The sequence below is a fragment of the Sorex araneus genome, chromosome 3 (assembly GCF_027595985.1).
Source record: "Sorex araneus isolate mSorAra2 chromosome 3, mSorAra2.pri, whole genome shotgun sequence".
Classification (NCBI taxonomy): Eukaryota; Metazoa; Chordata; class Mammalia; order Eulipotyphla; family Soricidae; genus Sorex; species Sorex araneus.
In genome coordinates, this window is record NC_073304.1 from 24576520 (window position 1) to 24634275 (window position 57756).

Below are 57756 nucleotides of genomic sequence, written 5' to 3' on the forward strand. Positions count from 1 at the left end.
CTTGGTAGTCATCAGTTCAAAAACTTGGTAAGCATAGTTTCTAGATAAGTTCAATTTAGTAGTTGGAACTTGGACTTCTGGGTAACTTGGGACAAAGTGGAAGGATCGTGCAAGGAAGGTTAATTTAAGCCGTGTCAAAGGAGTGGGTCTGGCTCTGGGGGTCCTTAGGTAGAACTAATGTTTGGGGTTTCTTAGAGGCTTCCCGACCGTCAGCTTAGCAGGTGCTTCATTTCAAGCTCTCACTGCCTCCTTCTAGAGCTGAAAGGACAGCACCCCCCACTGACTCCCTCCTTCCTCCTTGCAGGCTTGCAGTGTTATGATGTATCCAGCTGGTCCTGGGTCTGGTGACTCCCCGGAGGGCTTCCAGGAACCGCCGAGGCTCCAGCCACAAATTGGAAACTGCACAGCTCAGACACTGGGTACTGAAACAGAGTATTCTGTAGTCCTTCCTTCTTGCCGTGCAGTTTGGGGGCTGGCTGAGGGTGAGGGGTGGGAGGGGACTCTCTGCCCAGGGCTTCTCCAGCCAGAAGGGATGCGGAGCTGACCCTTGAGGCCTTCCTCTCTCCCCTGCCGACGAGAACTCGCTCTTCCCATCCCATAGGATGGGAAAGGTGATGAAATCTTAACGTGCAGAAGCAAGTTGTGGACTCAACTTGGGACCTAGAAACTGAGTGTGTGTGTGTGTGTGTGTGTGTGTGTGTGTGTGTGTGTGTGTGCGTGCATGTGGCATTAGAGACAAAAAGTGAGAACACCCGGGGATGCGCGGGCTGCCTTCCTCTCAGGACTGGCATGAGGGCAGTGAGGCCTGCAGAGGCCTTAGAGGGAAGTCCCGCTTCGACAGCTGAGAAAACTGGGGGCCACGTGGTGGACGCGGGGCACGGGGCGTTCGGTGAAGCAGCAGCGGGGGATAAACTGTAGCCTTTGGCTCCTGCTACAGTGCCTCAGGGAGACGCTCGGACTAAGGCGGGGAGCTAGGTAGGCCCGGCCGGTTGCCAAGGGAACCGGCGTCCCCGCTCCCGGCGCCGGCCAAGACCCGAGATCGCAATAAAGTTGTCTTGAAGCACCGCGCTGGCCACGTGAGGCGGGCGGGGGGGCGTGTCTGGGGCGGGTCGATCCCGGTGAGGGGCGGGGCGGAGCGAAGGGCAGCCGGGCGGGGCGACGCCGGGGAGGGGCGGGGCTATCCCAGGACGGGGCGGGGCGGGACGTCCAGAGGTGGGGCGGGGTGATCCCGGGGAGGGGCGGGGCGAGCCTTGAGGGGCGGGGCGGTCCCGGAGAGGGGCGGGGCGAGCTGGGGCGGGGCGGAGCCGAGGGCAGCGGGGCAGCCGGGGGCAGCGGGCAGCGGGGCGGGCTGCGAGGCTGCTGCGGGCGCGGGGCGGGGCGGCCGGCCATGATCGCGTCGTGCCTGTGTTACCTGCTGCTGCCGGCCGCGCGCCTCTTCCGCGCCCTCTCAGGTACCGGCCCCGCGTCCTGGCAGGAGGGTGCCAGGCCCCGGCCGGCCTAGGCGGGGCCCCTGGGGCCTGGGGCGGCGGGTCGGGCCGCACGACCCCCGTCCTCTCGGCCCGGCCGGTGCCCGAGTGCGGGGAGGCGGCCCCGCGGTGCCCGTTCTTGATCCCTCGCGGCCGGGGCCGGGGCCGGCGACCCTCGTGGGCAGCCCCTCTCCCAGCCGCGGCCTGTTGGGGCCCGCGGCTGCGGCGGGCGGAGGCGGGCACCGCGCCCGGGGGTGCCGAGAGCGCCTGGGGCCCCCGCTGAGTCACCGGCCCGGCCCGGGAGAGCGCTGCCCCCCCGCGGGTGCCGGTGGATGCTCCGGGGGTCCGGGGACTGACGGACGGGAGCCCCGGGGGGCTGCACACGCCCTGTAGCCACCTGTCCCCACCGAGCAGGGGCTCCGGGTGGCCGGCAGGCCGTGCCCAGCCGCTCCTGCCCTCCCCCTGGCCCCCCACCTGCCCGCCCTGCTCGTTGGGAGCCGCTGCGACCCCACAGAACTCCCAAGAAGAAGAGGGGCCAAGCGCCTAGAGAGAGAGAGGTACTTTGTTAGGAGTCGGGGTCCTCCGACACGCAGTGCTTCTTCCCTCGCTCTGTCTTTGGCGGGCACTGGCACATCTTTTTTTTTTTTTTCTTTTTGGGTCACACCTAGCAATGCACAGGTGTTACTCCTGGCTCTGCACTCAGGAATTACTCCTGGGGGTGCTCAGGGGACCATATGGGATGCTGGGAATCGAACCCTGGTCGGCTGTGTGCAAGGCAAAAGCCCTCCCTGCTGTGCTATCGCTCCAGCCCCTCTTTTTTTTTTTTTTAAGGAATTTAAATTATTTTATGATTTTATTTTATTCTTTTTTTATATATATATATTTTTTTGCTTTTTGGGTCCCACCTGGTGATGCACAGGGGTTACTCCTGGCTCTGCACTCAGGCATTATTCCTGGCGGTGCTCAGGGGACCATATGGGATGCTGGGAATCGAACCCGGGTCGGCCACGTGCAAGGCAAACGTCCTACCCGCTGTGCTATCGCTCCAGCCCCATCTTTTTATGATCTTAATTGTATTATTCAGCGGCACCCGTGCTCCCGGTGTGTGCCCAGGATGGGCGGGGGTCCTTGGGTCCTGCCCAGTGCCTGCCCTTTCCTCGAATAAAGGGGTGCCCCACTCAGTGGGGGTTAGGAAATGAACAACCCGAGAGGAAGCAGATGCCTTGACCCGTGTGGCCTCCATGGCTGGGGCGTTTCCAGTGCCCCAGATGGCAGCCTTTAGTGCCATTATCTAGCCTGGCCGTTTCCCTAGCCCACTGCCACCCAGAGATGGAGGGGGCTCAGAGGAAGGACCCTCTTCCACCCACCTTTCAGGCAGACACAAATACTAGCTTTGTGTCTGGCTGCCGTGGGACGGTCCCTTATTATTATTATTATTATTTGCTTTTTGGGTCACACCCAGCAATACACATGGGTTACTCCTAGCTCATGCACTCAGGAATCACCCCTGGCGGTGCTCAGGGGACCATATGGGATGCTGGGATTTGAACCCGGGTCAGCCGCGTGCAAGGCAAATGCCCTACCCGCTGTGCTATTGCTCCAGCTCTATTTTTTTTTTCTTTAGTAAAAGAATTCTGCTGCTGAAACACCACCCCACCAACACTTACAAAGATGGAAATGTAGCAACTTCTAACAAGTATCAACCCAAACTCCTTTTCTCCCAGGTGTGCACAGAAGCCACATCGGCCTGGCGGAAGGGTCTCAGCCCTGCTGACTTTCAGCTGCGGATCTTTCCTTGTGGGGCTGTCCTGGGCCGTTCTTTTTTTTTTTTTTTTTTTTTTTTTTTTTTGCTTTTTGGGTCTCACCCAGCGATGCACAGGGGTTACTCCTGGCTTTGCACTCAGGAGTTACTCCTGGCGGTGCTCAGGGGACCATATGGGATGCTGGGGATCGAACCCGGGTCGGCCGCGTGCAAGGCAAACGCCCTACCCGCTGTGCTATCGCTCCAGCCCCCTGGGCCGTTCTTAAGTGCTCACCACTAGGTGCCAGCAGTGTCCCCACAACTTGTGACAGCCACAGTCCCAGACAAAGCCCATGTGCCTGGGGGCAAAAATCACAACCACCCCCTCAAAAGTCTGGTTTAGTGGGACAAAAAAAAAAACAAACCTCTCTTGACATACTAACAAAGTGATCTGAAGATTTTTTGTTTTTTATCTTATTTTTTGCCTCTCATTTGAGCTGATAAATCTTTGAGGATTGAGGGTCATGACGGTGTATATCACTTGTCCTGTGTATAAGTGGTATAGTTTGGGTGTTTGCTCCGAAATACTGTGCTTAGAGTGTGAGGACTCTAATTTTAGGGTCCCCCTCCCTGCTCGGTCGCCCGTGGGCTGTCATTTGTGGCTGCTCTAGTGGGGAGATGACTGCTGTCTCTTGCTGTCAGTTGGCACCTTCCGATTTGCAGCTTCTGATGTGTGAGGGAATAGGAAAGCTGATAATGAAGTAGTGAAGATTTATGAGCAGAATAAATAGCTTTGAAAAGAGGACCAAGGGCCTTTGCTAAGAAGCATGCTGCATAGCTTTTGAGGCATCCTTTTTTGTCTCCACGAGAACTTAGTCTTTTCCTTTTAAAACAAAACTTTTTTTTTTTTTTTTTTTTTCTTTTTGGGTCACACCCAGCAATGCACAGGGGTCACTCCTGGCTCATGCACTCAGGAATCACCCCTGGCGATGCTGAGGGGACCATATGGGATGCTGGGATTTGAACCCGGGTCGGCCGCGTGCAAGGCAAACGCCCTACCCGCTGTGCTATCACTCCAGCCCCTTAAAACAAAACTTTTTTTATTTGTTTGTTTTTGGGCCACACCTGGCCATCCTCAGGGCTTATTCCTTGGCTCTGCACCTAGGGACCACTTCTGACAGGCTCGGGGAACGATATATAGTGCCAGGGACCGAACCCAGGTTGACCACAGGCAAGGCACATGCCCTACTCTGCTGTACTAACTCCCAGGCCCCTTGGAATGCTTTGGGAGGTTAGATTTATAAAACTAGAAAAAAACTCTTGGAGTTAGCGAGTTCAAACTTCCCTTTCCAAGGGCTGGAGCAATAGCACAGCGGGTAGGGTGTTTGCCTTGCACACGGCCGACCCAGGTTCGAATCCCAGCATCCCGTATGGTCCCCTGAGCACCGCCAGGGGTAATTTCCTGAGTGCAAAGCCAGGAGTAACCCCTGTGCATCACCAGGCGTGACCCAAAAAGCAAAAAGACAAACAAACAAACAAACAAAACTTCCCTTTCCCCTGTTTCGTAGATAAGAGGGCGCTTACTGTGACATGGTCTGGGGTCACTAACCCCCAGTCCTGGCTCCAATGTGACATGCGATGTAGACCCAGAGAGCTGATGTGCACGAGGAGTCTTCACCATCTAGATAGATGGGGGTGGTGTGATCACGTGCTTATCTCTGTCCCCGTCGTTCCTACATCTAGGCACAGAATATTTATCAGATTCCTGTCTTAGCAATCAGCCAGCACTTGTCAAGCCTGTAGCACAGTTGTTGGCACCTGGTAAGACTTTGCTCTGGTTCTGGTGCTCTCAGACAACCACCCCAGTCTGGCTCCGCGCCGGTACGGTGACACGAAAGGTGGCAGTGACTCTTGGCTCTTCAGGCGCTCGAGGTTCTGGTTGGAATTCGGGGGCGAGCGCTGTGATCGTCTGATGACCGGGTGCTTTTGCCTTTCTTCTTAGATGCTTTCTTCACGTGTCGAAAAAATGCCCTCCTGGCGAAGAGCGCGGCCCCCCAGGTAGAGGGCGACTTTGCCATGGCCCCTCGGGGCCCTGACCAGGAGGAGTGTGAGGGCCTGCTGCAGCAGTGGCGGGAAGAGGGGTCAAGCCAGGTGCCGTCAGCCGTGAACGAGGGGCCCCTGGCGGACAAGGGCCTCGCCCAGAGCAGCCTGGCCCTCCTGATGGATGACCCTGGAGAACAGGATGCCGCGTCAGAGGACAAGTGGCCCAGCAGGCAGCTGAGCGACCTGCGGGCAGCCGAGAACCTGGAGGAGCCTTTCCCCGAGGGGCTGGGAGAGGACCCCCTGCCGGAAGTGGAGGGCCCCGTGTGGGCGGCGGTGCCCATGCAGGCGGCCCCCCAGTACGCAGACTGTGCTGTCCTCCCGATGGGAGCCCTGGCCGCAGAGCAGTGGGAAGAGGACCCCGCGGTGGTGGCCTGGAACATGGCAGCCGAGCCTCTCCCCCAAGGAGAGGCTCCCGTCTGGCCCTTCGAGGGCCTGGGGCAGCTGCAGCCTCCCCCAATGGAAATCCCGTATCACGGTGAGTCTGCAGCGGGCCGCCTGGCCCGGGCGGCCGTGGCAGCCAGTGGTCTGCAGGGGTGCGGGGTGCAGAGCAGGGCTAAAGTCCTTCTGGGGGTCGGGGGTTGGGGCGCGTCCTCTGCCTCTTGTGTTCTCCCTTTCTGATCGTCTTGTGGGGCCACTTAGATGTCACCTCACCCAGGCCTGTGTGGACTCGCAGATAAGAGCCACGGAGAGAGCGGGACCTGCCCTCGGGCCCAGGGCCGTATGTGCTCAGCTTAGCCGCCAACTCTCGTTCTCACCGTCTTTGCTGCTGTTTCTCGGGAGGGGGCCCGTGGACTTCCCCGGGGGGGGGGGCACGAGGGGGCGATCCCACCTTCTTCTGCTTGCATGCTTGGCTCCCCGGGCTTCTTCCATTAACTGGGAGAATGAGTTCTGCGACTCAAGTGGGTCTGAAAGCCACTCCACACTCCCACGCTCTCGGGACAATGGGGAGACACGTCCTTTCCACAAGCCCCCCCCCCCAGGCGTGGAGGTCAGAGAAAATCCACGATTGAAATTGCTCCAGAAAAAAAGCGTCTTTAACCTCAGCTGACTGTGAAGCCCGTTCAGCTGAGTGGTTCCCCAGGGAACCAAGGGTTCATTACAAGTGAAGAATGGTGGGCCGATAAATATTTGTTGAGCGTGTAATAGGTCCTGGGAACCACCCTGGATGCTGGGGACGCAGTGGTGAACTTGTCAGGCCGAGAAAGCCCCTGCGATCATGCCACTGACTAGGCTTGGGACAGTTCTCCAGAGTACCGCTGATACTGCCACCGGGGAAGGTCCAGGGGGCAGGGGGGACAAGAAAACGGAGCTTCCGATGCTGTGAACGCTGAGTCAGAAGCGGAAGTGGTAGCTGTCTCTGGAAAACGTACACGGTGCCTCTTCCCGCCGCCCTTGCAGAAATCCTGTGGCGAGAATGGGAGGATTTCTCCACTCAGCCAGACGCCCAGGGCCTGGAGGCAGGGGACGGCCCTCAGTTCCAGTTCACGCTCATGTCTTACAACATCCTGGCCCAGGACCTGATGCAGCAGAGCTCGGAGCTGTATCTGCACTGCCACCCGGACATCCTAAACTGGAACTACCGCTTTGCGAACCTCATGCAGGAATTCCAGCACTGGGACCCCGATGTGAGTGGAGAAGGGGGGGACGTGCCCTTTGCATGCTGCTCACAGCCACCCCTGGGGTCGGAGTTCAGCCCGGGGCTGGAGGGAGCCTGCCTAGCGCACATGTGTTTGGCGGGGGGGGGGGGTGCAGAGGCTGAAAACCCCCCCTCGATGGTGTGTACTTCCCAGAGCCTTTCTGAGGAGAGCCCCGGGGCAGCCAACGCACGGGTAGGTGCAGTTCACGTTGCTGGTGGTTCTCAGCCGAGGCCCGGCCCATGGGTGCTGCTGGCGGCTGTCTGCACAGAATCATTTTCCACGGGACCCTGCGCCTGCCCAGAGTCCGGGTGGGCAGCCTGCATTCTGGCAGCTCTGGAGTGAGGGGTCTCTGTCCTTTCCCCAGATCCTGTGTCTCCAGGAAGTCCAGGAAGATCACTACTGGGAGCAGCTGGAACCTTCTCTGCGCATGATGGGTAATGCCGTTCCCGTGCTGCCGCCGGCTTCTCTCCCCACGACTCCCGAGGGTGCTGGCTTTTCCTGTCGTTTTAGGAAAATGCCAGTCCCTCGAGCTAGCATCTTCTTCCCGTGGGCGGGACAGGAGGTCGCGTCCTGCAGCCTTGAAAGGCCATTCCGACGTAGGGTCACTTAGTCCTTAAAGCAGCCAACTGTGTGAGGCCCAGGGTTATTATCCCCATTTCAGAGCTAAGGGAACTGAGGTCCTGAAAATTGGCGTGACTTCCTCAAGGACTCAAAGCTACAAAGAGCGGAGGTTGGACCTCGGGGGCCGCTAGCTCCCGTGCTTCTCTCGAGTCGTGCTGCTTCCTACCCGTCGGTCCCTCCTCCCCACTCAGACATCTGGCCAGGGCAAGGAGTCCCCTCACCCCGGGCCACTGGCTCTGGCGGGAGGGATTCGGGCTTCGAGCTCTGACGCATCTCCTCGCTGGGGTGTTCCTTGCAGGCTTCACCTGTTTCTATAAGAGGAGGACCGGGTGTAAGACAGACGGCTGTGCTGTCTGCTACAAGCCCACGAGATTCCGCCTGCTCTGCGCCAGCCCAGTGGAGTACTTCCGGCCGGGCTTGGAGCTCCTCAACCGGGACAACGTGGGCTTAGTCTTGCTGCTGCAGCCGCTCGTCCCGGAAGGCCTGGGACAGGTCTCGGTGGCCCCGCTGTGTGTGGCAAATACCCACGTCTTGTACAACCCTCGCCGGGGCGACGTCAAGCTGGCCCAGATGGCCATTCTCTTGGCCGAAGTCGACAAGGTGGCCAGGTTGTCCGACGGCAGCCACTGCCCCATCATCTTGTGTGGGGACCTGAACTCTGTCCCCGAGTCGCCGCTCTACAACTTCATCAGGGACGGAGAGCTCCAGTACCACGGGATGCCGGCCTGGAAGGTGCCGTGGGGAGGGCTGCCGGGAGGTTTGGGGGGTTTGGGTGCGGCCCGGGTGCTGCTCTGGTGGCACTGGCCTGGGGACGCCTGTTCTGGCTCCCTCGTGCTTTCTCTGATTGATTCCCTTGAGTGGTTTGTGCCGAAATCTGGAACTTAGGGACTCTCCGACACCTTGATATTTGTCCTTTTTTTTTTTTTTTACCATTCATTCATTCATTCATTTAGTTTCGGTTCACAAGTAACCCCTTTATGACCTACCTTCCTTACCTCAGAGCAAGTGATGACTGTCGCAGATTTGGCTCCGGGCTTGTGGATGTGTTTTCTGTGTTTGTGATTCGTGTTCCTAGATGGCTGTAGTCAGGATTGCATGTGTATTAAGCACTCACCCTGTGCTCAGTGCTGTCTTTTTTTTTTTCTGCATGTAGTAAGTCATTCATTTTCATTTTTATAAGTAAGGGAACAGAGGCAGAGTGGTGTGGAGTGATTTGCTGACTCTCATGCAGATAGGGTGGAACTCGGATTTGTGACCAGGCAGTCTAGTCCCAGGGCTGCTGACCTCCAGTTCTGAGGTGTGATGGTGGCTAACAGCTGGCGTTAGTTATGTCCATATGCCCATTTGCCAGGAGATGACACTTTTGATGTATTTCATTTTATTGTTAGGTTTTATTTGCTTTTGGGTTTGGGGGCCACACCGGTGATGCTGATGGTTCTGTCCTGGCCCTGCACTCAGGGATCACACCTGGGAGTGCTCAGGGGACCATATGGGGTGCCATCGATAACACACGGGTTGGCGTTTGATACTGTTCAATCTCTCTGGACCATGTTTTATTTTTTTCTCTCTAAACAATGCATACCTGGGCTTGTTTAATTCCTTTAACCTGCTAAATGTTGTTGCAGAGATATTACTTAATTTTATCACTGAGTATTTAGTCCTATTGATGGACAGTCAGCTTGTGCTGATTTCTTTCTATGTCACTTAACCTTCCTGGTTCCTTGGTTTTGCTCATAGTGATCCAACTTATTGTTTAACTTTTGGCTAGACGTAGTGGAGGAAGGACACAGAGCAACTCAACGGCTGAGCACTCTGGGCTTTTATCTTAATGAGGTCACTCAACTGCCAGCCATGTCCTAGTTGCCACAGGTACAGAGGTAGGCATCATCCTTCCAGAAAGTGGCTATGGTCGAGTGCCCAGGGAGCTGCAGTCCTTTCTGATAGCCTGTGCCATGTGACAGGCAACCTTTGCACAACTCAGGGCATGTATCTTGCAGCAAAGCAGCCCCGAGTTCAACTCCCTGCTCTGCCACCGTGGGCAAGTCATTTTACTTCTGTAAGTCCCATTCGCCTCATTTGTACACACGAGAGGCAATGGCACTACTTCAAAGGGCTCCTTCTGTTAATGGATTCAAGGAAATAATGCACGGTATTTCCCAGTTTGGTGGACGGGATAGTACAGTGGGCGGGGCATTTGGTCTCCCGAGCACCAGCAGGATTGATTCCTGAGTGCAGAGCCAGGAGTAAGCCCCAAGCACCGCTGAATGTGGCCCCCAAGCAAAAAAAAAAAAAAAAAAAAAGAAGCATTTTCCAGTTTCTGCTTCCCAGGAAGCAGTCAGTAATGGATAGGGATTATTATCATCATGATTCTTAATTGTATGCACTATTCATATCCCATTTTATGGTAGGGAACATCGAATCCCGGAGCATGAACTGACTTGGCCAGAAGGTGCCCAGCTGGCTATTATGTACCAGGTCCTTTGGGCTTCAGTGGCATGTTGGAATTTATGCCTTGCTCCAAGGGCAAAGAAACCCTGTCCCTCGCTGCTCTGCTCAGCTCTTAGCTCAGTATCTCATGCTTAATGGGCATTCAACAATTTGGTGTTGGGGCCAGAGCAATAGTACAGCGGGTAGGGCGTTTGCCCTGCACGTGGCCGACCTGGGTTCAATCCCCGGCATCCCATATGGGTGCCCCAGTGCTGCTAGGAGTAATTCCTGAGTGCAGAACCAGGAGTAACCCCTGTGCATTGCTGGGTGTGATCCAAAAAGCAAAATAATAATAATAATAATAATAATAATAATAATAATTTTGGTGTTGTTAGATGAAAGAAGTGGGATCTAATACCTTTGCTGGAGATGTGCAGATTACATCACTTATTCCGGGCTACTTTTTTTTTTTTAAATCTTTTATTGATTCACCATGTGGAAAGTTACAAAGCTTTCAGGTTTAAGTCTCAGTTATATAGTGCTCGAACACCCATCCCTTCACCAGTGCACATATTCCACCACCAAGAATCACAGTAAAGGGCTACTTGTTGACTCTGACCACAGAGGGAAGCATAGATACAGTGGTGGCAAAAGCTTTGCTGCCTTTCCATTTGGTTTCCCCCTGTGGTCTCCAACAATGGGCTGAAGAAGTTGGCCTTGATCTTCAGCCCATTATTGGAGACCGGGGGGAGGAACGTCCAACCCTTGAGGTCCTGTGGTCTGGTCCTGGCCCATGACGGGACAGACATGGATGTTTCTCATCTGCTGCTCTCGGCTTGTCTGTCTGTACTGCCTGACTCACGGATGACATAAAGCTCCAGAGGGCCCTTGGCAGAGGAAACCACTACCCTACCCCTGATCTAGATGACCCCAGGAAAAGTCTTTACCTGTTACAGTTAAAACCCCTGAAAGTTGATGGTCCTGAGGAGGGTTAGTGTCAGTTTTTCTGAGGCAAAGTTTAGGGAACCGTGTGTACCTCTAGTTCAGTTCTCCCTGGCTCAGGCCTTACACTCATCCTTCACTCTTGATCACAGATATTTCCGTGGAGTTATTTTAAAAAGTGATTTTTTTCAATTAATAATTTATGTTGAGGCTTCCCTTCAGTGTATGTGGCTTACCTATCCTTTGTACGTGGTGTGTATGTGTGTGTGTGTGTGTGTATGCGCGTGCACGCGTGCCTGTTCCCATGTTTCCCTAAACAAGCCTTTTCCTTTTCCCGTCTTGGTTTCCCCCTGCTCATCCCGTCTTCCCTTGTAGGTATCGGGACAGGAGGACTTCTCCCATCAGCTGTACCAGAGGAAGCTGCAGGCCCCGCTGTGGCCCAGCTCCCTGGGCATCACTGATTGCTGTCAGTATATTTCCTCCTGTCACCCCAAGAGATCAGGTGAGCATATGTTGCATTCTTGGCGCCCTGCACTTCCTCGGCCATTTGGGAGAAAGCTGAACCTCACCGGCAACCTCCTGAATAGTATCAGCAACTTTCTCTGTTTTGGTCACCCACCAAGCAGTACAATTTAATTTTTTGGTTTTGGTGTTTGGGACACAGCCAGCGGTATTCAGGACTTACTCCTGACTGCACTCAGGGATCACTCCTGGCAGTGCTTGGGGGACCAAATGGGGCACCAGGCATAGAATCTGGGTCTATCAAGTGTGATGCAAGGTGGCTCATGCAAGGTGAGTTTTATCTGTCCACTGTTCCATCTCTCTGGCACCTGAAAGAGATAACTTTATTTATTTTGGTTTTGGGACCACACCCAGCAGCAATGCTAAGGGTTACTCCTGGCTCTGTGCTCAGAAATTACTTCTGGCAGTGCTGAGGGGACCATAAGCATGCCGGGGATTGTACCTGGGTGGGCCTGTTTTACTCTACCTGTTTTACTCTCTCTTGAGCTTCCCGAAAGGGATAACTCTAAACCAGAGCTTTGTCCACAGTCTTCCTCTTTGTCCCCCACCGGCAGCTCCTGGGTATGAAGGAGGTCTGAGATGCAGCTCCTGTTCCCAGCCTTCATTGTGTGTTTTTTTCCTGATTGGCAGAGAGACGTAAATATGGCCGGGACTTCCTGCTACGTTTCCGCTTCTGCAGCGTTGCTTGTCAGCGACCAATAGGGCTGGTTCTCATGGAAGGAGTGACAGATACTAAGCCAGGTAACGGGAGCTCAGTCTGTTCTCTTGGGCTTCTTTTTGGGAAGGTGAGTGGAGTTCAGTGGCCACAGGCATGCATGGAAGTACAGTATGGAAGTGGTGAGAGCACGGACCAGGAGACAGGCTGCCTGGGTTTTTACCAGTTCTGGCTCTTTAGTAGTAAGCCATTTCACTTTGTTAGGCTCAAGTTACTTTTAACAGGCATGTGTACAGCATACATGGGAGAGACTATTCATGTGATGGACATTGAATCTACTCAGCTGACTATTGTCCTGGTCATAATAAACATTCTTTTGATGTTTGTTTTTGGTTTTGGGTCAAACTTGGCGATGCTCAGGGAGTGCTCATGGCTCTGTACTTAGGAATCCCTCCTGGCAGTGCTTGGGGACCATACAGGGTGCTGGGGATTGAACCTGGTCAGCCATTTGCAAGGCAAGACCCTAGCCACTGTACTATCACTCTGGCCCCCGTAATAAACTTAACTTCTTTCAAGAACTTCCCCGTTGAATGGAACCGAGTGTGCTCACTGACATCCTCCCCTCCTTGTCTTTGATGTCTCTCAAAAGTAATATGGAAAGTGGAAAAAGTAACTCGGACTCCCGTGTTTTTGAAAATAAGAAGATGGCAGATTGAAGGCTGTCTGCAGCCACAAATCATATGGGGTGAAATGGCTCCAGGAGATATTGGGGACAGGGCAGGCCAGCTGGAGAGCTCATGGATCCTAGAAAAGACATTTGACTTCCTTTCTTCAAGAGGAGAGCATGCTAAAGGCACAGAACAAATCCCTTGGTTTATCAGCAGGATTAGCTGCACAGATTATGGCAGGGCTCCCTGACACCTCCCCACCCCCCCAAGCCATATTGGCCTGAAGCAGTTTGGCTCTCAAGTAAAGAGGGGAGAAGAGGTACTTCCAGACTGGCGTATCTCTTGGCTGGAAAGAAGTAGACTCGTGCAAGTCAAACGCCTACCCGCTATACTATCCCTCCAGCCCCAGCATCTTCTTAATTATTACAAAATACATGCTAGCAAGAAATAATATTTTGTTACCTATTTTGTTATGATCTACACATACATATGTGCCTCTCGGAGAGCCCAGCAAGCTACTGCGAGTATCCCGCCCGCACAAAGAGCCTGGGAAGCACCCTGTGGTGTATTCGATATGCCAAATACAGTAACGGTAACTCATTTCCCTGACCTTAAAAAGAGCTTCCAATCATTGGGAAAAACAAGTAAGGAGAGGCTGCTAAAATCTCAGGGCTGGGAGAAATGGAGATGTTACTGGAGCCCGCTCGAGTAAACTGATAAACAACGGGATGTCAGTGATACAGTGAATATGTAAGTATAGTTCAGCTTTCACTGAGTTTTTTTTGTTAGTATCTCAGAGAGTTGAGCATACATTCCAAATAATTGGAATTTTTCATGACTCAGTGTTGTATATAAAAACCCTTTCGTGGGCTGGAGCAATAGCAAAGTAGGTAGGGCATGCGGCTGACCCGGGTTCAATTCCCGGCATCCCATATGGTCCCCAGTGCAATGCCAAGAATAATTCCTGAGTGCAGAGCCAGGAGTAACCCCTGAGCATTATTGGATGTGACCCAAAAAAGCAAAAAAAAAAATACTTAAGGCTTTGTACTGGAGTAATGATACAGAGGTTGGCGTGTTTGCTGCATGTGATTGACTAGGGTTTGACCCCTGGCATCTTGTATTGTCCCTTGAGCACCATGAGCAGTAATTCCTGAGTATGTATATATACTTATATTAAAAGGGGACAGAAATAGAAGGAACAAGAAAAATTAAAGGCATTAAAGTATATATTTTTTGGAACAAGAGAGATAATACAGTGAGTACGGTGTTTGCCTGGCAAGCATCTTAGTTTTCATCCTCGGCACCCCATATGGTCCCCCAAGCATTGCCAGGAGTGACCCCTGAGTTCAGCCAGGTGTGGCCCAACGCCTGCACCCCTCACCCCAAAGGAAAATAGATGAAATGTAAACTGCAGAACTCAAGAAAAACACGAAGTGAAATTTAAAGCATCATATAAAAAGGGGGCCCGGGGGTGTCTCAGAGGCAGAGAGTCTGTGTTGCAGCCACAAGGCCCGGTGTTTGATGCCCAGCACCACCCCGCATGCCAAGGGCGACCCCCACTTGTCACCCTGGCACCATAAGGGTGTGAATGGCAACTGCAGCGGCAGTGTCAGCCTCGGTGAGCCCCGCCACCAGCTGTACACCTGTCTGAGTCGCTTCACCCAGGTCCCTTGAACACTGCGGCTGGAATGCATGAGCACTGAAGTGCATATGTGTCTCACAGCCCCGCAGAGCTCTGCTAGCAAACAGGGTGGCTACCAGCACTGCAGCAAAGGGAATTGTAAAAATATTGTAAAAAAAAAAACCAAAAAAACCCCCCAAACCCCAACTTTTTATAATTGTCAAATTGTAAAAAAAAAGAAAAAAATCACATTAAATACATACAGAATTGGCTGTGGTATGAGAATAGCACTGCTGAAAGCAAGAAAAAAGACAGATGCCAGGAATTTTTTTTTTTTAAAAAGGAAGTAAAAGAATACAAAGGAGTAGCAAGAAGAGGAGGGTAGCAGAAGACAGGAAAACAACCTATCATCGGGTGCACAAGGAAACCAATATAATGGCATAAATGAAATAGAAATATGCTCGAGGAGCATTTTTGCGAAATGAAAAGATCTGAATGTTTGGATGAAGAGTATAGTAGGCATATCAGTAAATAATGAAGGGGGATTCACGACCAACTCAGGTTTGGTCCCCGGCATCCCATATGGTCTCCCGAGCACTGCCAGGAGAGATTCCTGAGTACAGTGCAAGGAGTAACCCTTGAGCATCGGTGATATTGCCAACTCCTACCCCACTCCCCTCAAAAAAAGTAAAGAAATGAAGGGGACTCACCAGTAAGACAGCCTGAATAGAAATCACTGGGAGATTCCCTCGGGTAGTCGAGCCAAAGATTTAGCTGCTTCTAATTCGATGACAGCTGCTTCTAATGGTAAAAATAATTGGATTGGCCTCAGACTTCTTCACACTGGGCGTGGTGAGATGGTCCAGAGGTTAAGGAGCCTCCCTTGCATGTGGTCATCCCTGATTCTATCCCTGACACTGTTTGGTCCCCTGGGTTTTGCCGGGAGTGATCCCTGAGCACTCACTTGTATCACTTGTCTTCCCGTTGATCTTCAAGTTGCTTGAGCGGGTGCCAGTAACATCTCCATTCGTCCCTGTCATGTGCTAGTGTAGCCCAATGGTATCGGCTTGCTCCAGGGACAGGAAGAGCCTCAAACTGTTTGTTCAGGGTTTTGACGAAGAAGTCTGACTATCTCGTAGGTGGGCGGTCATGCGGTCTTTTCATGTCCCGTGGAATCCCTGAGTACTAAGTCAGGAATAATTCCTGAGCACTGTTGGATTTTACCCCCGACAGCCCCAACCACACTTCTTTTTTTCTTTTTTCTTTTTGGGTCACACCCAGCGATGCACAGGGGTTACTCCTGGCTCTACTCAGGAATTATTCCTGGCGGTGCTCAGGGGACCATATGGGATGCTGGGATTAGAACCTGGGTCGGCCACGTGCAAGGCAAATGCCCTACCCGCTGTGCTATCGCTCCAGCCCCCCGCCACTTCTTTTTAATACTCCAACTCTAGAAGACATTCGAGCAAGTCTTCAAGGAAAGAGGGTATTGACTCCCTGGGCATGGGGAGACAGCTGTCGGTCCCTGGCACTGCATGACATCCCCAGAAACTCCAGGGGTGGCCTGGTGGCCTGCAGCACTGGCACCGAGCCAGCACCACAACCTTGGACTCTAACATGGAAAACTTTAGCCTGGTTGCCAGAGTATACCTAGGAGCATCCCCCGGGCCCCCTGAGCACCGCTGGGGAGGACCCTGCCCCAGAGAAGAATTTGATGCTTTGGGCCTGGGGAGGGCCCGTTGTCTGAAAGTGTCGACCTTGCCAGGGTTTGATTCCCGGTGCTGCCTGCATGCGCCAAGGGAGGCCTTGAGGAACCTGCTGACTGGGGTGCTGTGTGCACGGTACAGCCAGGTGTGTGTGAGACCCCCAGGGAGGCCTGGGTCCAGAAATGATGGGTGGCGCTGGCCGGGAGCGCCACCCTGCGAGTGCCACGTAAGCACCACGTAAGCACACGGCAGCCCCCGAGGAGCACTGCAGCCAGGGCCTGGGCTCCCGGCCAGAGCCAGGACGAGGAAGGATGTGTGTGAGCACCACAGCCCAGGCTGTGGGGTTTTTGTTTTGGGGTCACACCCGACAGGGCTCAGGGCTTACTTGTGACTCTGTACCTGGCAAGGCTTGGTGAGGGGGCATAGGTGGCACTCGCGATCAAACCTGGGTCTGCCACATGCAAGGCAAGTGCCCTACTCACTGTGCTTTCACTCGGCCCGAGAAACACAAGAGCCTTCTCTTTCCTCAGTTCATCTTGTGTCTCTCCCCTCCCTCGCTACCCCCCCACCCAGCCTCTTTCCCCTCCCTCCCCCCCCTCTTTCTCCCTTGCCCCTTTTTTTCGGGCGCCATACCTGGCAGTGCTTGGGCAACATACACCCAGCTCTGTGCTCGGGGATCCCTCCTGGCAGTGCTGGGTGGAGCTGGCTGGAATCGAACCCATGCAAAGCTTGCACTGCAATGCTTTGAGCCTTCTCCCTGGACCCAAACCTGTCTTGAAGAATCTACTTAGAAGACGGACTTAAGACAGCCGGACAGGCTGAGGGAGTTGTTGGACATGGCTCTGGACCCCGGAGCCCACCAGGAAAAGCGGACGACCGAACAATGACTGGAAACAATACAGTTCAAGGACTAGTGGGAAGCAATGCATTTGTTTGTGTTGCAGGAATTTGATCAGAATTTGGCATTTTGCAGGTGGGAGCTTTAGCACAGCGGGTAAGATGCTTGCCTTGCATGCGGCTGACCCAGGTTCGATCCCTCCTGCCAGGAGTGAGCCCTGAGCACAGAGCCAGGAGTAAACATCTGGCACAGAGCTTCGAGCACTTCAGTGGCCCAGAGTTTCCATTCTGTTTTAAGGACACACACACACACACACACACACACACACACACCTGAGCTCCGGGGCTCCTCCTGGTGTGCTCGGGTGGTTCCTAGTGGCGTTGAAGAACCACATGACGCTGGGGAGTGAGCCTGGGACTCCCTCATGCAAAACATGTGCTCCAGCTCTTGGAGAGACCTCCCCCGGGCTCATATTTGGTTTTAACCGCGAAGGCAAAGGTCTAGTTATATTTTTGGCAGTGCAATGACGATGATGATGGCGGGCGGCCATCCCGCACGGGCCTGTGCCAGGACGAGTGATAAGCACCTGTGTCAGTCGGGTTCAGACAGGAAGATGTGGCTCAGCGTTTTAAACTGACAAAATCCCAAAGTGAAACATGGCAGGATCCCACAGGAAACTTCATATTAAATATAGGTTATTAAAAATACCAGAGGCCAGAGTGATGGGACAGCAGGCGGTACAGCAGACAGTGCCAGTGGGAGTACTGCGTGACTTGCCTGCTCGAGGTCCGGCGTTTGATCCTTGGCCACCTCCGTGGCTCCCTTCCCCCACCCCGGCCCTCCAGGAGTGATCCCTGAGCGCAGAGCCTGCAGTAAAACCTGAGTAAATAGCCAGGTGTGCCCTGCCCCAAACCAAAACAAAATAAAATTAAAATATCAGTGATAACGTTGGAAACATACAATGAACATTTCGATTGGATAACATTAAGCTAAGAGCCTTTAATACACTCTGACGGTGACTGCCTAAGTGCAGACACTGTGTGAAGGGGCGAGTATTCAGCTGGCCGGAAGTGGAAAGTAATAGCAGTATCTTCTAAATTGAGGTTAAGTGTGTGTAGCACATCCATCCGCCTCACCCTGTCTCAGAGCTCAGCAGCCCCTCCGCGGGCCTGAGAGAGCTGCCGCCTGCGTCTAGCGCCATGGGGAGGAAATGTTCCTGCTGCGTAGGGAGGGCACAGAGCATGAGTTCTTTTTCCCTAGAGGAGTCCCTGGAATGTGACAGTAGATCTCAGTCTGGGGCCAGAGTGCGCCGGGCCAACTGGGAACATCAGAGCCTGCCGCCTTGCCTGGGACCCTGGTTTTGGGGAAGCCCCGAATTAGCAAAGGAGACAGGGCGCCGTATCTGCAAGCTGGCTCTGCGCAGAGCGGGGGCACACCCCTGCCCTCCCGGGTGAGTTCTGAATAGCCAGCACGACTCGCCACCTCAGAGCCCCCCGGAATTTGTAAGGAGGCGATCTCGATATTCAGTCCTTCCTTGTTAATTAATATTTACTGATTGAGTTATTTCTTTCTGATTGAGTTGTTCTACTTTTTTGTTTGGTGGCCACACCAGGCTGTGCTCGGGTTGGGGGACCATACGTAGTGCTGGGGATCAAACTCAGGTTGGCTGCATGCAAGGCAAGCTCCCTACCCTCTGAACCATCTCTCTGCCCCCTGATGCGGTTCTTAAAAGGGGGACGTGTAGGTTTTACCCTGATCTCTGGGAGCTCCTGGTCTTTCAGCTACCAAGGATAAACCATCTACACAACCATGTGCCTTACAAGGAAAAAATGGTAACGGACGATTAAAAAAATAATAACAAGGACGAGAAAGGAGACAAGAGAGAGAGAGAGAGAGAGAGAGAGAGAGAGAGAGAGAGAGAGAGAGAGAGAGAGAGAGAGGGAGAGAGAGAGGGAAGGAGAGGGAGAGGCAGAGGGAGGGAGAGGGAGAGAGACATGAGAGAGAGGAGAGAGAGGAGACAGAGAGAGAACAGTGGTAAGGTGCTTGCCTTGTGTGTGGGTGACCCGGGTTTGGTCCTCGGCTGCCCGCCTTTTGATGTAGTGTTTGCTGTTAGGGTCACATATGTGGCCACAGGCTCCCAGGGGGTTGGCGTTCCTTCAGCGGTGCTGCTTGCACATGTGTGCTCTGCCCCAGGCCGCCTTCTCATGGAGGCCCACACAAGTTCCAGTTGTGGCCACTGCCTTGCTCACACAGTGCTGCCCGTGTCTCACCAGGAGCCATGCTTCTGCTGGGGGGTTGGCACACCCTTTGTATAGTGAGGAAGAAATAGAAGCCCAGCCTTTTTTTGTTTTTGTTTTTTTGCTTTTTTGGTCACACCCGGCGATGCACAGGGGTTACTCCTGGCTTTGCACTCAGGAATTACTCCTGGCGGTGCTCAGGGGACCATATGGGATGCTGGGATTCGAACCCCGGGTGGCCGCATGCAAGGCAAATGCCCTACCCACTATGCTATCGCTCCAGCTCCAGCCCTGGCACACCCTTTGAACTGCCCTGCTCGAGCACACGGGCCTAGGGTGCAGCCGCCAGTTGCTCGCAGTGCTGGGGGTGGGTCACAGGGGGTAGGGCTGGTGACCACATGCTGTGGGCAGGAGCTCCAAAGCCCTGGGCTGCCGTTCCCTGGGCCAGTGCATGATTTAGGGAATGGCCATTTAGAAACTGACCAGTGCCGTGGAACAGTGGGTAGGGCGCTTGCCTTGCACAAGCCCCCTCCACTTCTGCGCCCCCCCCCAGCCCCCATTTCAATTCCCGAGCACTGCCAGGAGTGGGGATCCCTAAGTGCAGAGCCAGGAGTGAGCCCTGAGCACTGCCAGGTGTGTCCCCCCACCACCCCACCCCAAAGTAAAATTATTATTATTATTATTGCTTTTTGGATCACACCTGGCGATGCACAGGGGTTACTCCTGGTTCTGCTCTCAGGAATTACCCCAGTGGTGCTCAGGGGACCATATGGGATGCTGGGAATTGAACCCGGGTCGGCCGCGTGCAAGGCAAACGCTCTACCCGCTGTGCTATCACTCCAGCCCCGAAATAAAATTATTTTTAAACAGACCAGGTGGCCACACAGCAAAGGCTGACTTAAAAGCCTTTTCTGATCAGGAAAGTTCTGCATCGGCTTTTCCGCTGGCTCATGTCTGACACATTTGTCTCCCTCGTCCCAAGTACTTGCAGAACTAACTTGCGTGGCCCTTGTGGTGCTGCCACAGGCCCGGGATATGCAGGTGCGCAGCTTTGGCCTAGGTGGCCTCGTGGGACAGGCGGAAGCGTGACTCCTGTGTGACCACCCGAGTGGTGCTCTGTGTAGCCAGTGCTGCGTGGGCAGAAGCCACGTGCAGAGAAGTGCTTTCAACAGCCTGCTAGCCACTGTGGGTTTTATGGCACTTTGGAGTGGGTAAAATGAAGGTATTTGTGTTGTTAATGTTTTTATTGCACATAATATCACATCACCACTCACAAAGGGAAGCTGCAGGAGATACCAAGGAGAAATGGTCAGAAATAATCCAGCAGTAGAAGGTTTTGTTTTGTTGATGGTGCTTTTTACTTTTATTTTTTTGTTTTGGGGCCACACCTACTCTGCACTTAGGGATCCTGGCTCTGTGTTCAGGAATCATTCTGGGGGGGTCTTCGAGGGCCAATATGGGGGCAGGCCCACGTGCAAGGCAAGAAAGAGCCTTTTATCTCTCTCTCTTTTTTTTTTTTTTTTGCTTTTTGGGTCACACCCAGAAATGCACGGGGCTTACTCCTGGCTTTGCACTCAGGAATTACCCCTGGTGGTGCTCAGGGGATCATATGGGATGCTGGGAATCGAACCTGGGTCGGCCTCGTGCAAGGCAAACGCCCTACCCGCTGTACTCCTCCAGCCCTTATCTGTAGCCTGGTAGAAGGCTTTAATTTATCTTTCTCAGTTTGCCATAAAGCAGGTGAACACAAGATAATTAGGACTAGAAAAGATGTAAGTAACATGTTGTATAGTAAATCTGATATGTACAAACTCTGAACATGAAGGACACATACTCTTTAATATCCATAGGAAAATCTTAAGAATTGACCGTGTTAGACTACCAGAAAGATCTTCATAAAATTTAAACAATAGGTATAGAAAATAGTAGCTTTCTTTTGTTGCCCATGAATTAAAGAGTAGAAATTTAAAACAAAGACAAAAACAATGTCAGGGCTGAAGAGATAGCACAGCAACTGAGGCACTTGCTGTGAGTGCCTCACTCGAAATTGAAGTTGTGTACATTCAACCTGAATGTAATTCCTGGCACACGGCCCTGCCAGGTGTGATCCCTGCAGGCAGAGCTAGGAGAGAGCCCTGAGCACCACTGGGTAGGGCCCAAGCCCCAACTCCCAACCTTCCCCTAACGAAAAAGAAAACAAATGTCATTTGGATATTGAAAGAATGTTTTGTTTTGTTTGGGGCCACACTAGGAACTACTCAGGGGTCACTTTCAGCTGAATGCAGGGTTGCTTCTGGCTGGAGAGCCTAGATATGAAATGTGGGGCACGCACACCATGTACCCCAGCACTTTGAGCCGTTTCTCTGGATCACAGCTAAAAAATTATTATTATTATTATTATTATTATTATTATTATTATTATTTTGGTTTTTGGGTCATACCTGGCGATGTACAGGGGTTACTCCTGGCTCTTCATTCAGGAATTACTCCTGGTGGTGCTCAGGGGACCATATGGGATGCTGGGAATCGAACCCAGGTTGGCCACTGCAAGGCAAATGCCCTACCCGCTGTGCGATCGCTCCAGCCCCACACAGCTAAAAAATTTTAAGCAACTCTTAGCTCTAAGGGAGATTTAGACTGAAGCTATAGAATATATAGAAAATAATCATAGGGGAGACAGCATATGTCTGTGGGATATAGTGAAAGCAGTATTTAGTAAGCATTTTATAGGATTATACAAAATATTAGGAATAAAATTTTAATAGATCAAAAAGGTGGAAGTAAGAAAACCACTCAAATTAGAAAAAGGAGTAAAACTGAAAGTAGAGGAAAAGAGACAAAAGTGAAAATTACTTAAGAACTGGAAAAATAGAACTCTAATAAATGGAAGGGTTAGTTGTCTGGGCAGAAGAACAGCTGTCAGTTTGATAAGCACTTTAAGTAGATTACCTAACTTGCTTAGGGTGGAGAGAGCAAGCATAAATAATCTGGATGCAGAAAAAATAATAGGATTATAAGGGGGGGCCTATACGCAGCTGAGTGCAAATTGAAATGGGAAACACATTCATTTTTTAAATATAATTTACTAAAACTGACTGTAGAGGAGAGAAATCCTAGCTATTGGTGGGGGGCAGGGCTGGTGGGGCGGGGACTAGTAATTGTCACTGCAGAAAGAAGGAAACACACTTGTATTCTCTACTTAAGACTCTTAATGTTAGCACCGCCACCCCCCCCTTTTTTTTGTCTGTCTAGAGCCTATTCCTGGCACTGTGCTCAGGAATGATAGTGCCAGAGATTTGAACCAGGTTAGCCTTCTGTAAGGCACGCACCTTACCTACTATGCCATCTGCACCACCAGCGTGATGCAAAGTGTTTTAGACACAGAGGATCAGGAAAAGAACCAAGTAGCTCACCAAAAGAGTCATAGATCATGACCAAATGGAGTTTACAAAAATAAGGAAACCTTGATGTTGGAAAGTCATTGATTTAGCATGCTAATATATTTATGAAATCTATATATATATAAAAACCCTATATATGTATCCTTTTGTTAGATGTTGAGACATTTGTTAAAACTTATTTATTCTAGATTCTAAAAAGAATCCTCCTGGGGTTGGAGCAATAGTACAGTGGGTAGGGTGCTTGCCTTACATGCTCCTGACGAGGGTTTGATTCTCAGCATCACGTATGATTCCCCAGACCAGGAGTGGTCCCAGATAACAGAGTCAGGAGCAAGCCTGAGCACCATCGGGTATGCCCCAAACAAAACAAAAAGGCAAAAACAGAAATAAATAAAGGTATACTTCTGTGACTTTACTCAGATCTGGACAGCTGTTACCTCAATCTCATGTTTTCTTGTGGGGTGGGCCCCATTGGGTGATGCTCAGGGGTCATTCCTGGCTCTACGCTCGGGAATTACTCCTGGCGGTGCTTGAGGGATGTGGATATGTGGATGGCAGGCATTGAACCTGGGTTGGCCACATGCAAGGCAAGTGCCCTACCCGCTGTGCTGTCACTCCTGCCCACACAGTCTAATTTTAGAACATTTTTATCATCCCTAAAGGAACCCTGGATCTGTTAGCAGACATTTTTCTGCTCATCCCTTCCCTTGTGAAAAGTCAGTTGGTGGTAGATGTGTGTGTTTGGGCTCTCAGCTCTGCTTCACTCATCTAGGTCTAGTGTCAAGTCAGCAACACTTAACCTGATTATTTTAGCTTTGTCTAAGTTTAAATAGGTAATTCTAAATCCTGCAACTTTGTTGTTTGTTTTATTTTCCTGGTAATTTTGCCTATTAAAGGTCCATATGTATTTTGGGATTAGTGTATCAGTCTACAAAAAAGATTAAAAAAATCACTTGATAGGATCTACAAATATGTAGATCAATTGAGAAGTATTGCCATTATAACAACAGTATCTTTTGACTGACATACAATCAAAAAATGGATTTCTTTCCATTTATCTAGCTCTTTAATTCATTCTATGTTTGGTAGTTTCCAGAGTCTTTTAGTTTCTTTGTTAAAATTTATTCATAATTTAAATTATTTTTGGTGCTATTATAAGTGGAAAAACTTTTCTTAATTTAATTTTGGATTTCTCATTCCTAGTATAGAAATACATCTTTATATATAGATTTTATCTCTTGCAACATTTTTTTTTCTCTTGCAACATTTAAAAAAATGTTATTTTAACATTGTGGTTTATGAAGTGGTTCATGGTAGAGTTGTTTCAGGCATTCAGCTTTCCGGCACCAATCCCACCTCCAGTGTCACCTCTCCACTGTTGTCACCTCTTTCACACCCACCCCTGAATCCTGCCCTCTTGGCAGGAACAAAATAGTTCGTTTGAAATTGCTTATTACTGTCACTGTCACTGTCATCCCATTGCTCATCAATTTGCTCGAGCGGGAACCAGTAACGTCTCCATTGTGAGACTTGTTGTTACTGTTTTTGGCATATCGGATATGCCAGGGGTAGCTTGCCAGACTCTGCCTTGTAGGCGGGATACTCTCGGTAGCTTGTCAGGCTCTCTGAGAGGGGCAGAGGAATCGAATCTGGGTCGGCCGTGTGCAAGGCAAACACTTTAGCCGCTGTGCTATCGCCCCAGCCCATTTGCTTATTACACACACAAAAAAAAAGTAAGTGGAATTATTCAAAAATTTTTTTCAAAATTACTCTAGTAAAAAGGCTTGTGAAAATGGTTATATTTCACAGTGAAAAATAACATATAACCATATGTTATTAAAGTCATTGCCTGAAGAGTCACTGAGCTACTCCTTGCTGTTGAGCCTTCTGCATTACTGTTTTGCTTATTGAGCGTAGGGGGCGTCTCTGCTACTCACCCATCTGATTGCAGTGCTCCTACTGGGTGGTCAGTATTGTGGGTGTGGAGATGTTGTGGCTGTGTGTAAGGCTGTGTGCTCCAGGACCTCCAGATCTTAGAACTGGGGGAGTTTTCTGTCCACTTCCCCTCTCTGAGGGGGCCCCAGAGTTCCCAGCCCCCAAACCAGTATGAACCTGGGAGTTTCTTTGACTTGGCTTCCCTCCGGGGCTTTGCTGTCGAGCAGGGAAGTTGGGCCATTGGCAAGGAGGTAGCTTCTGAGTAAACCGAGACAGCTTCTGGAGCTGCAGCCTGACAACCCCTGAGGGAGCCCTCGAGTTTTCAGCCTGAAGAGACCCTCGTCCCTGTGAGTTTCGTCAGCTTGGCTTGACAGCTCTTCTGAGATCAGTCGTGAATCTGGGCCATTAGCACGGTGTCCGCTATTGCCTGTGGGTATCTTTCAGTCTTTTTGTTTGTTTGCTTGTGTGTTTCTGTGGGGCTAGAGCATAGCACAGTGGCAGGGCGTTTGCCTGCATGAGGCCAGCCAACCGGGGTTCGATTCCTCACCCTTCTCGGAGAGCCCGGCAAGCTACTGAGAGTATCTCACCCACACGGAAGAGCCTGGCAAGCTCCCTGTGGCGTATTCAGTATGCCAAAAACAGTAACAAGTCTCACAATGGAGACGTTATTGGTGCCCGCTCGAGCAAATCGACGAGCAACAGGATGACAGTGACAATGACAGTGTTTATGTGAGGGGGAGGGGAGTTATCTTGATTTGGGACCACACCCAGCAGTGCTGACTCTGGACTCAGGGATCACTTCTGGTGGATGTTGGTGGGGGGGACCATATGGGGTGCCAGGGTTCAAAACTGGGTTGGCTGTGTGCATGGCAAGTGCCCTATCTGCTGGACTATCACTCTGGCCCCCTTACAGTCTTGCTGAACTCATTAGTTATTTAGAGGAATTCTTTGGATAAACTGTATAAGATCATGTCATCTTGCAGATAAGAAATTACATTTTTTTTTGCTTTTTGGGTCACACCCGGCAATGCACAGGGGTTACTCCTGGCTCTGCACTCAGGAATCACTCCTGGCGGTGCTCAGGGGACCCTATGGGATGCTGGGAATCGAACCCGGGTCGACCGCATGCAAGGCAAATGTCCTACCCGCTGTGCTATCACTCCAGCCCCAAGAAGTTGCATTTTTTGTTCCAATCTGAATGCCTTTTATTTCTTCCTTGTTAGAAGAAACTTCCTTGTCCTTCCTAGAATGTTCAGAACAATATGAATAGGAGTGGTGAGCAGCTGTTCTTGTTTTGTTCAGTCTTTTTTATTGTCATGCATGCAGCACCTGTATGCTACCACTGAGCTACATCCCTGGCCCTGTGTGTAACCAAACCTAGGACATCACAGATGCAAGGCAGATGCTTCTCCACTGAACTAGACCCTAAAGGTTTACTAGTATTAAAGAATTTTACATTTAAAGTCCAAGAAAATGTTCAGTCTATAGTTTTTCTTGAACTATTTTGGCTAGCTTTGATATCAAGGCAATACTGATAGATCATGGCTTGAGTTGGAAAGTGTCCCCATTTTTTGAAAATGCGTATAAAGTTTTTTTTTAATTAACTTCTTCTTCCTTTCTTCTTCCCTCCCTCCATACTCCCTTTCTGCCTTCCTTTTTTCCATTATTTTTCGATTTTTATTTTTTATTGAACTAACATTGGTTTGCAAGAGTATGAATATTTTTGTTTTAGCAGTACTCTCTGACCACACTTTCCAACGTACCCATAGCCCTTCCCCACCTCCCACTGCACCCTGTCGACCCACCCACCTGGGTGACCTCAGTTTTGCTGTCAGGGTCCAAGGGTTTGTTTTCCCTGGACATGCCCTCCATTACTGTCCTCCTTTATATCCTTCATAGAAGTGACATCGTTTGTCACTTGTCTTTCTCCTGCTCATTTGCTTACCATGAACCCCTCGAGTGAAGCCCTCTGACATGTCTATGCTGGAATTTTCTAGTGCCTGGATCCTTGTCTCTGTTTCTTAAAGGACAGTTCAAATTGTGTGTGTGTGTGTGTGTGTGTGTGTGTGTGTGTGTGTTCTTGAGTTCATTTCTGTAGTTTGTGCCTTTGTAGGGCTGTCAGTTTGCCTGTTGCCTGGCTCACTGCTATGGTTGTCTGCAGTCTCCTCTTGCAGTTTTCTGTCAGGGCGGCAGCGACGTTTTCTCTTTCATTCCCCACCTCACTGACCTGAACCTTCTTTTCCCGGACAGTCTACGGGTTTGTGTGTTTTGTTGATCCCTGTTATCCTCTCACCTGCCTGGCGGCTGGGGACCCGTGGTGACGTCCCCTCAGTTCTGGAGGCTGGCTCTCAGGGGTCTTGTGGCGCCGAGGGCTGTGGGAGGCTCTGGACACCTTTGCCTGAGCACTGGTTCCGTTTACAAGGGCTCTGCCCGCATTACAGATTAGCTCCAAGAGGCCCCGCTTGCGCCTCTTGATCCTGTGGCGTTAGGATTTCAGTGGGTCAGACACACATGTTCAGCGTCTGACACCCACTGCAGCCAGTGGGGTCATAGCAGCCTCTCCCCTTTCTTTTTTTTTTTTTTTTTTGCTTTTTGGGTCACACCTGGCAATGCACAGGGGTTACTTCTGGCTCTGCACTCAGGAATTACCCCTGGCCGTGCTCAGGGGACCATATGGGTTGCTGGGAATTGAACCCGGGTCAACCGCGTGCAAGGCAAATAGGTAAATAGGCAAACACAGCCCTACCTGCTGTGCTATCACTCCAGCCCCAGCCTCTCCCCTTTCTTTCCCGATGTTGGCCATGTGTGTATTTTTCTTTAGCTGTGGGTGTGTAGCATATTGTGCATGTGTGTGTTTGTGTGTGCACCCACACGCATGGGCAGACACACACAATGGATGCGCGTGAGAGAAATCTCCATAAGACGGGAGTAGAGGGGCGAGTGGCAGGGAGCCTGCAGGGCCTGGCACGACTCGCAGACCACCTGCTCTGGGTGCCCTGGCATGGTATTGCCCCCTCGGAACAGGATTTCAACCTTGAGAAAGCTTGCCCCTCAGTCTGACGAAGTATCAGCTGCCTTGGGCTCTCTCTCTCCCAGAAGGTTTTTGTTGTTGTTTTGCTTGGGTTTGGGTTTGGGTTTGGAGGCCATCAGGGCCTCCTCCTGGCTCAGTACTCAGGGGCCACACTCCTGGGGGAGCAGGCAGTGCCGGGGATTGAGCCTGGGTTGGCCGCCTGCAAGCGCCCTCCCTGCTGTTGTCTCTCTGGCCATTGGAGATGTTTGACTCTGTTTCCGGGTTTTCTTCCTCGCCGTCGCCTGTTTACTTCCCTTTCCCCTTGCGGAGCAGTGGGTCCAGGACCAGAGGGGAGCCGGAGGTGTGAGGCTTGCCCCTGCGCCGCCCTCTGTGCGTTGGTAACCCTTTCCTTTCGGGCCTTTTGCAGAGCGACCTGTTGGCTGGGCCGAGTCCATCCTGGAGGAGGACATGTCCGTCCCTGAGCCCGTCTTCCCCAGGTATGCATCTCCCTTTCCCTGCGGCCTGAGGGGTGCCCTGGCTTGGGCACCCGAGATTGGTTCACGGCATGCTTTATCTCAATGCTCTTTTTCCCTGGTGACCGGGCCGGGGGGAGGCAAGAGTGACCCGCTGGCCAGGTTCTTGTCCATGGTGAGGACTCACTCACACGCCTAAGGAAACCCAGGGAGCGCGGCCTCCCGCAGAGCGTGCTGGCCAGGATCCCTTTCCCGGCGGCCAGGGGAGAGAGGATGGGTGCAGAGCGCCAGTCTCTAGCCTAATCTCAGCCTCCAGTTAGTGCTGGAGGGGATTTGCTGAGAGGAGTTATCTGGAATCACCCTCTAAAAATACTCCAGACGGCGGGGTGGGGAGCACTTTTGCCCAACCCCCATCCCCAGCACCGCCTGGCCCTCCCAGCACTGGCTGGAGTAGTCTAGGCCGCCCGCCAGCCACCACGTGGGCCCGCCCCTCCCCCCAACACTCCCGAATATTGGTCCCACGGCATCCACTGCTGACCACAGGAGAGAACTCCTGACTCCAAATCTGCCGAGGAAGCGAGCTTGGACGAAGCTCATTTCTGCGTGTTGCCTGACCTCTGCCCTCCTGTCCCCTAGGACTGTGGGCACCATCCAGCACTGTCTTCACCTGACCTCGGTGTATACCCATTTCCTGCCCCAGCATGGCCGCCCAGAGGTCACCACAATGCCCTTGGGCCTTGGAACAACAGTGGATTACATCTTCTTCTCCGCTGAGTCTTGTGAGAATGGGAACAGGACTGGTAAGCCTGGTGGGTGGGTGGGTGTTGGGCCCTGGGAACAGGTCTTTCAACCATGGCCTGGTGGCAGCTCCTGACCCAGACAGGGGCCGACTGTGTCCCCTCTGCATGGTCCCCGTGTCATTCTTCTCTTGGGCCATGTGCCTGCCTGGCTGTCTCTAACCTGAGGGTGCCTTTGTGTAGAGACGAACACAGAGCTGGGGAGTGCGGGGCTCTGCTTGCTGGCACCTGGCAGTGACGGCTTGGTTAGCGTGCAGGTGCTGGTCCCTGCCCCCGCCTGCCCGTCCCGCTCATCACAGTCTACAGCCCCTGGCCTTTGATTTTTTTTTTTTTGGTCACACCCGGCGATGCACAGGGGTTACTCTTGGCTCTGCACTCAGGAATTACTCCTGGCGGTGCTCGGGGGACCATATGGGATGCTGGGAATTGAACCTGGGTCAGCTGCATGCAAGGCAAACACCCTACCCACTGGGCTATCACTCCAGCCCCCAGCCCCTGGCCTTTGAAAGAATGGTTTTGTTTGTTTGTTGTTTTGTTTTTTGGCTTTTTGGGTCACACCCAGCGAGACACAGGGGTTCCTCCTGGCTCTGCACTCAGGAATCACTCCTGGAGGTTCTTGGGGGACCATATAGGATGCCGGGGATTGAACCCGGGTTGACTGCGTGCAGGGCAAACACTCTCCCCGCTGTACTATCGCTCCGGCCCCTGAATCGTTTTTAAGTTGTGTATGACCCGATCGCTTCTGCGAGAAAATGAAGCTTTATGGAGACACCCTGAATGTGCGGCTTCTCTCAGGGAACCCGAAGGCGCTGGCCCGCAGCGCCTGGGTGTATGCTCTCTGCTTGGCCCCCCACGGCCCCGGAGCTGCCCGGCTTCATTCCTCCTTGGGTGGTGGGGTGGCTGAGAGTGTGGTCTGGGGGTGGGGCCGCCCTCTCACCGCCCCCCCCCCCCCGGCTCCCCAGACCACAGGCTCTACCGGGACGGAACGCTCAAGCTCCTCGGCCGTCTCTCCCTCCTCTCCGAGGAGATCCTCTGGGCTGCCAACGGCCTACCCAACCCCTTCTGCTCCTCCGACCATCTCTGCCTGCTGGCCAGCTTCGGAATGGAGGTCACGGCGCCGTGACGGGACCCCCCCGGGGGAAGCGAGCCCACCGAGTCAGAGACTGGAAATCCCCTGCGCTTCTGGAGACTTAGAGCCGAGAAACTTATGTCCCGTTCCCCCCCACCCCCCACCCCCAACCCCTTGTTCCCTCCCCCCCTCCGGTTTAGGTTTGCTCCGGGCCTGTCCGCGTTCTCTGCCTGTGGTCCCTGCCCCGCCCCAGCCTCTTCCTTATCCTGTGCCGCGTCACTCGGTGGCCCCGGGAGAGGCAGAAGGGGGGCTTCCCCCTTCCTCCCATGTATCCAGCGCCCCCCCTTGATTGTTAATGACCAGGGTTGTGGGAGCTATTGATCTCATTGGTTGTTTGCTTTCAGGCTGTTTCTTGGTACCTTCTGACCCGACTTCCTCCCTGCCTCCTTGACTCCTGGGCCCCCCTCCCCCCATTGCCAGGCGCACGCTCACGGGAGGTCCTCTCGGGCCTGGACCAGCCTGTGTGGCCGTGCCCGCCTTACTCAAGGGCCTGGGGGAATGTCTGCAGCCAGGGCGGTGGCCGGGGGCCGGCCCTCCTCTCCATACCCTCTCTCCTAGGCACGCGTCATGCTGGCCAGGGCCGCGTCATTGTCTGGGCTCCGGGACCCAGTGGTCTTCGCAGCCGGGAGCAGCAGATCTGGGGACCCGCCTCCTGCTGTAGCAGCCCCCGAGCCTCTCACCCAGCACCCAGAGCCCCCCCACAAGGCCTGCAGGCTTCCCCTAGCCTCGTCCCTTTCCCAGACTTCCCAGAGAGACCACTCAGACGCCCTCCGTGGGACTCGGCGGGTGGGTGGGGTGGGGGGCTGGGGTGGAAGGGATCAGTTTAAAGCTTAGAGGCCTTCGAGAGCGGAGAGGCGGAAACTTCTGGCTGGCCGCTGGCTGTCCTGCCTCGCCAGACGCCGCCCGCAGCCTGCAGAGCTGGGATGGGGCGGCGCGCCGGGGCCTCGCCCTCTCTCCTCTCACACCACGAGTTTGCTGTGCCTTTCTCCTGCCCTGTTTGACTGTTTGCTGCCTCCTCCCCGCCCCCTCCCGCTTTTTCCAGGAAAGCCTGGAGGTTTGCTCAGGCCAGACCATCTCAGCAGAAAGGTGGCTTTGAGCAAAACTGGGGGTCCCAGGGTCGGGGGGTGCCTGAGGATGGGCTGCTGAGGGAGGCCTCTGCACCCCCTCTCCTAGCACGGGGCAGCTGCAGCCCATTCGGGGGGCCTCTGGCCCACAGTGTCATACCTGCATGCCTCGATCTCTCCTTGCTGGGGTGTGTCTGGGCCACTCCTCCCCACGCCCCCCCCAACTCAGGGTAGCTACCAGCCCTCGGGAGACCTGACTTACAGTTGCCCCACTCTGGGCTTCCAGGGGACTGAAGGGCTGGCCTCGAGGCTGCAGTGAGGCGAATGTTCCCTCCTTTGGAAGCCACAGACCCAGCCTGAATTCTGCTGCTGCATTCACGGTTACCAGCTTTCTCTGCCTAGGTTCTGGGGAACTGACCCATGCATGTCTGTTTTAAACACTGTTTCCTGGGCACGGGGCACGCGCCTGTCTGAGCCCCAGGCCTGTCTGTCCACGGCCCCACTGTTCACTGTTCTCCCCCAGCACCTCCTGAGACAGTTTCAGGACAGTGCCCTGTTGGTTGATAGGACGATGGCCCATTGCTGTTCTCTGCTCCCGAAACGCAGTTTACAACCAGCCGAGGACAGCAGAGGGCAGGAGTGAGAGAGCCAAGTTTTTTCCCTTGTTATTTGTTTCGGAAATGAAATGGGGGTTTTACATGGCCATTTAAACTCTCTTCCAAATAAAGGTTTACCTTTCCCCCCACCTGCCGATTATTTTATCAGGAGCCCGAGGGCCTGATGGAGAATGGGGTGGGGGAGGAGCTTCGGGGCGGGAGGGGTCTGGAGCCTTAGGCCAGGTGCAATGTGTGAATTCTGGGAGGACCGGGCTTGAGTGACGCCTGCTCCGACTTCCGACAGGGGGTTGCAGCCCTGTCTGCACCCTCTGTGGGCTGGGCTGCTTTCCTCCTTCTTCCATCTGCCGCCCCCAGGCCCTCCCGGAGTCCGCACTGCCTAGCAGGAGGGTCTGTGCCGGAAGTGGGAGAGACGTGTGTTTTCTCTGTTGAAGGGATGGCGGCCGCAGGCGGCAGGATGCATCTGCTGAGCCTCCTGCCAAGTGTCTATTTCTGATTCTCTCTGGTGCAGTCTGGAGCCAGGGCTGAGCGGGGCCATCTGTTGCTGGCAAGGTTGCACCTCCTTCCAGGCCTTGCTGTGCTGGCACGATTCGTCTTCCTCCAGGCTCCTCAGGCAAGGTGTCCCCCAAGCCCCAGAGTTCATGGGCAACCCGGAAAGCTCACCTGACAGACCCCTCATCTCTCAGGCTCTGAGAACCTGCTCTTGGGTTCTGTTGGAAATCCTCCTCCCCTATACACACACACACACACACACACACACACACACACACACAGAGGCATAAGCCAACCCTTCCATGCATTTCAGTTCATATACCAAGTTGAACAGAAATTAAATCCTCTCCCCTAGTAGGAATTTTCAGATGGAGAGAACTGTGTTTTCTGGGCCTTGGAAAAGCAGAAGAGGCTAGAATTCTGGTATTGGTGGGAAGGGGATAAGGGGAGAAGGGGGACTCCAGCCAGGCTGGACACTTGGCTCACGCGCAGGGAAGGTTCTGGAGCCCCTTGTGTGTGAGGTGTCTCCTCAGAGCCCCCTTTCCTGGCCCAGAGGATTCCTCCTGCCCCATCGCCTCTTCCCAGCCACTTCTGCTCCCAGCCGACACAGCTCCGCCCCTGCCACTCAGTGTGTCCAGCCAGTTGTCCCCTTCCTGTCAGACAGTGGGGAGACTCTGCTTTGTGTCTGGCCACCCAAGCCCCCCAGGAGCAGGAGGGGGCGCTTGGGAAGCAGCCGCATGGCCAGGCCAGGAGGGGCGCCTGGAGAGGGCGCCCAGAGCAGCCTTCAGCTTTGAACTCTGGGCTTTCACTCCACTTTTTTTTTTTCTTTTTGGGTCACACCCGGCGATGCACAGGGGTTACTCCTGGCTCTGCACTCAGGAATTACTCCTGGCGGTGCTCAGGGGACCATATGGGATGCTGGGAATCGAACCCGGGTCGGCCGCGTGCAAGGCAAACGCCCTACCCACTGTGCTACCGCTCCAGCCCCCCTTCACTTCACTTCTTACCCACGTGAAAATCCTGACTAAAAAGGGTGGGCTTCGGTGGGTCACTGCTCCCCGGACTCGAGGGCCTACCTCTCCCGGTGTCCACCGCTCCGGTCTCCCCTCAGTTCAGCTGTCCCAGGCAAGCGCTGGCCTGGTGGTATCTGGCACAGCCACTTGTGTCGGGGTGGAGAACTTCCTGTCGTGAGCGGGGGGACCCGGCCTTCTGCCCCGTCCCAGTCCTCGTGCCTCCACAGTCGGGCTCCCAGGGAAAGCAGCATAGGCTCTACTTAATTCCGGAAGGTTCTTATTCCCAACCACTAAGTCCGTTTTCTGGCTACAGGGTGGAGGGGGGAGGTCCATGTTCTTTGAAGATCGGCCAGAGATGGCCCGTGCCCGCCAGCTGCCGGCCTCCCCGGGGGGGCCCTCACAAGCTCCCACATGGCCTGGCCTTTGCTCTGTGGCCTCCCTGCCTCAGTCGTCACCCAGATGCCAGAGCCTGGCAGATGGGGGGAGGCCGAGCTCCACCCTCCTCGTCTTCAAGACTGAGATGCTCCCCCTGCTCATCACCCGAGGGCCCCACTGAGACACGCGCCTAATCGGCGAAGGAGATGGGGCGGCGGAAACGGGCCCCCCAGGCCCCAGAGCGTGCTCAGTAGTCCCCTTGGCATGGCCCTGAAGCGAGTGACGCAAGACAAGACTTTCCTGCTGTGGGAGTGAACCCGGGGCCTTGTGCGTGTCAGGCCTGGGCTCCCCCGAAGCCGCACCTAGGCCCCACAGCCCCCCACCAGCCCTAACTTGTCTAGGACCCACAGTGCAGGACCACCCGAGAACCCTATATATACTTAAGGCACTTGGGGTGGGACCTGTGGATTCCCCCGTGGTCTGCGTGTGAGGGTCCGAGCTGCGGGCATCTGGGTGGACCCGTGTCGCCGGGGCTGACTGTAGAGGCGCTGGGGGAACCACTTCTGTTGGTGACGCCAGAGAGGTCTGTGGTTCCAGTGGACGCTCTCACTTCTCCCAGTTGCTGTCTACCCCCGCCCCACCTCTGAGGGGCTTCCCAGCGACTGGCAGGAGCAGAAGCAAGAGCCAGCCTCCCCACCCGGGCCACAGCTCGGGAAGAAAGAGCAGGGAAGGGCTGAAGTTGCGGGCACTTTCAAGGGTCTGGCTGGACCTTAGTAAAGGCGGGAAGAAGTTCACTGGCGGGGGTAGGGCAGTGCAGAGGAGGGCGGCGTGTGGCTTTAGAGCAAGCATCGCGCCTATGAGAAGGGACTTCGGGTCCCTGTGGGCATCCAGGATTTCCGGAAATGAGCCCCCTTTCCTGGACAACATGCCCTGCGGCCCCTGCGCCCTGAGGTTGGGGGGCAGGTGCAGAGGAGCAGGCCTGGGGGCTGCATCCAGGGGTGGACAGGCCAACGCGGAGAGGTAAGCAGGAGGGCGCTGCTCCTTGGGATGGAGGGCGAGAGTCGGCTGGGGGGCGCCAGAAGCTCCATCATTGACTGCAGGGGCTGTGACGGGGGTCCCCTCCCCTAGGCCAGACGCACGGTCCCCAGATCCCAAGGAAAGGAGACACAGGCGGGGTCCCTCCAGCCCGCATGAGGCTGCCGGGGAGAGTTTATTCACCGAGGGCCGGGGGAGAACAGGAAGCAGACAAAGGTGGACGCAATACTGACAGGTGAGTGAGGGAGGAACAGCGGACAGGAAGCTCAGGGCCCGGGCCCAGCACCCCCAAGCTGCTGCTCAGGTCAAAAAGAAAAGGGGGAGCGGGTCAATACTGAAGGGCCGGCGGCCCACCCACACCCATAGAGCTGATCTCACTCGGGCAGAGAACACAGCTGGGATGCACCACCCGGCATGTACCTCCGGGCCGCTCGGGTACACAGGCCCTGCGACCACGGCTGCAGGAGTCAGGGGACGTCCCAGAGCAGGGGGTCAAAGGCAAATCCAGCGGGACGGAAGCGTCACGTGACCCATCTCAAGTGCTTCCGGTTCCCCTGAACCCCCGGGCCACCCGCGGGCAGGACAAGGTGGCTGGCCTGCTGGGCGAGGGGCTTTGGGAGGCCACCAGGTGAGACAGAGGCCCCCAGGGGTCTACCCTGATGCCGACCTCCAAGGGCCAAGCTTCGGGGAGACCCTGCCCTCTCCCGGCCTCCCTGGGACAGGCGGGTCCTTGTGGAGTGTTGTGCGGTGGCGTTCCCCGGGTGATGCCGACACCGTCCCAGGCTGCCCAGAGGGTGAGATGGGGTGACACAGGACGGTGCCTAGGGCCGCACAGCCCCTGTCTCTGACCCCTCCGGGGAGCTACGGGCGCCCGCCCCTGCCCGGAGCATAGCCCGAGCGCTCAGCCCAGGAGGGGAGGAGGCCGCCACGGACAGAAGTCAAACACACACCCAGCGTCTCAGCTGGGAAGGGGCTGTGGCGCCGCCAGGAGGAGCAGCTGAGGGGTGCCCGCTTCCTCCCGGGTTCGGGGGGTGCTGCAGAGTTGGGGGGGTGGCTGGGAGATCAGCTTCCCCGGTCCCCCCGAGCCCAGCTCTGGCTGCTGCTCCTGGCCCGGGTGGTCTCTGCCAGGAAACGCCTGGTTCTCGGCCTCACACCCGAGCCGTCATCCGCACCCAGCCACGATGGACCCGCAACTACCAAATCCACTCCCTGAAGGACGGGGTGGTCATCACAGGGGTCGCGGGTCCCTTGGACTGCGCCGACTCCGGGCCCAGAGCTGCCGCGGGGAGGCACTGCTTGCTCCAGGCCCTCGGGACCCTCAGAAAGGCGGCCCTCCCCACTCCCTGCTCGCCCACCAAGCTCTCCAGCCCCTGGGCCTCTGCTCAGGGCACGGTGGGCGGGGCTGAGGGCACGGTGGGCGGGGCTCAGCCATGGTCATTCTGGGAGGGGCTCGAGTGCCAACGACCCGCCCCCGCCCCGTGGGCTCTACCGGGAATCCTAGACCTGTCTTTCCTTCTGCATCTCTGGCCTGTCCCCCGCTGGCCTTGGCCCTCCTCCTCCGGCTGTCCACCCCCCTTTGGCTCACTGGCAGTTTCCCCTGCACGGATCAGAACTCTCAAAAGAACCCGTCACCTCCCTGCCACCAGCTGCCCTTCTGGGGCTCCCGAGCGCTTCCCGCCAAGCAGGTGTCTCTGCTTGAGGACCCCCAGCACAGGTGTGTGTGGGGGGGACGCTCCTCGACCCCCAAGCGGCCAGACTCCAAACTACCCAAACCCTCTGCACTTCCACCCCCCTTAGGCACCCCTGCCCCACACCTTCCACACCGCCCAGCTGTGTGGGCTTCCAGAACCTTCCCCCAGTCCCTCACTGCACACGGGGGACTCATCCCCGACACGGGTCACTGGCCTGCTCATCCCTGAGCCCCCACCCCCGCCCTCCCCAAACCTGGACAGGCTGTTCAAAGAGCCCCCCCCCCAGGACAGAAGCCTCCTGGCCTGGCCCTCACACCTTCTCACCCTGCAGGGAGCCCCAGTGGGAAGCAGGTGGACCCCCACAGGCCACACCCCATCCTCGAGCCTGGGATCCTAAACCCACCAGACCAGCTCCCTGCCCGTGGGCGTGCCCACCTGGAGCACAGCTCACATCCTCCACAGGGCGCGGCTGGCCAGGAGGGCGGTGGTCCCCACGGTGGTCCTCTCGGGCCTCAGGCCCACCCACCCCCGCCTGTGGTGTGAGCATTGCCCAGCAGGCACCCTGGGGCCACTCTGCACGGGGCTGAGCGGGCACAAGGCCCCTCCCAGCCCCCGGGCCCCCTCTTGGCTGTGCTTGCTCCCCTACGGGCCTCCCCCACGACTCCTACCCTGCTTTCCGTTCCCTGGGTCGATCCTGCCAGAGCTGGCAGAAGTGGACCAACACCTCCTCCCCCCGCATCCCAGGCGCCCCCGAGGCACAGCCCGTGTAGGGCCGGTGGTTCCCACAGACAGACTGGACCCCCGTCCCCCGAGCCCTGCAGCTGTGGGCAGGTCCACCTGTTTTCAGTTCCCCCGAAATACCCTTAGACTTCAAGTTAGAAGCTCCAAAGAAAATACTGCCTCGGGGCCCAAAGTTAGGGGTCTTGGCTCAGTGAGGGGGGCAGCAGCTTGGGGGGCTGAGCTGGACTCTGGGGCCCCTTCCCACCCACGGTCAAGGCTGGTTCTGGCTGGAGCGTCCTGGCTCCCCAGACAGGGGGAGGCCATGGCGCCTGGCCACACCTCACACCCGGATCTGGTACCCGTTGAGGTCAGGCATGGCTTTGGGCTCCGCCGGCTTCTTCTCCCCCGACGGCCTGTGGGGAGGAGAGAGCAGAGATTGGGCAGGGGTGGGAGTCAGGGGCTGGTCCTGAGAAGACCCCGGAGCTCGGGCGCTCTGTGCCCTCCTAAGCCTGCAGGGCACCCCGAGTGTAGTGCCGTACTGCCGAGACGGGGAGTTTTGGGGAGCCCTGTAAGCGGTCCAGCCTCTCACCCACTTCACCCCTGTCTATGACTGTCCTGGGGTGTGTGTGTGGGGGGGGGCGACCTCCTGGGTCTCCGAGTGAGTCCAGGGGCGCCGGGTGACACCAGAGGGGCGGAGCTGACGGACCAGGATGCTCCACGAGAGAGCCAGACAGGTGTGGCCTGATGCTGAGGAAGCTCACGGTGCTAATGGGCACCTCCGCCATCTAGATAGAGGCAGAAGCCAGACGGGCAGGGCAAGCACTGCACCCAGAGATCTGGGGAACTGGGGGGGGGTGGCTGTCTGGCAGGACCCCCACTCCTCCTTCCTGCCCTCGGGGAGCACTGCTTCCCTGGGGGCGGGAGGTTGCCTGGCTTCCCCGCTGAGCGGGGACATAAGCAGCCGGGCCCCAGCCACCCACATCACCTCCCTCCAGAGAGCAAATGAGAAAACGGGGGAAGGGAAAGGGCAGAGAGGAAACAGGGATGGAGAAGAGTGGTGGATAGAGGGCCCAGCCTCCCTCCAGCACTGCCCCCTCCCCAAGCCCCCTGCTCCAGCCGTCCCTCCCTACGCCCCATTCCTCACCGCCTTTCACTCCGGCTGTTCCTACGGTGGGGGCTGGACTGAGCCCGCTGTGGGGAGGAAACGTCCTTCTTCCGGTCCTTGGTGGGGGAAGGAGGGCCGGTGCCCTTGCCAATCTTGGTGGGGAGGAAGAAATGAAAAGACCTGTGCTTTCGGGTCTCCCAAAGCAGTGCTCCGGGAGGACCGAGGGCCAGTCTCGGCCATCTCTAGCCCAGGTCTGGGGACCAGTGGGGCTGCCCTATGTGCTGCCCTTTGGCTAGTGTTGCCCAGACATGCACGTTGATGGCAGACGTGTCCCTGCTCCCCCCCCACTACCCCCCTGCCCTGCAGGAGCTATGAGCCCTGGCGCTGCCCCCTGGCCCACCACCCCCAGAAGGCCCCCAGCCAGGCTCTGCCTTTCCTCGCCCACTTCCCCGGGACGAAGGCTGCCAGGGCAGTCTGCCCGCCCTCGCTGGCTGCAGGAACGGCCTGGCGGTGCGGGGTAGAGACTGGAAGGACCTTCAAGAGAAGGGCCGCTACCCCTCCGGCCAGCCAGGGCTCCCTGAGCGGCCAGCGAGGGGCTGGGCGGCCCGAACCAGCAGGCTCCTGCCAGCAGCTAAGACTCCGGCCACTGAGGAATGAACAAAGGCCCGGAGTCATGCTTTCTAGGCCACAGAGCTGCACTTTCTAATCAGGCGGGTACCCATGGCAGCTGCAGAAAAGAGCCTGTGACACGGGGAGACTTAGTGCCCAGCACCAAAGATGGGGACCTTTGGCACCAACTCCCCAGGGAGACAGGACGGTGCTCCGGCCGCAGAGGGATGCTGGGCAGGGCAGAGCCAGGCAGGGAAGGATCCACCAGGGTGAGGGGGAGCAGCAGGGTTGGATGCAGCCTATTGGAACCCCCCTCCCCCCCGTGGCGTGGCACAGGGCTGCCCTCGCTGGTAGATGTGCCACGGGGCACCTTGGTGCCTGCACCAGGCTGTCTCTAAGTGAATCTCCGGGCATGGCTCCCCTCCCCACGATGGCCTTCGGAACACAGTGCCAAGACCAGGGCAGCGGCGCCAGGCTGCCGGGAGGGGAGGGCCAGAGTCCTGGCTGCAGCCAGATGGGACCATCAGGAGGGGAGGGGGCTCAACACCCAGGCAGGGGGTCTGGCAGGCCCTCTGGGAGAAGCCAGGATTCTGCGAGCTGAGGCTGGGGCCCGAGCTTGAGTAGAAAGACCCCCTCTACTTCCTGCCGCGCCCCCGACTGCAGACCAGTCCCGTAACTGTGTATAGAGGAGCCAGAGGGGCTCACACGCGGAGGGAGCTGCCAGGCAGGCTGCAGACTGCCCGTGCCCGGCGTGGGGCTCCTTCGGCCCACCCAAGTGCTGGTCTCGAACCCCTCCAGGGGGCTGGGGCATTGGGGGTGGGGTGGGGGCGAGGCTTTCCAGGCAGCGTGGCTGGGCTTTGGGGATGGGGCAAGGCATTGGGGGCGGGGCTTTCTGGGGGCCGGGCATTCCGCAGCACTGGGGGTGGGGCATGGGGGGCAGGGGAGTGGAGTGGATGGGGGGGAAGGGCATTTTGGGGCGGGGCGTACCAGGGGTAGGGCAGGGCGTTTTGGGAGCAAGGCGTTCTGGGGGGAGGGCAGGGCGTTTGGGGGTCAGGGCATTCCCGGCAGGGGGAATTGGGGTCAGGCGTTTTGGGGGGCGGAGCGTTCCAGACGGGGGAATTGGGGCAGGAGGTTTGGGGGGGGTTCCGAGCAGGGGAAGTTGGGGCAGGGCGTTTTGGGGGGTGGGCGTTCCGGGCAGGGGGAGTTGGGGCAGGGCGTTTTGGGGGGCGGGCGTTCCGGGCAGGGGAGTTGGAGCAGGGCCTTTTGAGGCATTCCCTGCAGGGGGACTTGGGGCAGGAGGGTTGGGGATGGGCGTTCCTGGTGCGGGGACTCGGGGCAGGGGTTCTGGGGGCAGGCGGTCCGGCAGCGGGCGCCCCCCGCCCTGGCACCTTGAGCCGCATGTCGCGGGCGTGGCGCTCCAGCTCCTTGCGGAAGTCCTCGCGGCCCAGCCGCTCCACGTCCAGCACCGAGTGCTTCCACTCGATCTGCTCCACGCTGTGCGGGTCGTGCGACACGCACTGGCCCAGCTTCACCTTCTTGAGCACGTGCCAGCAGCGGCCGTAGGCGGCCTCGTAGTCCAGCACCAGCTCGCTGAGCGTGCGGAAGGCCGGCGCCTTGTACATCAGGTCCTCGCGCCGGCTCATGCCCAGGGCCCCGTAGCGGCCCCCGAAGTTCACGCCCAGCACGATGTGGCGGAAGTAGTTCCCTGAGAAGTAGGTCTTGAAGCTGATGGGGAAGCGCTCCAGGGTGGGCATGCTGTTGGTGAGGTAACTGCCCCGCGGCGCAGCTAAGGAAACCGTGGGGGCGGCCACTGCAGGGACCCCCCCCAGCTCAGGGAGGGGCAGGGCCTGGGGATGGGGGCTTCCCAAGGCTTTATTTTATTTTTTTATTTTTTTGCTTTTTGGGTCACACCTGGCGATGCACAGGGGTTACTCCTGGCTCTGCACTCAGGAATTACCCCTGGCCATGCTCAGGGGACCATATGGGATGCTGGGATTTGAACCCAGGTCTGCCGCGTGCTAGGCAAACGCCCTACCCACTGTGCTATCGCTCCAGCCCCTCCCAAGGCTTTAGTTCCAGGCAGCTGGGACCCCCAAACTCAGGGAGAGGTGGAGGGGGTCTGCCCGAGGCTCTATTGCCCAGACAAGTGGGGTAGGGTGACTGCAGGGACCCCCAAACTCAGGGAGAGGTGGAGGGGAGGGGGGCTGCCCGAGGCTCTATGACAACAGGTTGGGCAGCTGCAGGGACCTTCAGACTCTGGATGAGGCGGACCCAGGGGCGGCAGGGCGGGGTTCTGCCCAAGGCTCTAGCTGCAGAGGGCACAGCCCCCTTGGCTCCTGGGGTGGGGGGTGGGCTGTCACTGGCGTGGGCCACCCCAATCCTAATGGCCCAGCACTCACCCTGTCACAGAGGAGCGGGGTGACGAGAAGCCGGCTCAGGCCCAAGTGTGGCCCCAGGCGCTCAGCTATGCTCCGGCCCCCAGGGCACACTGGGCGTCCACCCAGTAACGGCCACAGGCCAAGCACACAGAACCAAGTGCAACCGCCCAGGCTGGGGGCCGGCAGGGAGGGGACCCAGGACCAGGGGCTGGGAGGACAGCTTGGATGCTGGAGCACAGGCTTGGCCTGCCCCGGGCTCTGAGTCTGGACCTCAGTGCTGGCAGGTGGACCCCAACACCGCCCAACTGTCAGGCTTGGACTCCAGGACTGCACATCACTGGTGGCACCCTGGGCGCTCGAGTCTGCCCCTCCCCGTCCCCCCGCCACCTGTGACCCCCCAAAATCTGCAGGATACATCCCCAGGATCACAGCTTCCAGGCATTTGATGGGTAGGGCCTCTTTGGTCATTTCCTTGGCCAGGTCCATCAGCCTGCAGGAGGGAGGCAGGACCGTGGGGAGAGCGCTCTAGCAGAGGGCCCCCTCCCTGCCACACTCACCCACGGCCCCAGCTCGGGCCCAGCCCAGCACCCCCTCCCCACCCCTTCAGCTTCCTCCTCTCCCAGCTCCTCCCAGCTCCTGCAGACACGGCCCCCGTGATCTCTCCTGATCTCTCCCCTCTGCTGGCGCTGGAGGCTGCCTCAGCCCAGGCTCGGCTTCTCCGAAGAGCTGGTCACTGACCGCAGCTACTCCCCCACACTGGCCAGCCGCCCAGGATCCCCAGCCTGATCCTGACCCGGGGCCACTTTCAGCCGGCCTGACCCTCCCCTGGGTTCCTCCCTCCTCTCTGGCCCCAGCAGCTAGACTCCCCCGTGCCTCTGGGCCCCCTGCACAGCTCCGTGATCCCCAAGAGGGGCCCCGCGGTAACAGCCGGCACAACAGAGGGGGCATGAAAGGGCAGGGCAGAGCCCCCAGACCTAGAGGTGGCACTGGCAGACACAGGCGGGTGTGCTGACGGGGGATGGAACGGGAAGTGAGCAGTGCTCAGCCGGGACCAACCACTCTGGCACAGGTCCCCACCATAGGGACGCAGAGGTGACGGCAGGAAACAGAAGGGGAGGCCCCTCCAGCGAGGCTCCCCACTCCCTGGGAAAGCCCCTCATCCCCCTCACTGGCCCTCTATCCACAGCGGGGTGCTGGAAGGGGGCGAGCTCTGCCGAGCAAGTGTCCTGGGGTTCCCTTCTCAGGCACCTGGGCGGTTCCTCTCTGCCAAGGTTCCCCTTGATGACACCCGCAAAGTTCCTGGGGGGAGGGGTATTCCCCTGAGAAGTGTCCCAGCATGCCATGTGAACTTCCTTCCAAAGGACTTCCCCCACCCCACCCCCCGTGGGGGGGAGGGAAGGAATGGCTAGCCTGGGCAGGGGTGGGGAACAGCCACACTTACCCCGTCAGAGGTCTGCTCTTCTTAATTTCAAAGAACTGGGTTCCTGTGTGATTGTACCTGGGGGCCAGTTAAGGGCTTCCCGGTTGGGTCTGAAAAAAACGCCTACCTGGCTGCCCTGTCCATCCTCCACGTACCCCCACCCCGTACCCCCCACACCCCCGGTCCAGGCTGGGGAGAGAAACCCCCGAATCGGGCACTGTTCTCCCAGCTGCTGTCTTTGGCGCCCCCCGGCATGAGACCTCTGGCCGGTATGGAAAGAGCTGGTCTCCCTCCGTGCCCCACTGACCCTGCTCCGGGCTGTGCAACCCTCTGTCCCCTGCCCCGAGCTGGCTGCCCTGGGCTTCTCCTGTTCCCACCATCTGCCTCCCCTCTCACTGGCTGCGGGGGACGGCAGAGACGCCCCACGTCGGGTCCTGAGCAGGTGGGCTGTGAGGGGTCCAGCCCAGCTCTGCCCGTAGAGGAAGCAGAGCAGGGGAGGGGGCAGTGCCCAGCCTTCACCCCCCACCCCTCTTCCTCCCAGTCCCCGCTGCCTCTCAGCCTCAGTGGGTGGCCCGGGGAGGCTGCAGCAGCCGTCCACAGCCCACCTCTGGGCCCTGCCCCTCTGGGGGAAGCCGTGCAGACAGCGGCAAGAGGAAGCATCCCTGGTTGGGGGCGTAGACAGGTGCAGGGGAGGAGGCCCGAGGCAGGAAGGCTGGGGGGGGCCTGGCCTTATGGGATGGCACCTCGCCCATGCCCGGCGGGCGGCAGGATACTGCAGCTCCCTGATGTAGCGCTGCACGGCCTCCAGGCGCTCAGGGATGGGCGTCGTGGGCTGGAATGTAGGCACACTCGGTATGGGGACCTGGGGACCGAGAGAGAGCAGGTCACAGGAGGGCAGTGCACCCGACACCCGGCCCGGGACTCCTCCCAGACCCCAGAGAAGCCATCCCCCTCCCCGCACCCCAACCCGGACACCCCCCAGCCCCTGGCTCCCAGCCCCACTCCTCTCTGCGCCCCCTGGCCTCCTCCCCAGCGAGGACGCCGGCCCCGGGTCTCCGTGCCAGTGTTCTCTGAGAGCTTCACAAATGCACAGGCTGATTCACCCCTGACTGGAATCTTAAGTAAGCCTCCATAAGAGTGGCAGTGCCGGGGCCCCGCTCACTTGCACTCGGGGTTCACTCTGGCTCGAGGGCCGGGTCAGAAATGAAAGATCCTCTCAGGACCCCGCCCTGGGATGGTGGTATCCCCACAAGGGGTGACCACGCCCTCAGATCACCCCCACCAGACCTTCCGGGCCTTCCAGCCCTAACTGGGAGTGTGGAGGAATAAGGTGGTGATCAGGGGGCCAGGGCATGGGGGGCATGCGGGGACAGCCTTGCTGTGGCTCTCACCCTGCAGAGACTCGGGGGCGGGGGGCGGGCAGGAGACTTGGCTCTTCTCCAGCATCTCCCTTTCCCATCAGCGCCCCTCTGCCCCAGACCGGTGTGACCGACATTACACTGGGCAGTGTGGCCCAGAAGGGCGGGGAGGGTGGGTGGGAGGGTGGCAGAAACGTGTCCCCACAGGACTTCGAGCACACGGGCTGTGGGGTGCTGGTCATCCAGTCAGGACCCCAGACTGTCCTGCAGAAACCCGGAGTCCAGGGTTCAGGGAGCACATATCGGGCAGTCTGGCTGCAAGGGGTTGTTGGCCGAGAACAGGATGAACCAGGATCCTCTGGGTGCGAGAACTGGAAATTCAGGGCCAAGCCCCGCCCCCGCTGAGCTCCCTCAAGGAGGTGCCCACTCTCCATGCAGGCGGATAAGCTAAGGGCCCCAGCCAGCCTGGGTCAGGGTGTGGGTGAGGGGAGGGCTAAGCAAGAACCCCCAGGCCCAGATTTTATTTTTTATTTTTTTATTTTTTGTTTTGTTTTCTGGGTCACACCCGGCGATGCACAGGGGTTACTCCTGGCTCTGCACTCAGGAATTACTCCTGGCGGTGCTCAGGGGACCCTATGGGATGCTGGGAATCGAACCTGGGTCAGCTGTGTGAAAGGCAAGCGCCCTCCCCGCTGTGCTATGGCTCCAGCCCCAGGCCCAGTGTTTTAGACAAAACAGCATCTGCAGTGCTGAGGCTTCGAAAGGGGGTGGGGAGGGAAGGGACAGCAGTGACCTCTGACATTCCTAAGTGGGGTGTGGGGGCGGGGGGTTTGCTGCAGACCCAGCCAGACAGGCTCTCATAGGCGTCTCCAGACCCCAGGGGGCACAGATGGAGGAGGAAGGGTCTGTCCGCCCAGAGGCATGGAATGAGCTTCCGGCCAGCCAGGAAGTCCCAAACAGGCCGCTGACAGCTCAAGTCTGGAGAAGCCACTTCCTCTTTCACAGCACCCCCTTCCCCATACTGGGGGCACTGTCACCAGGGGATAGGAGCCCCAGGAAGGGAGGGGAGGGTGGCTGGCCCTCTTCCTGCCCGAGCCCGCCCTCCAGCTCCATCCTGGCCTGGCCTCTCAGGGTCAAGGTTCCGGCTGGGGGTGGAAGGAGCATTAGACAAATGACTTCACAGTCCATTGGCCATCGCTGGGGGTGGGGAAGGTCTGGGGGGGTCCCCCTCCAAGTGTCAGGTGTCCAGTGAGTTCCCAGAGACACCCTAGGCGGAGGGAACTGGGCCCTGCAGTCCATGTGTGTCCACGGGCGCCAACCCTCGTCCCCATGAGGGCCTCAGCACCTGCCAACCAGGCAGAGACAGCCAGGGCGGGTTAGGGATAGGAAACGGGTCCCCAGGACTCTCGAGAGACCAGGGACTCCTAAGCAGGGCCTCTGTGGCCACCACAAGGGGTGGAGCTGGAATGTCCCTGCAGTGGCTCTGAGACTCCCTCTGAAGCTGGTGGCATCTGCAGCTGGTGGACACCACCCTCCTGTGTGCTCTGTCTGTCTGTCACACACACACACATACACACATGCTCACATATAAGAACTGTAAATGACCATCATCGGCACAGACAACCCCCCCTTCCCACTTGCCAACCAGGAGCCAGAAAATGCTTCCTCGCCATGGAGGGGTGGGGTGCAGACCTTCCTGAGGACAAGGGGGCTTCTTGCTCCCCGGGTCCTTGGAGGCAGGAAGATGCCTGGGGAATCTGCGGCACGTGTGGACAGGAAGCAGGAAGCAGGCCAGCCCAGAGGTGGCTGCTGTCTCTGTCCCCCCCCTCCTCTCTCTGTCCACTGCTCAGCCCCACCGCTGGTCTGGCCTGATGAAGGCTGGTCGAACAGGCACCATCCCAGAACTGACACCTAGCGGGAGGCCACAAGTGGAGGCCTGGAGTAGCGTCAGGTCCCAGCTAGGGGCCCCGTCTGCTTTCTGTGGTCACAGACCCAGCGCCCCAGAGAGGGGCGGGACAGGGGTCAGCCTGGCCAGGCTGCCTTCTGGAGGTGGTGTTGATCTGGTTCTGCCGGTGCTCGGGGCCTGGGCCTGGGGGGGGGGGGCTCTGGCACGGCTGCAGCCACTGAGCTCTTCAAGGTGGTGCCAGCTTGAAACATCAAGAAGAGATTCTTTCCCTTTTTTCTGGGCCGGGGGGTGCGGGGAGCGGAGTGGAGGGGATCTCCCAAGCAGTGCTCCAGGGGTCCAGGGCCCCTCCTGGGGATACTCAGTCCACACCACTGGTGGTTCAAAGTGAGAAAACGAGGATGGGGAGCTGCTTGAGCCCCAGGGTGCCGGGGACCACCAGGGCCTCCCCAGCTGTGCCTGGGGGCCTTCAGGGCTGTACCATGGGGGGGCTGGGGCATGAGCCTGGGTCCCGGCGCATGGGAAGCACATGGCCCAGCACTGAATGATGTCCCTGGTGCAAGGAGAGGGTCTTCGGAAGGAGCAGAAGCGTCCCTGGGGTCCTCTGGGAACCGTGGGTGCTATCACAGACCAGCCCTGGATTTGTAAAGCTTCTCGGCCGGGGCCAGCCGGGCTTCTGTGGGCCCCGGGAGAGTCCAAGGGGGAAATCGTGTAACTGGCGGGGAGGACGTGGCATTAGAGTAGGGGGCGGCCAGTAGGACAGGGAGGCCACAGGAAGGATGCAAGGCTGGCAAGGGACTGCAGGGCGGGGGGAAGGTTCAGAACCGGTTTTAAAGGAGGTTTTCCCAAAGTCCGGGTGGGTGATCTGCGCTAACTCTCACTCTGTGTTGCTTCGCTGGGTCAAGTCACCTGCTCACCCCAGCGGTGCCCCTTAAGCGGGCATCATTACTATCCCCATTGTACAGCAGAGGAGACTGAGAGCCCAGGAAATGCCATGCATGCCCAGTCCCTTTGCTATGGCAGAGGCGGGACTTGACCCCCGCTGGTGGGGTCCCAGAGTCCACTTTCCCACCACATGACACTGTGGGGTCCCAGGAGGGCCATGGATGGGGGAGGCAGGGCGTGCACAGGAGGCAAGGCTGCAAACTGGGGTGGTGGGAGTTCCCTGTGGGAGCACAGCTGTCCCAGAGGATCTGGGGGGCACTTCCCCACCTCTCACTCTCTGAAAAGACGCCCAAACGAACTCTCCCAAGCGGGTGCTCCAAGCTTTCTGCTTCATCTCAAGTGGTCTTTGAAAACCAACATGACATCCCAGGGAGCCCCTCTTGGGCCCCCCACAGCATGATCCCCTCCGTGCCAGTTCTAAAAGCAGGGTCCCACTGGGAGGGGTCAGCCCTGTGGCTGGCTGGCTGGCTCTACTGCTCCAACTCTGGGCTCCCACCTTGGGCACCCCCAAATCAATTAACATCCAGAGCCTCTGAGGCAACGCTTTCTTCTGGGAACTTATCCCGAGGGATAAACTGAAGGACCCGAGATGAACTCAAGGAGGTGCAGCGTGTTCTTTAAGAATAAATAATGAACAAGGCCTGACCGCAGGAGAGTTTTAAAGTTCTACGTTAAGGGGGCTGGAGCGGTAGTACTGTGGTGTGACTTGGTCCCTTGAGCCTGCCAGGAGTAAACCCTGTGTACAGAGCCAGGAGTAACCCCTGAGCGCCACTGGGTGTGGCCCTAAACCCCCACCCCGAAATAAAGTAAGTGCTCTGTTAGGACCAAGAGCAATGCAATTCAAACCCACCCATTTTCCCCAGAATCATAAGCAGCTGCTCTGCTATCAACCGCAGGACACCCTCGTCCCCACAGACAAGTTCCGAAGGCTCTAAGACTCTAAAAACAGCAACAACAAAGCCAGGTACACCTGCTGGCCCTCCTGGCCTCTTCCTCACCTGAGCAGGCAGCACTCCGCGCTGGGAACCTCCCCGCTGGCCACAGCTTTCCTGCCCGGCCTCAGGCCCCATGGCCCAGAGAACCCGCCTTTGGCCTCAACCATAACCATCAGGCTTGTCTTTCCCTCCATGCTCCCAGCATGGGCCCCGGTGCCCTTTCATTCAGCACGTACAAGTGCCTCTTCTGGGCCGGGTTTGTAGGAGGCATTTGGTAAGACAAAGATGAATGAGCTGCAGGCTGGGCCTTGGGGCCATATGCAGGGAACAGTCGTCAGAGACCAGCTCTAGTGCTGCCCAGGAACACTGCAGAACTCTCCCTGCCCCAAATCTAGCATCCAGCAAAGCGGACTTGGACTTGGAGACCTCCAGGTCAGGGCTCTGCCACTAACGGTCCATGCACGGGACCTCGAGTTGTACTGGCGGATGCCTGATGCTCAGGGTAAAAGGAGCCCCAAGTTGCACTTACTTTACAAGGCCGCTGGAGAATTCAGTGGGACCACTAATGCACGGAAATATTTCTCAACATCTGACGCCCCATGCCCCGAGCCACTCTGACGCTCTCTTTGCCCTCAGTTCTCTGGCTTTTGCAAATGAGACCACATGAACGTACTTCTCACTTAATCTGCTCTGTCCTCTGAAGAAGACATGGAATTGAATTTTCGGGGGTGGTCATTCAACAATTACTTTATTACTTTTTTTTTTACCCCCTCTCTCTACTGATGGAAGCAGGACCGTTATAAAGGAGAAGGAAACGGACCTGCAGCAAAGAGGGCGAGAGGAGGTCCCAGATTAGCCCCGAGGGCAGGTGTGAAAACCTCCTCCTAGGCAGGTCCAGCATTTTTCCATCTCACCTCCTGGCGCTCGTCTAGAGCACCAAGTTAAGTGTGGCTTCGCTCTCCCAGCCGCCCCGGTCCGCTGAAATCGAGCCGGCCTCATCCTCCCCCAACCCCCTCACCTTGGGCAGGTCCGAGGCCCCGCGGATCCGCTGGGCCACCTTCTCTCCATCGGGGTGGATCTTGGCCACATGCTTCCACATCCTTTCCCAGGTGGCCTCGTCCACAGGCAGCCCACCCCGGTTGACAAAGAAGGGGACGCCTCCATCTCGCAGGTCCTCTTCCCCTTCCTCCTCTGGCTCATCGTCCCGCGGGGCCAAGGCTCCTTCACCGCTTTCCAAACGCCGGAGCCCAGAGGGGGCCGCGGCTGCTGCGGACGGGGCAGGGGCAGCGCCGCTGCTACTGCTGCTGCTGCTGCTGCCACCCGCGGTCACCTTCTTCCCTCCTGGCATCCCCAAATCCTTGCCGGGGGAGGGGATTGGGCAGATGGGAGGACGTGCCAGGAGGCAACAAAAATATAGGTGGCTCACTGGAGGCCTCCCACACACCGGCTGCGGAGATAACACATGGGCAAACAGTGCGAGGCGCCTTTAAGAAACCAGGGCGTGGCTCCTGTACAATAAAATACTACTCGATAAGAAACAAAAATAAAATCAAATCAGTGCAGCTAGGTGAACTGCGGGGCAGAACTGGGTGGGTGATGGGGACCGGCTTAGAGGCTTTGTTCGGTTAGAAAAAGGGGATAGAGAGAACACACCCCAACTTGGCAGCCTTCACAAAGGCAACCCCCCCCCCCCCTCCTTCCCGTTTGACAGGGAGAACAATGATGCGCAGAAGCCCGGGCAGGCGGGGAAGAAAAGTCGGAGGGAAACTGAGGTCCCACCGCCGGGTCCCTGGGCCGCAGACGGGGCCCAGGCACGGGCACCCACGCCGGCTGGGGGGGTCCCCCTTCCCCAGACCCCAGGTTTGGAGAGAACCCCAGAACAAAACGCCTGCACGGCGCACAGCTGCGCGCCCGGGGCGGCGAGAGGCCAGCGGGGCGCGCGCGCCGGGACGCGCAGCTGGCGGGGCGCGGGGAGGGGGTCGGGCCCGCGCCCCCCGGCCCCGGCGCGGCTCAGCGGGCCGAGCAGGGCGCGCACCCGGCCGGCCCAGCCCTCCCGGGCCGCGGGTCCCCGGCCGCGGGGGCGCCGCCCCGTCCCGGCTGCGGCATGGGCGCGGGCGCGGCCAAGGGATGCTCGGCGGCGCGGTGCCCGCCGGGGTGGACGCGCGCGCGGGGGGGTGTCCGTGCCGCAGCTCCGCGACGCTCCGCGATGCTCCGGCCGCCGGCGGCCGAATCTCCTGCCCGCCCGCCGCCCACCAGGCACGGCTCCGGCCCGCCCCGCGCATGCGCCCCGTCCCCCCCTTAAAGGGCCAGCGCCTCCCCGCCCGGCCCTGCGCCCCGGGTTCCGCCCCCTCCCCCCTGTCCCCAGGCGCCTCCCTGCTGCGGGGAAGTTAAGTTCACCCGGCGCGCCGCCGAGCGCCGACGCCACCGAGGTTCCCTTCTGGGAGACCCGCGGCGCTCCCGACTTTGCAAGGGGACACCTTCGCAGATGCAAAAGCAGGGGCTGGGCATGCACACTGGGTCCAGGAGGCCCGAGTGATGGTACAGGGGGTGAGGCGCTTGCGGTGCATGCGGCCGACCCGAGTTCCTATTCCCCCCAGCACCCCAGATGATCCCTGGCGCAGCACCGCCAGGAGTGATTCCTGAGCATCGCTGCGTGTACAAACGAGAAGTGCCCTGGAAGATTCGGTCCTTAGATCGGATTCTGTATTTTTGTGGGCTTTCCCACAGACTGCTTTCCTCCCTGGGCCTCCATTTCCCCAGCCTCAGGCCAGGTCATCACAGAGGGTGAGCACAGAGTATTCCTGGATATCTGGGAGTTCCCGTTGCGACTCTGAGGTTACAATCCAAACCCATCCTCCCGCACCACCTTGTGGTTTGGATCTTGGAGCTCAGGGCTCGCGTCTGGCCCCCAACGCCCTGGAGCAAGAGGACGCTGTGACCCTGGGTGGGGGAACTGAGACCTCTGGGAGCAGGGAACTATGGTGAGGTGTCCCCTCCCCCCCCAGGAAAGTGACACATACCTCTGACTGGTGCCTGGCCTGAGAAGTGCAGGGATTCCCATGCCACCCCCACCCCCACCCCTACCTTCCATCGTCCCCTACCTTCACTCATCAGGCAACCAGAAGGCATGAGCAGTAAACCCACCCAAGAAATGTGTTAAAATGGGACAGCTGTGTCTTTAAGATCCCTGACTCTTGTCTATTTGGTGACTATGGGGTCACTAGATTCCTACACCTTGCAGACACATTCAGTGCTGTAGGTTGGTGAAGGCTGCATTTCTTTCTGACTGGCTGAGGGTCCAACACCCGGCCAGGGAGGAGTAAACCTTGCAAGTTCTCGGTGGTTCTCCAGCTGTTCTGTAAACGGGTTCCTGAAAGTGCTTGGTCTGAGCATCACAGTTCAGTAACTCCCACAAAATCCGGTGCAACCCTTTGCTTGCATTCTTCAGGGTCAGAAACCAAGAGTGAAGGGACCACTAAGAAAAATGATGGTTGGGCTGGAGCAATAGTACAGCGGGTAGGGGTTTGCCTTGCATGTGGCCGACCCAGGTTCGATTCCCAGCTCCCCAGCATCTCATATGGTCCCCTGAGCACCACCAGGAGCAATTCCTGAGCGCAGAGCCAGAGAATCAGTCGGGATGGGAGATGTGTGCTGAGAATAGATGGACCAAACATGATAGCCTCTCAGTATCTGTATCGCAAACCATAATGCCCAGAAGTAGAGAGAGAGTGGGGCTGGAGCGATAGCACAGCGGGTAGGGCATTTGCCTTGCACGAAGCCGACCCGGGTTCTATTCCCAGCATCCCATTTGGTCCCCTGAGCACCACCAGGAGTAATTCCTGAGTGCAGAGCCAGGAGTAACCCCTGTGCTGGGTGTGAACCCCTCCAAAAAAAGTAGAGAGATTATGGGGAATATTGTCTGTCATGGAAGCAGTGGGAGGGTGGGAAAGGTGGGGGCATACTGGGAATATTAGTGGTGGGGACTGTGCACTGGTGGAGGGATGGGTGTTTGATCATTGTGTGATTATAACCCAAACATGAAAGCTTGTAACTATCTCACGATGATTCAATAAAATAAAATAAAATAAAATTTTTTAAATTAAAAAAGGAACCAAGAATGACGAGTGATGTAAAGGGTTATGGGACTTTGGAAAGTTAGTTAAGTGGGGAGCCCCTCTTCAGCTCACTTAGTCAAGAAACCCCCAAGCATATCAGAGTCAGAGACCAAACAACACAGCCGGCTGGTTGCATAAGTGGGAAAGTCAAGTCTGAGAGAAATATCCTGGGAATTCAACACTCTCTCTCTCTTCTTTGCCCCCATACATTGAGAATATGGAGATATGGAATAAGTCAGAATCTTCATTCACTTCTCAACAGACGTACTGTGTCTGCTATGAATCCTGCATTGTTGAGGCCCCAGGACGCCTCGCTTGGGGGTGGAAATCTGTTCCAACGGACACAGCAGAAGCCCCCAGGGAGCCCTGGAAAGTCTGGACACCAGCCTAGCTGGTCTGGATGGGCCTGGCACGTCTGTACTTAGAGAACACTCCCCAGGTGAGGCCACAGGGCTTTGGGCCTTGAGACCCACTAAAATCCGGTCCAACATGGAAAAAATGATTTGCTCAGATAACCCAGTAACAGGAATCAGCGTGTGATTGATGGCTTTCCGTTCAGGGGTTCTGCCTACCAGATCCAAATTCTTCCATCCAGACTCAGCCTCTCATCTCCCTGCAGTGTTCTCAGAGAACATGTGGCCTCTTCTCTTGAACCCAAGAGAAGAGCCCAACACGGTTTTGGTTTCTATATTGCTTCTTTCCCAGGCGGTCTGCGTGGGTTTTTTGCACAAAGCTGAACTATTTAGCCAAAAACTGCCTCTGGGGCCAGAGCGATAGTACGGCGCGTGGGGTGTTTGCCTAGCACGCATCTGACCCAGGTTTGATCCCTGGCATCCCATATGGTCCCCTTAGCACCTCCAAGAGTAATTCCTGAGTGCAGAGTCAGAAGTATCCCCTGAACGTCTCCCGGTGTGATCCTAAAACCACTGTCGTCATCCTGCTGCTCATTGATTTGCTCGAGCAGGCATCAGTAACGTTTCCATTCTGAGTCTTGTTGTTACTGTTTTTGGCATATGAAATATGCCACCAGTAGCTTGCCAGGTCCTGCTGTGCGGGCGGGATACTCGCGGTAGCTTGCTAGGCTCTCTGAGAGGGGTGGAGGAATTGCACCGGGTCAGCCCCGTGCAAGGCAAACGCCCTACCTGCTGTGCTATCGCTCCAGCCCAAAACTAGTATGGGGATCCCAAAATACAAAAAAGAAAGAAAGAAAGAAAGAAAGAAAGAAAGAAAGAAAGAAAGAAAGAAAGAAAGAAAGAAAGAAAGAAAGAAAGAAAGAAAGAAAGAAAGAAAGAAAAGAAAAGAAAGAAAGAAAAACCTACCTCCCTTTTCAAGCACCACCCAGAGGTCAGATACTTCATGAACCTTGCTGACACCAGATGAGCAAACAGATGCCAAGGGGTGAAGGGTTATAGCTTGCTCAGGTTGACAAAATAGAAAACACCGCCCCACCCGTGTACATGTTCTGTCCCCTGGGCCAGGGCATGGGGCAACTGAAAGAGGACATATTCATGGATGTCCCGGGACAGATATGACCCCACAATTGTAGGCTATGCTCGTAAGTGGTGCTGGGGGCCTAGGAAAAGGGACCCAAACAACCCCTCTTCCCTCTCCTTGGAGGAGAAGAGAGTAGGGGGTATAAGACCGGTTAACTTTTCTTCTTAGCTTATGGTTCTGCTCGGAATCCTTTCATTCAGGGACATGAAGTGTGCAGTGAAGGGCAGCATTGCCTGTGTGCATCGAGCGGGCAGGGTGCGAGCTTGCGATGAGCATTGTCTAGCTCGGCCTGAGGTGTTTGGGCTGCCAGTCTCTGCATCCCCCGGTATCTTTGTAATCTGAGTCCCTGACTCCTAGTTCCTGCAGCCAGGCCCGCCTGAGGGGCTGAGATGGGCACGACTTTGTCTCTTGCAAAGCCCTCGCACAGTAGGGGAGCTATCTGTCTCATCCCCTGCCACTCTCTGGGGACCCCCTCAGACAGTAATAAGAGACAGAGGCCTAGAGAGCAGCAGGGGCCAGAGCTGGGGGAGGGGAAGTAGACTTGTTAGTGTGGCATTGAGCAGCTCTGGCCGGGACCCAGGGCCCCAGCCTGCCATAGAAAGAGCCTAGACCAGCCGGAAGAAGCTGAGACAACCTCGGGTTTCATTTCACAGGTGGGAAACTGAGGCTCTGAGAGCGGAGGGGGCTTGCTTTCGATTACACAGCCAGGGCCTGGAAACGGAGTATAGAAGGTAAGGCACATACACACCCAACCCTGGTTCATTCCCCGGCACCCCATGTGGTCCCCCAAACCCTTCAGGAGCGATCCCTTAGCGTGGAGCCAGGAGTAAGAACCTGAGCATCACCGGGTGTGGCCCAGAAACAAACACACACAAAACCCACAATTACACAGCAGGGGCCACACTTCAGCTCGCTGCAGTGCCCAGCGTGCCTTTCCCTGATGCCTGTCCTAGCGTGGACAAGACGAGCACTTGGAAGTGTGAGGAACTGGCTCAGGAGAGACCACGGGAATCTATTTAGCTTTCTTAAGACTCTTTTTATAGGAGCCCGCATTGTAGAATAACTTGTCTATCTGTCCCTGAGCAAGGAATTTGGATACAGGCACCCTGGGTCTCAAGAAGGGTGGTGGTCAGACCAGATAACCAGACCCATATCACATGACCCCTATCACAAGACCCAGGACTGCCCCCAGAACTGGGACATTCCTGAATATTGACGCCAATACTGATCTCTAAAGCCATAGGCTAAGGAGTGATGTCCTTTTAAATAGATTGGTTAAGAAAGTTTGTAATATTACAAATCTATTGGCTATGAAATGCGCGGGCTCTGCTGTAACGGCCAGGGAAGATCTTATATAAGATCTCCTTTGGGGAAGCTCGGGGTCTTTTGCCCAACCTGCAGGACCTGCGTGTCCGAGTAGGTGGCTGGACCCTGGCTAGCCAGTCTTACAATAAACCTGCTTGCTCTTTGCAGTCTCTGGAGTCTTTTTGTCGTTATAGGGAGATTTCGATCCACGCCCTAACAGAAGCTCGGTTGGGGACAAGCAGTGCCGGCTTCTAGGTAGTGGAGTGAGTAAGGCCCACCATGTGACGTGCCGGCTCTGTCCAGCGGGAGGACTGGGGGACGATGCCTCTCAGCTTCCAGGAGAACCTGCTCTCCCAGACTTGCATCCTGCCCCTTGCTAGGAAGCCAGCACACCCCCTGGCTGGCTGGCCTTCCACAGCTGCCAGAGCACTGAGAGCACCCCGCTCCTCCTCGGTCCCCCTGTTTACCACAAGGGCCCGGGACCTGGACTGGGGAAGCAGAGGCCGCACTCGTGGCGGTTGGTCCTGAAGACGCTGCCCTATCCTGCACACGTTGCCCTGCTCCGGGGCCACGAGGCGGGCTGTGTTTCTTCCTCGAGACTCAGCTTCCAGGGAGACTTCCTGGTGCGCCGTTTCAGGGCCCCTGTGATGCACACGGCAGGGTCTAAAGTGCTCGGGCAAGGCGGAGATATGGTGGCTGTTACGGTGTTCTTCTGGGCAGGGTCTGGCAAGACAGACGCCTGCAAAGCCCCCAGCACCCCCCAGGACAGGCGCTCTGCAGAGCATTTGAGGCCGTTCCGCGCATCACCGGGCAGATCAGGATTCTAATTTTGGTGTCTTAGACGAGGGTGTCTCTGGTCCTCCCCAATGAGCAGCTGAACTTGTGCCCACGCCCCAACACAGGCTCAGACGAGGAAGAGCCAGAGGAGGAAGAGAGAAGCACTGCGACATGAGGGGGAGCAGGAGGCGGCCCTGACGTGGGGGGCGGGGCTTAGCAGAGTCCTGGTGCTGGGAGTCAGACCCCAGACAGATACCCGCAGGAGGGAACCGCTGCTTTCAGGTGACCTTCAGCCTGGACCCATGGGGAACCATGGACGTGACAGGGATTGTCATGCTGAGGAGAGAGGGGACGTCAGCTGTGTGCTGTTTCTCCACCTGACAGTGTCCACTTATTTTCCAGTTAGGCCGCCCCTCCCTTGGTCCTGTGATATGGTGGTAGCACAGGCAAGCAGGGAGGGGGAGCACACAGAGATATTGGGGGGGGGGTTCTGCAGAGCAGGCTGGGCTCCCTTGAGTGAGACCAGCTCTTCCAGCCTCTTAGCTCAGACTGTGTTTGGGCTCCAGCCTCTGTTCTTCACCACTACCAGACAGAGCTTCTCTGCAGGGAGGGGTTCTTGTCACTGCCCCCCCGCCCCCCATTCTCCTGCAGACAGGGAGAGGGGAAGTACTATACTCAGGAGCATCTTCCTGTCTTCTCTTCCCTCCCCTCCCCTGTCTTCTCCTCCCCTCCCATTTCCACCCCTCCCTTTCACTTCCCTCCTCTCCCCTCCGTTTCCCTCCCCTCCCTTCCTTTCCTTTCCTTTCCTTTCCTTTCCTTTCCTTTCCTTTCCTTTCCTTTCCTTTCCTTTCCTTTCCTTTCCTTTCCTTTCCTTTCCTTTCCTTTCCTTTCCTTTCCTTTCCTTTCCTTTATTTCCTTTCCCTTCTCCTCCTCCCTCCCCCCTCTCCCTTCCTCTCTTCCTTCTTTCCTTCCTTCCTTCCTTCCTTCCTTCCTTCCTTCCTTCCTTCCTTCCTTCCTTCCTTCCTTCCTCCTTCCTCTCTCTTTATTTCTCTCTTTCTTTCTTTCTTTCTTTCTTTCTTTCTTTCTTTCTTTCTTTCTTTCTTTCTTTCTTTCTTTCTTCCTTCCTTCCTTCTTCCTTCCTTCCTTCCTTCCTTCCTTCCTTCCTTTCTTTCTTTCTTCTTTCTTTCTTTCTTTCTTTCTTTCTTTCTTTCTTTCTTTCTTTCTCTCTCTCTCCTCTCTCTCTCTCTCTCTTTCTTTCTTTCTTTCTTTCTTTCTTTCTTTCTTTCTTTCTTTCTTTCTTTCTTTCTCTCTTTCTTTCTTTCTCTGTCTATTTGCCTGTTTCTCTCTCTCCACTTCTTAGGTAGTTAGAGTAGTGTTAAACTTTACAGTACTGACTCATTTATTTATTTATTGGCTTTAAAAATATTTATTATTATTGTTTTGTTTTATTTTATTGCATCACCCTGAGATATAGTTACAAGCTTTCATGTTTGGGTTACAATCACACAATGAACAAACACCCATCCCGCCACCAGTACACATTCCCCACCACCAATATCCCCGGTATACACTCCCCCTTTCCCACCCTCCCCCTGCCTCCATGGCAGACAATATTCCCCATACTCTCTATCTACTTTGGGGCATTATGGTTTGTAATACAAATACTGAGAGGGTATCATGTTTGGTCCATTATCTTCTTTCGGCACATCTCCCATCCTGACCGATTCTGACTGTTTTAGAAGGTGGAAGGAGTCAGTGTCTGAAACCACACAGTGGCCTTGCCTATCTTCCCTCCACCTCGCTGCCTCCCACGGTGTCTGTCCACTCGGGTTATACCCTGGGCTTTGTGTCCCTGGGAGAGCAATGGACAGTGATGGCTCTCTCTCTCTCTCTCTCTCTCTCTCTCTCTCTCTCTCTCTCTCTCTCTGTGTGTGTGTGTGTGTGTGTGTGTGTGTGTGTGTGTGTGTGTGTGTGTGTGTGTGTGTGTGTGTGTGTGTGTGTGTGTGGTGGGGGAGCTAGAAGAATCCGGGAGAGGGGTCTGGGGTGGCCCTTCCGGCAGCTCCTCCCCATGGAGAGGCCAGAGCTGGGCTGGCCTATCAGGGAGGGCTTCCTGTGAGCAGGGCAGCCTGCCCAGCACATAATGGTCAGCTGTTTTGACTCTGCCAGCCACGAAACAACACTCCATTACTGCAGAAGGCAGCGACTAAATAACGCTATTGGGGCTGGCTTCTGAGCTGGCTTTCTCTCTGTCCTCCTCCCTCCTTGCTGGGATCATGGCGCCTGGCACCTTCCTGCAGAAGCACTGGGTGTGGGGCGGGGGAGGGGGTGAGCACCCACAGATATGGGCCAGGGTGCAGGCAGGCCCTCGAGGACCCCCAAGGAAAGGGACACACATGTTGTGTGCACGCCTGGGACCCTGATGCAGGAGAGATTGGGAGTGAGTGGGACATGGAGGTCCCTGGGGAGGAGAGGGAGGCCC

The 57756-nt window shown here is 56.5% G+C and overlaps 2 protein-coding genes across 3 annotated transcripts; one reads left to right on the forward strand and one right to left on the reverse strand.

Annotated features, from left to right (window-relative positions):
* Nucleotides 1-1305: 1305 nt before the first annotated feature.
* On the forward strand, nucleotides 1306-31728 carry ANGEL1 (angel homolog 1). 2 transcript variants are annotated; one of them, XM_055131224.1, is made up of 10 exons: nucleotides 1306-1451; nucleotides 5210-5785; nucleotides 6709-6935; nucleotides 7312-7381; nucleotides 7867-8300; nucleotides 11313-11439; nucleotides 12090-12200; nucleotides 27958-28027; nucleotides 28640-28803; nucleotides 29763-31728. In XM_055131224.1, exons 1-10 carry the CDS (start codon nucleotides 1388-1390, stop codon nucleotides 29921-29923), a joined length of 2004 nt encoding a protein of 667 aa, XP_054987199.1. In that variant the 5' UTR covers nucleotides 1306-1387; the 3' UTR covers nucleotides 29924-31728. The 2 variants fall into 2 exon arrangements, with proteins under 2 accessions (XP_054987199.1, XP_054987200.1); XM_055131225.1 differs by lacking the exon at nucleotides 1306-1451 and adding an exon at nucleotides 1459-2023.
* Nucleotides 31729-34663: 2935 nt separating this feature from the next.
* VASH1 (vasohibin 1) lies at nucleotides 34664-49595 on the reverse strand. Its single transcript, XM_004610226.2, has 7 exons — nucleotides 48605-49595; nucleotides 43219-43307; nucleotides 42467-42523; nucleotides 41441-41515; nucleotides 40036-40417; nucleotides 38078-38190; nucleotides 34664-37346 (listed from the first exon to the last, which is right to left on the reverse strand). Exons 1-7 carry the CDS (start codon nucleotides 48932-48934, stop codon nucleotides 37274-37276), a joined length of 1119 nt encoding a protein of 372 aa, XP_004610283.1. The 5' UTR covers nucleotides 48935-49595; the 3' UTR covers nucleotides 34664-37273.
* Between the last annotated feature and the right edge of the window lie 8161 nt (nucleotides 49596-57756).

Bases quoted from the DNA above. Each gene is read 5' to 3' on its own strand.
- ANGEL1 (XM_055131224.1), top strand. From the start codon at position 1,388: ATGATCGCGTCGTGCCTGTGTTACCTGCTGCTGCCGGCCGCGCGCCTC. The intron at 1,452-5,209 runs GTACCGGCCCCG...CTTTCTTCTTAG, and splicing joins CCTCTTCCGCGCCCTCTCAG to ATGCTTTCTTCACGTGTCGA. The intron at 11,440-12,089 runs GTGAGCATATGT...CCTGATTGGCAG, and splicing joins CTGTCACCCCAAGAGATCAG to AGAGACGTAAATATGGCCGG.
- VASH1 (XM_004610226.2), bottom strand. From the start codon at position 48,934: ATGCCAGGAGGGAAGAAGGTGACCGCGGGTGGCAGCAGCAGCAGCAGC. The intron at 38,191-40,035 runs GTGCCAGGGCGG...CTCCCCACCAAG, and splicing joins CCCGCGACATGCGGCTCAAG to ATTGGCAAGGGCACCGGCCC. The intron at 37,347-38,077 runs GTGAGGAATGGG...TCCTCCCCACAG, and splicing joins AACAGCCGGAGTGAAAGGCG to GCCGTCGGGGGAGAAGAAGC.